Source organism: Erpetoichthys calabaricus, chromosome 2, assembly GCF_900747795.2.
Source record: "Erpetoichthys calabaricus chromosome 2, fErpCal1.3, whole genome shotgun sequence".
NCBI lineage: Eukaryota > Metazoa > Chordata > Cladistia > Polypteriformes > Polypteridae > Erpetoichthys > Erpetoichthys calabaricus.
In genome coordinates, this window is record NC_041395.2 from 277,666,405 (window position 1) to 277,738,493 (window position 72,089).

At 37.6% G+C, this 72,089-nt stretch overlaps 1 protein-coding gene across 1 annotated transcript; it reads left to right on the forward strand.

The window, feature by feature from the left end:
• The first annotated feature begins 8,932 nt into the window (after positions 1 to 8,932).
• erlin1 (ER lipid raft associated 1) lies at positions 8,933 to 59,385 on the forward strand. Its single transcript, XM_028795591.2, has 12 exons — positions 8,933 to 9,049; positions 17,693 to 17,818; positions 34,707 to 34,788; positions 36,135 to 36,181; positions 36,938 to 36,999; positions 37,598 to 37,723; positions 39,342 to 39,415; positions 41,616 to 41,674; positions 41,825 to 41,916; positions 44,956 to 45,045; positions 46,728 to 46,807; positions 48,367 to 59,385. The coding sequence occupies exons 2-12, from the start codon at positions 17,712 to 17,714 to the stop codon at positions 48,589 to 48,591; spliced, it is 1,044 nt and encodes a 347-aa protein (XP_028651424.1). The 5' UTR covers positions 8,933 to 9,049; positions 17,693 to 17,711; the 3' UTR covers positions 48,592 to 59,385.
• Positions 59,386 to 72,089: the final 12,704 nt, after the last annotated feature.

Consider the following 72,089-nt stretch of genomic DNA (forward strand, 5'->3'; position numbering starts at 1 on the left):
CATTATCCATTTCATGCCCTCTAGTCAACAATTGCCATTCACACTCACCAGCTTCTCTGCCTTCTATCTGATTTCTTTGTCCTAAATCAAATTTCAGTGCAGCACTGGTTACCTTTCTTAACAGTGGTGAAATAACTATCGGTGTAGCATGTTCTTTAAACACTGGACAGACCTCAGAATCACCTGGAGATTGTGGTGCAATGGAAAATAATAATGGAAGAAAACATCCTTTCTGTTTTCCCTTCCTTTCATCTCTCTCCTTTTCCTCACACTCACATTCCCATTCTTTTTCTGAGCACTGATCTATCTCATGTAAGTCACCCACCCATGTTTTAGGGTTCCAGTAAGATCCCATTACTATTGCCCTAACTTTCACCATGGGTGGTTTTCTCTCCTTGTTCCTCCTGCTTTCTGTGCTTTCCACTTCAGCATTGGGTGTTCTACATGCTAGCACTTCACAATTATCACACCAACTGTTACATCTTTCAAACCTCTCACACAACATTCCACAACTTTCACTTTCATTCACTTTGCTATTTTCTTCCTCACACTGATCTTTGTTATTACCAATAATACAAGATAGTAAAACTCTTAAAACAGCAGCTGTCTTCTTTATACCTGATTTCTGTTTTCCTGCTTTTAATCCTTCCAGCCCCCTTCCATTTTGTGGCATGCTCAGCTCAGCTTCTGCTTTCTCTACCTGCACTACAGGTTTGCATTTCTTAGCTTTAGCCTGGTTGCTTCTGCCACTCCACTGGAAGATGGCTGACTTTAATATAAATTAAGGCATTTCTGAGTCTACAATTATAATCTAATACAATTTGCCACCTTCGTTATGGGTTGGCCTACTTTTGCCCCTGTAAGCAAACATACACATACATACACAAAGATCCTAAACAAATAAGTGCCGTATGAATGATGCATGCATGTCCCATCATTCCCTAGCACTTTAACCACTTAAATGCCGTATGAATGACGCACGCGTGTCCTCTCACTCCCTAGCACTTTAACCACTTAAATGCCGTATGAATGATGCATGCATGTCCCATCACTCCCTGGCACTTTAACCACTTAAATGCCGTATGAATGACGCACGCATGTCCCCTCACTCCCTAGCACTTTAACCACTTAAATGCCGTATGAATGATGCATGCATGTCCCATCACTCCCTGGCACTTTAACCACTTAAATGCCGTATGAATGACGCACGCATGTCCTCTCACTCCCTAGCACTTTAACCACTTAAATGCCATATGAATGACGCATGGATGTCCCATCACTCCCTAGCACTTTAACCACTTAAATGCCGTATGAATGACGCATTCATGTCCTCTCACTCCCTAGCACTTTAACCACTTAAATGCCGTATGAATGATGCATGCATGTCCCATTACTCCCTAGCACTTTAACCACTTAAATGCTGTATGAATGACGCATGCAATGTTCCACCACTCTCTAGCACTTTAATTGGGGACTCACTACCACCAGCACTAACAAACATGCGGGTGTCCTTGTGACACACATGAAGTCTCTACACTTTGTTGGTTATATTCCATTCAGCAACCAAACAATGTTTTACTTCCACCGCATTTGTACACTGGATGCCCTAAAATTCACATACGTAAACAAACACATATACATCAACAGTATTTGCAAACAGGGTGCAAAACATGGTTACCCCAAAATCCTGCCGGACTATGCCAAATGTTTTGTCTGACAAGGTGCAAAACAATTGTTACCATAAAATCCTGCCGACTACGCCAATTGTTTTGTCTTGGTAGAGTAATATATATTGCTCTACTTTCCCCTATTGTATTATTAATATGTAGCCTTAGAATGCCTAATCTCACAGACCTACCACTGTTTATAAGGTATTATTGTATATAACTTATCCCCACCTTCCCTTCTATATCTATAACCTTAGGCAATTAGATGTAGTAAAAGACAAGCAGAAGTTAAGTTACAGTTTAAACAATGTATTAGTATTATTGATAATATTCATAAATAATAACAAAATGCAAAGTACATTTGAATATTGGCAACCATACAACCTGATTAAATGATGATATGTAGTTCAGGTGGCACACAGTCTTCTGGTTACTTAAATGTCTCTAGTTAAGGCATCATTGATGCTCAGCTTTCAGCCACATGTCTGTTCAAAATGGCTGCTGAGCTGTGCTGTTCATTGTGTTCTCTTCAGGTTAGCAAGAGAGATGCTTCTTCATCATATGTTAGTTGGTAAGAGAGAGATACTGAGATTAAACACATACATTTATAAATGTTCTGTCCAACCCCGAGAGCCAATAGCACATCATGGTACTTAAAGGCTTCTGAACCAAGCCAATTCCAAACAGCCATACTTCAGACCAATGGGGGAAATAGAACATCTTAACACCTGCCCCTAAACCATATGTTAAAGTACACCTTAGCCCTTTAGCAAGGAAACACTTGCCAAACTGGTTTAAAACACACATCCCCCAAATCCTGTCATAAAATTCAAACAGACCCATTCCTAAGGGGGGGTTGGTAAACACTAAATTACATTGCTTTGTCTAAATTACAAATAAAGATATACAGTACAAAATATTCATCAAGTTATATGTAAAATCTCACATCACAACAGATGTGATAGTTCTTTCAACTTAAAAAAGTGTTCAAGGAGTTCTTGAAACTTAAAAAGCGATCAAGGCTGGCCAGTTTTGTATCATTTCCATCTCACATTCATCCTCGCTCTGGATCTTCACCCTTGCCATCCTCAGATGAATGATTCCTTGTGCAAGATGGCTCCTTTGGCAGTAGTGATCATAGTATTACCAGTTGAATACAGGAATATTTCATATATTCCTAATTTACGTTCCTCAGTCTCCTATATTCACAGATGTCATGGACATAAGGCAGCCTTCAGATCATCAGTGCTCACCATGTAACATCGTTCAAGTTCACAGCTTGTCAGAAAGGCAATTAAGATGACCTGTAGCTCAGGTCAGTGATGACAGCACACACTCATTTTAAGAATCAGTTTAAAAAAATTATAGTAACATATGGCAACAAGCCAGATGCCAGATTTTAACATTAAGAATTATTATTTACTATTATAAATTATAATTATATTTATAATTATTTATTATTATATTTATTATTATATTATTGTTTATTTATAATTATTATATTTAGAATAATGATAATTATTATTATTATTTATTCAAGTAAAAAAAGAAAAAAGAAAAGAAAGCTTCTGTAAAAAGGCTGCAATGTGGTATGACATGGCACCAGGAAGTGATAGACTGCTAGTCTTATTGGTCTCAATCCTAATAACCAAACAGAGCTCATATTTTTCTTTTAAAAACATTGTATTCATGTCTGATTAAACAGGCCTATAATCCTGATCACCCAAATGAGGTAGTAGTTGTTTCTTGGACAGTAGACTGTTTTGAATGCCTGTACTGCTGGTGAAAACTTGGAGTTTTCCTATTATTAGCCTCTTTTTCTTGCCAAGAGGCTGTTTTTCACAAAAAAGGTTGTGAGAATCATAACCAGACTATTTAGTCAAGTAGTTGAAGTGAGAACATTGACAAAATTATGGGGACGGAAGTATGAAAACAACTTAACTATTAGCCAAGCAAACCACCCTAATAGGCTGAGCAGTTTCTCATTTTTAAATTCTCTTATGCTTTTATGTGTTTGATTTTTCTTGCTACAAATGAATGGAAAACAGATAAGGCCAAAACTGTGGCTGAACTTGCCATACCTAAAAAACCTTTGTTCAGCTGCCAGTGTGGTCAGGCAGCATATAAATCAGAAGTTTAAATGCAGTGAACTTGTCATACTCTTGCAACTGGAAATGGTGCGAGTCATGTAATCTGTCATCTCCAATTTTTCCTAGACTTGCAATCTAACATCCTCTGGGTTTTTTTTAAATTAGTAACTTTTAAGATGTGGTTTTAAAAAGTCACAGTCTGGTTTAATTTAAATGTATGTACAAACTTATCAGAGAATGTGGAAGAAAAATTAGATTAAGGGGTCACATAGTCATTCAGGGGTAATGCAGATATTGCATATAAAGTGTTTTGGTATGCTTTTTATGTTTAAAATATAACGTCTATTTTAGAAGTAATATAAAGGGTTAATAAACATAGTCAAAACTTGTTAAGCATATCAGGAACCCAGAAAAAGGAAACAAGTGAAAACCGAACAAGAATGTTCTAGGTGATGCTTTAAAGAAGTGGCTGACTGTCATGTACCCAGTAAGACTTGGCAGTTGTCACATACACAGAAACTCCATAAAAAAAAGAGTGGAACTTAAGAAGTATTGGAAAGCATTGTAATGGGAAAGATTGTAGTGAAATTAGACTTTTATTTTGGGTATGTGTTTGGGTTGTAAGCTAATGAACCAATCAGAGTAAACGTCAGATGTTCTGTAAGCATTAATTCAGCTCGGCTATGCAAACCCAGTTATTGTCTAGAAGTATAACTGTCTCTTGTCTTTTCTCTGTGACCATTCTGAGGTACCCTCTGATCAGAGCCCATCCCTCAGGAGACTGCTGTGATGGGGTGCTACCTCTTCATGACACATAAACAAGCTTCATTCTGCCTAATTCTTTGGGTTGATTTTTTTATATTCAAAGAATATCTAGTTGAGGACAAAAATTTAATTATTTAATATATTGACAATTTATTTCTTTCCACAAGAAATAGAGACAATTAGACAAAGGTATGTTCCACCATTTAGGTCCTTGACATCTGGAGACGGGGATAACTGCTAGCCCTGAGACTGTAGACGTGCAACAAAAATGTGGAGTACCTCCTCTGTTAGTGCAATATTTCAAAATAAGGTCTGGTCATGTCAGATCACGTCATGCCCTTTCTCAGCTACCATAATGTCTTGCTCATTTTGAATCCTGAATTTCCTGATGTGGGAAGTGGGTGGGTGGATGGGAGAGTCTATTGTCACAGTTACATTGCTGCAATGTGTTCTCAGAAATAAAAATATTTCCAATCCTGTGTATTTTTCTTATTGGGGAATAATCATCATTATAAATATCCATCCATCCATCTATTTTCAATACACATCCTACATATATGGAGTTGTGAGGAAGGAGTGCTAACTACTGCACTAAATCTAGCACCAAGAATGCCTTCTGCTTCTGCCGTGGATTGCAAATCTACCTAACTCTTACAAAGAATCATCCAGAAATGTCACTTCTTTTATATAATTCCCCTGTTCAGTTTTCTGTGACTTCATAATGGAGATCACAGGTTAGAAAAGGGATGAATGGATGTCCTTATAGTATGCTGAGACTCTTATACTCTGTCATTACATCCCATTTGTATTTAATGTCTGCATAAAAATCATAGCTTCACAAGACGATTAGATCGTTTTTTTGTTTTTCTGGAGAATAATCTGCAGCCAGCAATCAAACCAGGAGGCCAAAGACCTTCATGCAGCTTTTGAGGGATACCACATAATAGAATTAGTTTCATGGGTCATATCAGACATTTTGGAAAGTCTGCCATTTCTTATGCCACCAGCAGTGTCAACCACGGGCTGGCTTTTGAATGTTTAAAACCACCAGAGACTGTTTGCTTATATGCAACCCCCCACATCATTTCCAAAGAACTGTTTGTCCTGAAGGCCTTTGACTTTACCACTGGGTAGCTTCCAATGTTGGTGTGAAAAACTCCAGCTTTGCAGTTGAAGGGTTAGAATTGACTTTGAAGAACACCAGCTTTGCAGCCAAAGGGGTGAAGGGTAAATTCTTTCAGGCTCTGAATGCCGAATGCTGAAAAACAAACAGCCTGTATTTCAAAAGGAAAGTTCACAGAACTTTCAGCTTCACAGATCCACAGCTTTTGAATATTTAGAAATGACTCTTCTGAATGGGCACTCTGAGGGACAGCACATGAAGCCTCCCTAATTCAACTAGATGATTATACAGTCTATATATCTGAAGCTGGTGGATAGGGGAATACAAATATTAAATATACTGTGAAATGAAGATGTTAGTAACTCAGTTGGACTTGTTTTATGAATGTAAAAGTAAAACTGTAAAGGAATATCATCAGCCTCTCTCATTTTATACATTATACCACCTTTCACTGTGAATGTCATTACAAACTACATTATAAAGAAACCAACAATGACAATACATCAATCTATTCATTCGCTAACTCTGCTTAATCCAAGTATGGAGCCATCAAGGTAGAACAACGTAACCTAGCAGCATCAGGTGCAAAGCTGGAACTAATCCTGGATGGGTGTCATGCAGAGTATATAAAATTGACATAGAAAGAAAAAAAAAGTAATGCCCAGAGTATACAAGGAAATATTTAACTGTTAGTCAGGCAAAGCTTACATAAACAAGTTATATATTCATAAATAAATATTCATCTCCCCTGCCACAAGGCCCATATGGGATAAGCAGGGGAGTTGCCAGTTAAAAGGGAGAAGGGACCGGCTTTTTTTTTTTTTTTTAAAGGACAACTTTCTGCCATGGTTTTAACCTTGTTGTAAAGGATTTGTTTTTGGATTTTAACCACCATTTTTCACCTGCTTTTATGGATTATTTTGTATGACTTTTGGAACACTGCACTATTTGGACACATTTTTAATAAATGCACTGAACACTTTTATACCATTACCTCGCTCCAAGTGTGACTTGTCCTATTCTGCCAGCTCATTTGGTTACATTATCGACGGTAACGGGTTCAAGAGGCTCACAAAACTGGAAGAGGGAGCAGGAGCTCCACTATCACAGTCAGTAACAGGAAGGGACTGGTTGCTTAACCACCCTAAAAATCTGCAGAAGTAACAAGCAGCAGAAGGGCTTGATTAACCATTAAGTAACATAAGTATTTGCTTAGGGCATCAAGGGAAACTTGGGGGGATTTTCCAATGCCAGATTTACCAAGGACCATTTGTTGCAAAACTGCAAATGGTACAACTGAACCAAAAAGGGGCTCCCGCATTAAATGAAAAAATTACATACATATACTTTGTCAAATAGACACACTCGACTTATCAAGAAAAACACTTTTTCTTTACTCTTTTCTTAATACTGGTATTATTGTACATTCAAGTAATGCAAAGAACCACTACAAAAAGCAATATTCAAATTAAATCTCCCCCCTTTAGTCCAGGTAGTGGGACGCATACGCCGGGCAGTATTGGTTAGTGGTGCTAAGTAAACCCCCCCCCCCCCCCTTTAATTTCAATAAAACACTCCCATTGCCAAAGTAAGGAGACTGTGGAAGATTGTGGGTTCGCTTCCCGGTTCCTCCCTGTGTGGATAGCGCTTTGAGTACTGAGAAAAGCTCTATATAAATGTAATGAATTATTATTTATTATAAAAGCTACAAGCCAAAATTAAACACAACTGTTTGAAACCCAACATGAGAGAAATCAAATCTAACAGTCTAATTTTTGGTGCAGCACCACAAAGCCTCCTGGGATGTCAGTGCTATCCGTCGGTACAATATATACAATAATAAAAATAATAATAAATGAGTAATAATATAGGTTAATGATATATATTAATCTTGGGAATACAACAAAATTAGAATATGGGAACAGCCACACAGTCCACCGAGGCTCATGTGATCATTCTTGTCTTGGTCATGTCGGCTGTCCCATTCAGTCGTCCACTGATAGTGAATGCAGCTCGTATATATATGGGGGCAGCAAAATCTTTTAAGTGCTTAGGACATCTAAAGGTCTTAATCCAGCCCTAAGTCCTTATATTAACATTAAATGCATTTGCTTGCAAGGTAATCACTTTAAGGTACTATATAGATTGCATGTTAATGGACTCAGTGCAAGATATTTTGGTAATTAAGAGTGAATATAACTGATATCCATCAGTCAACTTCATTGAAGTGAACACGCAGACTCCATTCATACAAACATGAGCCCCTGGCATTGTGAAGCAGGAATGCTAGTTCTGTGCTGCCATTCTTCCCAATTAAAACCATAACCTTAACCTGATTTAGACTGAAAGTGAAACGTATAAGGCCAGCTTGACTTGTTTCACTTGGCAGCACACTATGCTGGTCCTAAATCTCTCCCTCTCTTACTCTCACTGTCAATAGAAGAGAAAAGTACCTGCATATCCAATATGGCGGGCAGCAAATTGGCAGTATCTTTGCGAAATAACCTACTTTTGCAATATAATGCAATCATAATTGAAAAAAAAGGAATTACATTTTTGAGCAGCTGGAATCATCTCCCATAATTTTATAATTAGTATGTCGTCTGTGTAATAGGAGGTGTTGTTCACCAGAGATGCTGAAAACTTCTTTCCATTGGGGTGACAATGAGAAGTCAAGCAAAATGACATCTTTTATTGGCTAAATAAAAAGATTATAATATGCAAGCTTTTGAGGCAGCTCAGGACCCTTCTTCAGGCAGGTTATAATACAGAAACTGGAATTCCCTGTGTTTATAGAGACACTAGGGCAGATATAACATTGGAAAACCTTTAAGTAGGTCCTCTTAAATGTAAAAAAATGAATAGACATCTCCAGGCTAAAATTCATTTCGCAGGATAGGAGAACAATGAATGGTCAAGATCTTTTGATGACTGTCCAACACAGTCTTTTGAATTTTGAGTTTTTATTTTTTCCATACAATGTGGATCTATAGTCAGGTTGTCTGGGCCAGTCAGAGAGATGTAAATAACCCTCATATCTGGTCATACAACTCTCGTCTCTATTTAAACCATGCTGTAATGCGTTAAATATTAGCAACAGTTCAACTTCCCATTTCTTTCTGTCTTGCTTGTTTTGAAGTTGCCCGTACGCACCGTGACTTTAAGGTCCTTCTCACAGTGTCCATGGCTGCTGAAGTAAGCTCCTACAGGAACATCCCTATTACAACCAAAGAGTTAAATCTAAAAGCCACGCCCCTTTGGGGGTGTTGCACGTTTCACCCGGAAGAGAAGCCGCAGACTGACTAGCCGTGTAACACGAGAAGGCGGCTGTGGTCGAGTGGCATGGATGAGAGGGTTTTCATGTGTCTTGTTAGAGGAATCAGAAAGTACAGCATTTACATTTGGTAAGATTTACTTAGTTAGCTACTAGGAAAAGTGCTGATTGTATTAAGAGACTCGAGTATGAAAAGCTTAGATTTGCTGCACACCTGCATATTCAAACAATCGCTTTTAGCTGCAAGCCAGCTGACCTTTGTATCGATGGGTAGATGAGAAAAAATGTTCAGGAGCATGCGGGACATTTCGTGGAACAAATGCGGCGCTTCACTTGTGGAGGTTGCATTTTTTCCGCCGACCATTTCGTCGGTTTGTGATAAGGAAACTTTGCACGTCCCCAGTGAATTCTAGCGCTGTAGCTTCTCTCAGCACAAAAGAGGACAGAGTCCCGTAAAAAATGCGGAAAGGAAATGCTTTTCCTAATGATTTCAGTTTCATTGTTCTTCATTTCAAAAGCTAAGACAAAGATTCAGTTCACAAAATATACTAGGTGGTTTTAAAACTTGAACTCTGTTGAATTGGTATCGCGCAGTTCGAGCGTTTAGTTTATGGCAGTTGTGACCCGAGGCTCTCTGAGCTCTCTCGACTGTCTCACTCGCTCTTTGTCGTTGTTTATTATTCAACTTTTCTATTTAACACCACTGCACTATTGGAGCTTATGTATAACTGAGCAGAACTTTCGTAATGCGTAGATTGGTAGATTGTTTATTTTCTATGTAGTCCGTGTTATTTTTGTTTTATAAATGTTTTGCTGTACTTTTGGGTTTTGGCTCTTTTAGTATATATCAATATAGCGCCAAGAACTTCATAAGGTAAAGTAGCACTGCTTTATTGCCTGTAATTCTTAGTATACAGATTGAATCAAATTATGACACATCTTTGGTCTCCTTTAGATTACCAGGCTATTATTATAATTAATAGCAATCCTTATCAATTACAGAATTACATATTTAAATATTTGTTTCATGATTATATGCTAGGGCATCTTTTGACTCTTGTTTTACTGACCTTTCTTTTGCTTTCAGATGGTCTTGTACTGGCTTTTAGTCTATATTCTCTATAAAACCTCTTGTTCTAACATCTATAGCACGTGCACTTCAGAACTTGTAATTCACCTGAAGCTAAGGATGTTCTGGCCCAGTCAGTACTTGGATGGGGGAAATGCCTGGGTCATTGCCGGAAGAGGTGTCAGAGAGGCCTGTAGGGGGAACATATCCTGTGTGGATCTGAGGATCTCTGGGCATCCTTCATAGAGAATGAGGTGTATCCCGATATCCAGACAAAACTGCCTGCAACAGCCTAGTCATTCTGGCCCCCTAATCATACTATGTACACTTTTGGCTGTTATTCCTACTTTAATGGGAACATGATGGAATACATGTGTGTGAATGAGAGTAAGGTCAGTGGAATGGTGAGGATGCAGAAAGTAGACTTGGTGAAGGTGGATGAGTTTAAATACTTGGGATCAACTGTACAGAGTAACGGGGATTGTGGAAGAGAGGTGAAAAAGATAGTGAATGGGTGGAGAAGAGTGTCAGGAGTAATTTGTGACAGATGGGTATCGGCAAAAGTGAAAGGGAAGGTCTACAGGATCGTAGTGAAACTAGCTTTTTTATATGGGTTGGAGACGGTGGCACTGACCAGAAACCAGGTGGCAGAGTTAATGATGCTAAAATTTGCATTGGGTGTGACGAGGATGGACAGGAATAGAAATGAGTACATTAGAAGGTCAACTCGGGTTGATTAGTTGGGAGACAAAATCAGAGAGGTGAGATTGCGTTGGTTTGGACATGTGCAGAGGAGAGATGCTGGGTATATTGGGAGAAGGATGTCAAAGATAGAGCTGCCAGGCAAGAGGAAGGCCCAAGAGAAGGTTTATGGATGTGGTGAGAGAGGACATGCAGGTGGTGGGTGTAACAGAACAAGATGCAGAGGACAGGAAGATATGGAAACAAATGATCCACTGTGGCAACCCCAAACAGGAGCAGCCGAAAGAAGAAGGAAAAGATCACATTACATAAAATAAACAGTTCCCATTTTATTCATAATCTTTTTGCAAATGTTTAAGTATTTTAACATTAATTACAAATAAGCACAATTCAGATTTTGTCCAAATGTATGATAAATACGTGCATTTTTTTTTCTGGAATATATCCATTCATTTTTAGTGGTTATGTAAAAGAAAAGAATACAGCTGGAAACGTCTAGTATTTTTGATGGTATTTTTGTATAATGTCTTGGAATGTGCTATAGCAAGATTAATCAGGGAAGTTGTTTCTCCTGAGGTCTAACACTTTGTTTCCTGTTGAGATATTGCACTGTGGCAACTGAGAGGATTGACGTAAAAATTCTTGGTTAATTACTGACCTTTTTGACGTGGCAGCACATTATAAGTTTTAGAAATAGGGAGCATGCACTGGTACAGTGTGTTGCCTTTATAAATGTACTGATGAAAAAAGAAACACAACACTTGTTGGTCTGTTCAATATTCATTGATGAAATAACTGCGGATATATTAGAATAGCAGGAACAGCTACAGGAAAACAGTATTCACAGCAGTCATTTTGAAGTTGTTGAATATTTTGTGTCACTCCTTTCAACAACTACTGCTTGACCCTTCCGTGTATACATTCAATGAATCTCTGAATCTACAGTTATAAGAGATTTTTCTGTTACTGCAAAAGGGCCTGACAAAGTTGCTTGCTGTTAGCAGTTCGAGTGTCATATCTCTGATGTTGTGGTTTAGGATATCCCAAGGGTGGACTATGTGGTTAAGGTCAGGAGAGAAGGCAGGCAGCATTCATTAGGACAACTGTGTGTGACTTGGCAATGTCCTGCTTTAGTGTAAGATTTGTGTAGGAGGTGTGAGCAGAGGGCTTCCCAATAGGTCTCTGGGCATATGTATTATATGTACAATCTGGGAGATTGTATTATCTGATTTAGTGCAGCAAGCATGTGTGTAGGGTTATCTGTTGAAAAATAGTCTTATCACCATGTCAAAGCACAGTGAAAGTTATTTAATGTAAACTACATTATTGCAATTTAATTAGATGATTTACTGAATGAACTTCATTCATAAATTATGCAGATCTCTTTTCATATTTCTAGGGTCTCATTTAGCCATTTGGAAGAAAAAAAATATACAAGCTGAGACACAAAAATAACCGGACTGGGCTTGGGGCTTTCCTGGAAAACCGTCTGTAGGTCACCCGAACAAGAATCATAGAACTATATCCCCTCCTACATGCCCTCTCAAACCGCCGACCAGCTAGGTATATCCTATGAATAGTCCAGTCAGTATTTGCACAACAATTGCTACATGAGTTGTGACAATGTCAGATAAATAAATCGAACAGCGAATCAACATCAAATTTCTCATAAAATTGAACAAAACGGCCACAGAAACTTATGAAATGATAAAAACAGTGTATGGTGATAACAGTTTGTCTCGCACACAAGTTTTTGAGCGTCACAAACGTTTTTGGGAAGGACAAGAAAATGTGGAAGATGTTTAATGCCCTTAGGTCGAAATGGGGTGGGGCGGGGTGGGGGGGGTTGAGTATGCTTGAATAGGTCTTACTCTAAGGCCAGCAACATGGAGTCTGTCCCGCAGTGATGTGAGAATTGTGCCTGACATCTGTTTCGGTTGCAACATTGCTGTAAAGCCTAAACTGTCTCTCAAATGGAACTGTGCAATGTGTTGGTTGGTCCTTCCTTGTTTTGACATATCAGGGTGATTAGATCTTGTATGGTCTGCTAAAACCTTGCTTTTGGACATGACAAAGTGGAGCAGAATAATGCATAGTGTCTGGCAATGCTGGCACATGACATGCCTACCTGCAGCACACTGGTGGTCTTCTCTCTTGCTTCTGGTGATATCTGAGTCATTACGGAATGCAGAGAAAGCTGCCATATTTTTGACTTAGTATTACTCTAACCAAAGCTTTAAATTAAGGCCTTTTGAAAGATGACATGGTCAGGCATTGTTCCAATTGAATCTTACTAGGTAAAAATTCACCTGATGTAATTTGTGGACCCAATTGTAATGCCACACTAATAGGATATATATCATGATGTGGGAAGTACAAGATGATGTAAGTTAGACCTAAACTTTATAATGCACTAGTGAGACCTTGTCAAGAACACTGTGTACAGATTTGGTGCTTATATTACAAAAGAGATGTAACAGTGAGAATGTCTAGAGAAGTTGAAAGTGGAGATTGAAGGAGTTGCTTTTAGTTTATACAAACAGAAATTAAGAGAGTACATGATTGAAGCTTTTAAAATTATGAAAGGAATTTGGACATTGGCAATCAGCTGTTACTTTAACATAAATTCTTCAACAAGAGCAATGGGACATGAGTAGAAACTTGTTAAGGGCAGATTTCACACAAACGTTAGAAAGTTTTTTTTGTCCTGCAAGGAACCATAAACACATGGATTACAATGTGAATGAGTGATTGTAACACCAAGTCTGTCTGAGAAGTATGTTGTCCAAAATTATGTTAATTTAGTGCATTCTCAGAACATATGGCTTAGTGATGCTGGAGCTATATGACACCGCTTGCTTGTTGGGTCTTGCCTTGGGTACATTTTAGATAATTTTAAGCAAAATAAATGTGATCGATGAGAAAGACTTTTAGTTGTGTTATGGAATGCTGGGTGCATATAGAACTAGTGTATTTTATGGATGGCTTGGTTCCACTCCTTTTTTGAGATGCCAATGGGTTGTATTAAGTTACTGTAAATGTGTATTGCATCACAATTTGTGTTTAGCGGGCATTTTACTAGGGAACATCGAAGATGTACATCACTCAGTTAGATGCAGAAAGTTTGATGCGGTATTGCAAGTAAAGTCTAATCACAGACAAGAATGACAAAAATAAAATTTACCGTTCTCTTTTTGGAATCACTAGTTGTAGGGCATTGATTCCTACTCTTTTGCCGAATATATCTTTTGACTGTACTAAGTATTGCTGTTTGTGAATCATCAGCATAGCCTAGTTTTAAGTTATGAACCTAGTCAGGGTTGACTTCATCTTGCTGCTCCTGTCAAAAAGATGCTTTGCTGAGTTACAAGAGAATTTGCTGATTTGGAATTGAAAGCAAATACTTCGTATTTAATTAAAAGAAACCCTTTCGATAATACAAATAATCTTTTCAAAATGGATTTACTTAAAGATAAAAACTCACTATGGAGTACAAGCTGTTTTTAACATTTCATCATTAATTATGTCTAAAAACTCATTATGGAGTACAGGATGTTTTTAACATTTCATCATTACTTTTGTCACTTTTACAGTATATCCCTATTTTGGAAGGCACTAGTATGTACGTATGTATGTGTTATAACTGTAGACCATATAGCAGCTTCTGATGCTTTCAGTAATCACCATCGCATTTTTTACTTAGCATAGCATTCCCGAAAGATAAACTGCAGTTTGAAATATATTTACTGCGTTTATAAAAGTAAATTTGTGTGGATCTAACCCACCTGTAGGGAAATGCTCGGAACACATAATGTGCCACTTCCTGACAGTATGGTCGTTCAAGTTTTTCCGATTGATGGCTTTTAGCCAAGCTTTCCGTTTGTTCTTCGGTTTCTTTTCCTTGATTTTTGCTTAATCATGCTAAATGCAGCCATTAACATTATTTTTCCCATTTATGCTTTTAGCTGTTTTCGAGATTGAAGATAGCTACTTATGACAGCTATAACAATTAATTTAGTTGACTGCTTATTAGAAAGTACTTATTTGTCCCATACTAAAAGTTGCACCATAACAATTAAGTGTTTTTTTTTCAAATTGTAATTATTTAATCAATGTTTTTATTCACAGCAAATTACAGAAATTCTGTAAAAATTATTTTAATGAGTGATTATCAGGAACCTATTCTTCACAGTTCTGGCATGAAACATCAGTAATTCTGGGATCCTTTGGTTTAAGTATTAATCAGAATGAGATCATAAGCAGAATAATACTTTCAGAGTGCTGGAGTTAGTACAGTTGTAGATCAAGAAGCACTGCAAAGAGAAAATTAAATTGGTCCAAAAATGCATTGTGAAGGTTGTGTTTAAGAAACAGACGCTGTCTGTTTTACTAATGATATTGCAAACCAACAATTAGTACAAATAAACATACTGAGCAAGTGATGTGCAAAAAAGATCTGTAAAATATTGCATAGTATGTTTGGAGTAAGAAGATGCCAAAATTATTGTGAGGGAAAGCAAGAAGTCATGCATTCAAATTTGCATATCAGTTTTTACCTTCAAATTAGACTTTTAAAAATACATTCAAATTATATTATAATACTTATATCCAATCTAACAACCCTAATTGAAAGAGTGCCAAAAAAATTGTTTTTCATATGACAGTGTCCACAAATTTTATGATGCATGCTCATTATTTTCATAGTGTGCAAATCAGAGAGAACCTATATGCTTAATTTAAATGATGAATTAGCTTAAATGTTGAATATTTTCAGTCGTTATGACATATGTAGTTTGTCGTTTGTGAGAATGTAACAACAAATTTTGTTGTACAAGTACCAACTGTAAAATGCATTGTTTTTTGCATTCTTATAGATCCCACTGAAAAAAGACAGATAAAACCCCCTAGCCTCTCCTCTATGTATTTATGATATATCCCAACAAAAATATTGCCTTACTCTACTGTTAATTTTTTATTCCACATATCTAGTTTACCTATTGTAAGCTTGATTCCTTTATTCCTAATATTGCAGTGCTTAAGTAATTACCTTACAAGGTACATTTTTTCTGCTCTGTATTTGAAACCCATGGAATCAGTGGTAATGCTGTGGTTTCTGATGCATATAACAAGTCAAAGCTCCTAGGTGTTACTGCTCTGCTGTCCATTTTTAAACACATGCTTAAAATGTTTGGGTTATTTTGACTTGTATAAAGCTGTCTTAATTTGCAAAATGGAGCAATGTGTTCATTGAAACTGTATTTAATTATTTGGAAAACTCATCTGTCAAACTAAAGCATATAAGAAAGTTTGTTGTAACTAATTTGCAAGTAAGGCTTTTTTACTATTCTAGGTTGCAATTGAAAAATGTTTGAGAGTATCAGCTTAGTTCAATTTTCTTAATTCAACTTTTTCAAATAAGTATCACTCTCCCCGCATGTGCTAAAATTAGGGAAAAATTCTTAAACTTGCTTATTTAAATTTATGGTAGCGGGGGTCAAAGCCTACCCAGCAAGCACCGGCCACAGGGCAGGAGCCAGACTACGATGTGTCAGTTCATCAAAGATGGTTTCCAATTCATTTTCTTAATGCAAATGCTCTTCAGGTAGCTTAAAAAAGCTTTCCAGTTGTGCTTCAATGTGAAGCAGTTTTGCACCACCATGAGTTTCTGTTCACAAAATCTTAGAACTGAGTATTCATATTTTAAATTCTTCTTTGTGTAGATATTATATATGCTATTTTAAATACAATAGGCTGCCAAAGTGGATCTCTGGTCTTCTGTCCTTGGACCCCCTAGAATTTTATTTTCTTCAGCATCCTCGTCAGCTGGAGTTTTTGTTTTCTCTCTCTACATTCTGATTGTAGCGTACAGTGCCTACAAAAAGTATTACTTTTTTGGAAGTTTTCACATTTTATTGTAATACAACATTGAATAACTGATTTTGATTTGGCTTTTTTGACACTTCTCAACAGAAAAACACTCAGATCTATAGAGAAGCAGAAAATTTAAGTGTATGGAGTACAGTGAAATTGGTACTTTCAATTTCCAACCTACCTGCAATATAATGTTCCAATAATAGTGTTTTATTTTAGGGTGTACTCACACTGGCAGTTTGTTCTGTGCCTGAGCATGTTTGTCTGCATGTAACCCCGCAAAGTCTACTTCATTTGACTAGTGTGATTGCTCTGTGTCAGGCCAACCGTATCGTTCCCTGGCCCGTTTGGAAGAGGTGGGCCAGAGCATGGTTCAGTAGCATTTTAGAACAGTGTGATCTCTAAATGAGCCCGAGCACAAAAAAACTGGCAAGACATGACTTCAATGATGCGTCAAGTCAGGTATTACAATTCTCATTTCATTCAATACCATTTGAGTAAAAAATAAGGTTTTATTCTCACTGTACACATGCATGTGAATTGTAGTTGGCAAGAAGAGCTGCAAATTCCTCCCTTAACATCATTTGTCTCCGTAAAAATCTTGTACGTGTAGCACAATTAACAGCAAAATGCTGCGCTGCCAAAACGATAAATCTGTAAGAGTGTAGAGCATTATCCTGCCCTACATGACCCCCCAAAAAAACAAAAATAAGTAAAATCATTTTGACATGCATGCTGTCACTCTGTGTTTGGATTTTGTTTTGGTTTTACACAAACTCTGATGGTTATGACGAAAGCATACCTGGGCCCAGAACTTAAAAGCATGGTGTGAGTGCAGGCCACCGGGGGGTAGGGAAGGGGGGGCAATTGCACTTGGGGACAGCATGGAACAAGGCACATAGTGTGAGTGCACCCTTTGGGTACTACAAGAAGAAAAACTAAGTAATGTATTTAACAGTGGTCACAAAAAATCAACCTCTTCTTAGTCTCTCTTTATGTTTACAGTAATTACATCATTGTTTACGATAGTTTTATAACAAAGCATTTTTCTTTTTTGTTACAGTATTTTATTTCTTATACAAATTAAATGCTTATTTGATGTGCAGTTGATGCCATTTATTTCCTTAACAGATAGAAGACAAGGCTGAAAATGGCCCATGTGGGAGCAGTAGTGGCTGCGGTAACTGGAGTAATGGCCATTCTCCTTCACTCTTCTATTCACAAGATTGAAGAAGGACATTTAGCAGTTTACTATAGGTAAATGTATATATATTTACAGGATTTCCAGTTTTAAACACAGATAGTAAAGGTGAAAATTGACATTACTACACATTGTGAACTGTTTGCTTTAGAATGAAATGCCAATTAAATATTATGCTGTAGGTTCCATACTTGGCTGGAACACCCATATAATGGAACGATGTGAATAGACAGGCATCCTAGTTGGTTTGGTTTGTGATACTTTTCCTGGTCAGCAAGTTGTCATAGTGAAAGGACAGAGGGAGACTACCTCCCAGGGCCATATGTTCATTCAGTGCTCTAGTAGGGTTCCCATTTGGACATGCACAATGCTGCGTGAGAGTTATAGTTCAGCCCTGTTTGGTTCCACCAGTGCCACTAGAGAGAACTGCTGGAAACAGGCTCCCCTGTCAGGGAGGTGTTCCACCTCACTCGGAAGTGTTGTTCCAAACCATATCAATGGAACTGGTTACAGATGTATTTCAAAACTTCTGAATACTCCAGTAAGCAATATTGAGGCCATTAATGTTGTGATGTTTCTTGAGTTAATGCCAATGTCTGGTGAGAATTTCATGTAAATAACCTCATTGAAAATATATTTACTGACAAACACTATTAATTTAGCTCCCCATCAACACAATTTTCCACTATTTCCAACTTAGAAACTTTGCTAAACGAAATTTGCCCAGTTTTCCTCACCTCCTAACTATTTTTGTTCCAGAAGAAAAATTGATCAGTCTTGAACACTCACAGCATTTCCATAAGATGTCAAAACATTTTAAAGTCCCTTCCTTTCAAAGATCCCTGAATACAGTACAGCATTTCAGAAAAGGAGCAGAAGGAAGCCATGCACAGAATTCAGTTTAGCCCCATGTGTGCAGAGCATACAATTTATTCAGCTTAAAATCTTTATCGAGCACATCTATCTTGTTTAAAATTGTCCAAAATGTTTCCAGGGCAAGATCCAACTTGTGAATGTTGCAATTGAGCTCCAGCCTCACTGGGCCACATGTTTTGGGCGTGCACCAAATTAACATCATTGTGGACCAAAATCTTTAAATGCCTATCAGAGACGGCCTTGGTGTCACATTCACTCCTAATCCATTTACAGCTGTGTTTGGTGTACTCCCATATTGGCTTTAAGTGGAGAAGGGCAAACTAACTGTAATTGCCTTTACTTCACTGCTAGCATGTAGACTTGCTCAGCTGGAAGAATCCCACCCAGCCACTTTTTTTTTAAAAAAAATCTAATTTTTGAGAGGATCTATTCAAAGCTTTTTTAAGACCTGGCAGGATATAATCAACAAAATTTTAGAATAAGCATTTATATTGGGGAAAATGATTCTCTTTCCTCTTTTCTAACTTAGTCTTACTCTGACTTTCTCTGTAAAAAAGGAAATATGTACTGAGAAAATGTTGACACATTCAATACTTATTTCCTCCACTGTACAACATGTGAATAATACAAGCCTATTGCTGTTTGTCTGGCAGTTGCACACCGTTGGGCGTATGTGGTGTATTTATTTCATTTGATTCCTTTATTTAAACATTCTGGTGATCTGCCTTCATTAATGTAGAAAAATGAGAGCAGTAAATAAATTCCTTCATTAATAATTATTTGTGACAAAACTATAGTTTCTTTAAGCAGTAAGAACAAGTGCATCCCTTGCACTAAACATTTTTGGTAACCATTTCTTGTACCTATTAGTTATTTATTTGTCTTTAAGCCTGAGTGTTGTGAATTTGCTGTAGTATCTTTAGTCATTTGTGTACATGCAATATCCCCTTTCATTTTATTTTTTAATATGGAAAAGGAAGATATTTATATGTTGGACCTGTAATAAGTTTTTTAATGTGAACGTCAGAAGATCTGTGTTTATCTTAGATAATATCAGGAAGAGATTAAAAACTATGCTTTCCTTTATACATGCATCTACTGAACCTTTTTTTTTTCCTGTACACACCTCACTTCTACTTTCGCAGGAACAAAAATGCTTTATGTATAAGTATGTGAAGTGCCTTGTGATAGTATACTTCCTCTAGGGTGCTATGCAAACATGCAGTTGCTTAATGTTTAAATGTATAACTTGTAGTATTGTACATATATAAATTTACTTTTTAAATTCTGCAGTCAAAAGGATTAACAACATTAATTGGTCTTCAATGAGCTTTTGTGTGAGTGTGACCTATAATGGGCTAGCATTTTTTCTTTGTCAGGTTCCTGTCTTGAACTCATGAGCTTAGGTTTAAATTTAGAATGTTCCACGCTTTTGAGCGTAGACTGAAATCAGAACTTTGGGAAAGGTAGAAGTGATGTTTGCATAATTTATCAGTCAGAAATGCTAAAACTCATCTTATACATTGACAAAGCATAATATGAGTAGTGACATCCTTTACATATTCTACAACTGTGTGATGATCAGTTTTCTACACTGGTGTGTGCTGGGCCCGGCTCAGTTATTAGATGGAGTCACAATCTGCTGGAGGTAGCAGCAAAGGGGAGAGTGAAAACAAAATTGTGTGCCATTATGAACAATGCTGTGCATCTCGTCTTCAACACACTAGCATTGAGTAGTTTTGCTATGAATTATTCTTACGAACAAGAAATGCTACTGTGGCTCCTTTATACTAAGGGCAAATTGCAAAATAATGAAGAGAAATTACTTTAATATCAGTTGTGTCTCAGGTAAGTAACTCAATACAGGGTAGCACTCATAACAGAAATTAATGAGAGTCTGGATACAAATCCAGTTGACAGCTACTTTATTTCAAACATGAGCCTTAGTATAAAAGAGTCTGATGCAATCAAAGTAACATTGGATACAAGTATTACCTTATATGGATATACTCCATACCAAGGTGTGATGTACAAGGCTAAGGACAAGCTTGGATCTAAATGAACCAGTAATGTTTCCAAAAAAAGACTACACCCATTTTTGTCCCTTCAGCAGTAACTCATAAGTACAGAAAGGTTGGGAATACATTTTCTCTATACCAAGGCATGGTATACAACTCTTTGTCAACATTAAAGTCATTTTTAAAAAACAGAGAAAGCCACCAAGAAGTCCTATCCTACAGTCTAACCCCAAACAAAATTATACTTTTAAAATCAGCTTCTCAGGAGGCTTTCTAATCTGTTGTGGATGAGCCCCGAGACTCTCTTCAGAAACTTTTCTAATCTGTTTTGGAAGAGCCCCGAGACTCTCTTCAGAAACTTCTGCCGGAGGTGCGAGATTTTGCCCTGGATTAATGTCATTTCCCTCATTTGTATCCGACTCAGCCCAGTAGGTTCTGTCTCTGGAACATTGGCAATAATGTGTATGGATGTTTCCCATTCCACTGCACCAGTTTCCACTTTGCCGTCCAGATGAAATTCCAGCCGTGCCGTTTCATCATCTTGCCTTTTACCTGTACGAGATATAAGAAACTTGCTCAATTTTTTTATAATTTTACCTGGCCCCCATCTTGAGCTTTCTCCACCCCTGTACATTCTAACTAACACACTCTGCTGACATATAAATTCTCTAGCTCCTCCATATTTTTATACTCTAGTTCCTCTCTCATAATTTTGTACAGCAGTTGCTTCATTACTGACCTCTGGGTCTGTACCTGTGTATTCAGAAACACCTGCACAGGTACCTGTTGTGGAGTGAGGTGTGGTTTGATAAGCAAACAAGAAATTAGCGATATTGTGATATAATGATCTCTGGCACCTTGTTTGTATTTTCCAGCTCTAATTTGAAGCCCCATTGCTTTTCGAACAATAGGGTTCTAGAGTCTTGTGTCTTACTACATTTAGTCTAAAGAACTCGACAAATTCAGCAGACTTTAATTGTGGACCATTGTCTGATACCGTCTCTTCTGGTTGATCATAGGCAGTGCATAGTTTTCTCAAAACCTCAACCAACCTAATGGTAGTGGTGGCATTCATCTTTTTAATCTCAACCCACCTAAAATAAGCATCCACTAAGACTAAAAAGATATTTTCATTTTTTCTTTTCCACAAAAATCCAAGTGAAGCCTCTGCTAGGGTCTTTCATTCCAGCTCTAAGCACGTACAGGTGCTTTTCTCTATTGTCAGTTCTGTTAGCCTCTGAAAATAAAGCTTCAATCCATCCTCACTTAGATACTGTGGCCACCCATGCAATGTATAGAATTTAACCTTATTCAACACTGAGTCTCTAGCTGTCACTTGAGCAATATCTGCTGCTGAAGCTGGAAGAACATCTAAGAAAGACACTTTGTATTCTAAGTTTGATTTTGGACCAGTCTCTTTTAACGGCAATCGTGATAATTCATCAACATTCCAATACTCGGCAGATTTTTTTAAATCGAATCTCATATTGATAAGATGCTAAGATTAATGCCCATCTAATGTAGTCTTGCATGAGCTAAAGTGGGAGTTACTTTTTTGGACCTAAAATTTTGACTAGAGGCTTGTGATCAGTGACTAACTCAAATTTTCTGAAATATAGATATTCATGAAGTTTTAACAGCCCGAAAACAATAGCAAGTGCCTCCTTTTCAGTCTGCAGATAGTTTTACTCTGCCTTACTGACTGTCCAAGAAGCATGTGCAATAGGCCTCTATTTGCCATCTATGTATGCATTTGTGTGCAACAACAGCTCCCACACCATAGGCTGAAGCATCGCAGGCTAAGGAAACGGGCAAGCTCAGATCAAAATGAACCAGTAATGTTTCCAAACAAAGTTGCTGTTTGGTTTTTACAAAAGTTGAAGGCACCTGCTCAGACCACACCCATTTTTATCCCTTCTGCAGTAACTCTGTCATAGGTTTAATAGATCTAGAAAGGTTGAGAATAAAATTTCTCTATATTAAGGCATGGTAAACAACCCTTTAATTGCCAAAATAAAAGTACATTTTAAAAACGGACAAAACAACCAAGAAGTCCTATCATAGAATACCAACAAAAGAATACAACTTAACAAAGAAGACGTAGAATAAGGTTTTGAACCTCGGACAGGCAGAAATCCTGGCTGAAAACAACGATACCGAACCAGCTGTTTAGTGCTTTCTATATTGTAAGGCTTGTATTGATAACCTCTGCTGAGGCAATATTCAGTCAGTGGAGATGCACATTATCTTTGACTTGTCTGTATATAATTTTTCTTCATGTTCTCACTGATGTTTTGGAAGGCAATTTTAAAGTCTGTTTAGGCTTGCTTGTTTTGTTCACTGAGAAACCAGAAAAATCGGGAAGTACTGTATATCTCTTTGTATATGTACGGTCTGTCACATTTATTTTTTTTCTGTTCGGTTTATTCAGTCATGTATGATATATATTTGTTTAAATTTGTTTGGTGCTCCCTGTTTTATTATTTTCCACAATACAGATATTTTTTGAATGACTTCAGTTGATTAAAGTGGTCCTAATGTGATGATACATCACAGTAGAACTACCCATTGTTAATGTAGGAAATTAGGTCAGTAGAAGCACCTAAACTGGATTCAATCTGAAAAGTATATCTGCATAGATTATACTGTGATTTATAGTAACTATGGTAATTTTTAATTATATTGTGATATACATTTTTGGCCATACCACCCACCCCTGGCCAAGACAAACCTTGTTTTGTGGTCTCTGAACCATCTTTGTTTTGATTTCAAGGTCTTAATTTAGGGTTTAAGTGATAGTCAACTTTAGATTTAATTTCTGCTGATAGTTTTTGGATTCCATGATACCATGTATCCTAACAAACAGTTCACAGTTCACGACATCTGGCAGAAAGCTAGTCCCATATGATGAAGTATTTGTTGTATGATTGTAGTTTTACAGATTTTCTGACTCCAAGACCTAGCTAATGTCCTTGGGAGATTCTTTGGCCACTCAAACCATCCTCCTCATTGTGCATAAAAGCACATCCTCTTCCAGGTGAATAACATTTCCAGTTGCTTTAAACTTTTTATTTCTTTGATAGTGGGGAAAGTGAATTTTCAGTTGTTTTGCTATTTTGTTATAGCTACTGTATTTCCAAATTTGTGCAGTTTAACATCATTTTGTTGTTGTTGGCTTGTGTTTCATGTCATATGTATACTCCAGTGAAACAGGCAGCCATGGTTGACTGTTCAAGTGTTTTACTTACTCATTTGAACTTAAAAAAGATAATGCTGTACATGAACGAGAATATACTTCAGTTAGATTTTACTCCTATGACTTTCTAAAGGTTGCCAATAATTGTGGCACACATGTATTTGAGAAAATACTTGTTTTATGATGAGACTTTTTTTGTTTTCAATTATTTTGCTTCAGTTAAAGTTTGCAGTTGTTAATATTTTGAATGAAAGATCAAGACAGTAAACAATAAAGTCTTTTTTCATAGCCCGTTTTGCTTTACAGTATTTACAAAGGGTGCTAATATGAATGGAGAAAAAATACAAGCTTACATTCATTTTCAGTGATGCCCTGACATGGAAAGGCATCTCACAAGTAGCAGTGGTTTATTTCTACTCAAGCAGAGAGGAAAAAAAAAATCTTAGATTCTGATTTTGATTTGAATGATACAGAGACAGTAATTTGTGTTAATGATGGTGATGCATATACTTACTGTATATGTATAAGAATAGAATTGAATAACCCATTGTTCAGTTCTGACTTGAAAGCCCAATTTAGTGCGTCATGTAGAGAGTCTTTGTATTCTCAGTGTTAATGTAAAAACATTGGTGAATTGGCAGATGGTAGAAACAAACTGTTGTCCCTAGATTTCATTTACTGCCATTCTTGGAATGGAATAATCTGTGTGGCATACTGCAGATGCAAACACATTCATGACATTTGTGGCTTTATAAAGTCAGTTTCATATTGTAACAGATGCTAACCATTTGCAGAACAATTTATATTTCATTTACTTTTCACATCAGTCTATATATTTTTGCTGAATATTAGGAATAGGATGTATTTTGTGTGATTGTAATATACATTTTTATTTTAACTTATTTTTATAGTGATCGCAATCTCAGAACACACTCTCATCACAGTAAATTACATTAGATCCATTTACATTTATTTGCTTGGCAGATGCTTTTATCCAAAGCGACTTACAACAGAGGTAAACAATCAAGTGACATTAGGCTAGTCTGTTCAGCAAGTTCTATAGTACAGTAATCCCTCCTCCATCGCGGGGGTTGCGTTCCAGAGCCATCCGCGAAGTAGAAACCATATGTTTATATGGTTATTTTTATATTGTCATGCTTGGGTCACAGATTTGCGCAGAAACACAGGAGGTTGTAGAGAGACAGGAACGTTATTCAAACACTGCAAACAAACATTTGTCTCTTTTTCAAAAGTTTAAACTGTGCTCCATGACAAGACAGAGATGACAGTTCTGTCTCACAATTAAAAGAATGCAAACATATCTTCCTCTTCAAAGGAGTGCGTGTCAGGAGCAGAGACTGTCATAAAGACATAGAAAGCAAACAAATCAATAGGGCTGTTTGGCTTTTAAGTATGTGAAGCACCTCGGCACAAAGCTGTTGAAGGCGGCAGCTCACACCCCCTCCGTCAGGAGCAGGGAGAGAGAGAGAGAGAGAGATAGAGAGAGACAGAGAAAAACAAACATGCAAAAATCAATACGTGCCCTTCGAGCTTTTAAGTATGCGAAGCACCGTGCAGCATGTCGCTTCACTAAGCAGCTGCACAGAAGGTAGCAACGTGAAGATAATCTTTCAGCATTTTTAGACGAGCGTCCATATCGTCTAGGTGTGCAAACAGCCCCCCTGCTCACACCCCCTACGTCAGGATCAGAGAAAGCGCAAGAGAGAGAAAGAGAAAAGTAAGTTGGGTAGCTTCTCAGCCATCTGCCAATAGCGTCCCTTGTATGAAATCAACTGGGCAAACCAACTGAGGAAGCATGCACCAGAAATTAAAAGACCCATTGTCCTCAGAAATCTGCGAACCAGCAAAAAATCCGCGATATATATTTAAATATGCTTACATATAAAATCCGCGATAGAGTGAAGCCGCGAAAGGCGAAGCGCGATATAGCGAGGGATCACTGTATAGGTAGCAAAGTTAATGGCCAAAATTGAAAAGATGCAATAATTAATAATTTACAATCGTAGATTATAATCGATAAAGCAATTAAACTTAAAACAACAAATTAACCAACAATATAAAAGATTTTTTTTGTTTTGCTTTCAATCAATTAGATGAATGGAGGTGGATAGCCTGTTCCACCAATTAGGAACTACACAGGAAGAGAGTCTGGATTGAGACTTGATATCACGTGGAGGTGGCATCACCAGATGCTGCTTACTGGCAGACCTCAGTGGACTAGAAGGTGCATATCACCTCAGTAGTGTCTCCATATACACAGGTGCTGACCACTGACTATTCTGCAGGCAAACATCAGGGATTTGAACTTAATGCATGCTGCTTCATGGAGCCAGTGTAGCAACCTGAAGAGGAAGTGACATGTGCCCGTCTTGGCTGGTTAAATATAAGATGGGCCGCTGAATACTGGATCATCTGCAGCGGCTTGATAGAATATGCCAGGTACTCATGCCAGAACAAATTGCAGTAGTCCAGACTCGACAAAACCAGAACCTGGAACAGACATTGATCTGCATACTATGTCAGATAAGGTCTGATCTTGTGGATGTCGTACAGCATTAATCCGCATGAACAATGTAACTAAGTAAACTTTTTTTTTTGAAGTACGGATACGTCTTTTACAATATTCTGTCTTTAGTTGTCAATCCTCCCTATTAGGCCACGCAAATACCACCAGTACCCATCAGTCTGTTTTGCTGTGTCTTTGATTTGTGTAAAGCATGTTGTCAGTACAGTGAAGAGCATGTAAGGTAGCATGCTATTAATAAATATTGACAAATAAACAAAGTGTTATCTAATTTTCTCTTTTTATAACATCGCCAAATTTCAATCAAATTTGTCAAAGGATTTTTGAGATTTGTAGAGTATTTAGTTGTCCTTTGTTAATGACCCCTACTGGTACAGATACACCATCCTGTCAAATTTCAGCTTTTTAACTAAATGGTAAATAGTGTTTTTGTTGATGAGTGAATGAGTCATTCATCCTTGCATTATATACACATATAGAAAATATATTTGTATTTTTTTTTGTTTTGAAAGATAACATATAAGATAGGAGTGCTAGTCTGTCTCTCAAGCATGCTTGCATTACACTGATTTGTATTTCATGCTACTCGATCCTTAATATACTGAGTAACAGCAAGGAAACTGATGATATCTGTCAGTTGCAAGACAAGGATTAAAACAAAAGAGAGCCCTGTGTTGTTGCTATATGTATGTTTTTACAATACCAGTATATTGTAGTTACAGTGCATCCGGAAAGTATTCACAGTGCATCACTTTTTCCACATTTTGTTATGTTACAGCCTTATTCCAAAATGGATTAAATTCATTTTTTTCCTCAGAATTCTACACACAACACCCCATAATGACAACGTGAAAAATGTTTACTTGAGGTTTTTGCAAATTTATTAAAAATAAATAAACTGAGAAAGCACATGTACATAAGTATTCACAGCCTTTGCCATGAAGCTCAAAATTGAGCTCAGGTGCATCCTGTTTCCCCTGATCATCCTTGAGATGTTTCTGCAGCTTAATTGGAGTCCACCTGTGGTAAATTCAGTTGATTGGACATGATTTGGAAAGGCACACATCTGTCTATATAAAGTCCCATAGTTGACAGTTCATGTCAGCGCACAAACCAAGCATGAAGTCAAAGGAATTGTCTGTAGACCTCCGAGACAGGATTGTCTCGAGGCACAAATCTGGGGAAGGTTACAGAAACATTTCTGCTGCTTTGAAGGTCCCAATGAGCACAGTGGCCTCCATCATCCGTAAGTGGAAGAAGTTCGAAACCACCAGGACTTTTCCTAGAGCTGGCCAGCCATCTAAACTGAGCGATCGGGGGAGAAGGGCCTTAGTCAGGGAGGTGACCAAGAACCCGATGGTCACTCTGTCAGAGCTCCAGAGGTCCTCTGTGGAGAGAGGAGAACCTTCCAGAAGGACAACCATCTCTGCAGCAATCCACCAATCAGGCCTGTATGGTAGAGTGGCCAGACGGAAGCCACTCCTTAGTAAAAGGCACATGGCAGCCCGCCTGGAGTTTGCCAAAAGGCACCTGAAGGACTCTCAGACCATGACAAACAAAATTCTCTGGCCTGATGAGACAAAGATTGAACTCTTTGGTGTGAATGCCAGGCGTCACATTTGGGGAAAACCTGGCACCATCCCTACAGTGAAGCATGGTGGTGGCAGCATCATGCTGTGGGGATGTTTTTCAGCGGCAGGGACTGGGAGACTAGTCAGGATAAAGGGAAAGATGACTGCAGCAATGTACAGAGACATCCTGGATGAAAACCTGCTCCAGAGCGCTCTTGACCTTAGACTGGGGTGACAGTTCATCTTTCAGCAGGACAACAACCATAAGCACACAGCCAAGATATCAAAGGAGTGGCTTAAGGACAACTCTGTGAATGTCCTTGAGTGGCCCAGCCAGAGCCCAGACTTGAATCCAATTGAACATCTCTGGAGTGATCTTAAAATGGCTGTGCACCGACGCTTCCCATCCAACCTGATGGAGCTTGAGAAGTACTGCAAAGAGGAATGGGCGAAACTGGCCAAGGATAGGTGTGCCAAGCTTGTTGCATCATATTCAACAAGACTTGAGGCTGTAATTGCTGCCAAAGGTGCATCGACAAAGTATTGAGCAAGGCTGTGAATACTTATGTACATGGGATTTCTCAGTTTTTTTATTTTTAATAAATTTGCAAAAACCTCAAGTAAACTTTTTTCATGTTGTCATTATGGGGTGTTGTGTGCAGAATTCTGAGGAAAAAAATGAATTTAATCCATTTTGGAATAAGGCTGTAACATAACAAAATGTGGAAAAAGTGTTGCGCTGTGAATACTTTCCGGATGCACTGTAATGGTGTATTACTGCAGTATGGTGTTTTGTGTCAACATCGTGAGTATTTTATTGTCATTTTAGTTAACTCTGTTGTATTTGTAATTAGTGCTTTGGGCTGGTAAGTACACATGCAATTAATAAGGATGCTTTAAAATTAATTTTGAACTGCTTTCAGTGCACAACCAGTTAGTAGTTCTAATATCTCTTCAAAACCATATTAAAATAGAAAAATAAATCTGTTAAACATATAATTTGACAATTTAATAACTAGGTGTTTCAACTGTGCATTAAATGTTTATACATCTGCTGCTCAGTAAAATAAATCAAGGAATGTAACTTTGAAATATGTATGGTCAAAATATTCCAAGAGTACAGTGGCAGTTACTGGCAGGAGCATTAAATAAGTAAACACAGAAGAATGGTGCTTTCATATCTGAAACGATGAACGCCTACTTGTACTATGTTTTGTCTAGATTTCTGCAGGTGTGGAAACAACACTCCTCCCCTGTATTAGTAGCAGTGAAATGTGTAAGTTAAGTCACTCTGAAACGTCTGTCACAAGGAGATGAAGTTGAGTAGCAGGAATGGCGCAACTTAGTCAGCCTTTGAAAGATCTTTAATTACGAAATACAATATAGATATAAATATGCTGCCTTTCAATCATATTGGTTTCTTGGCCAATTTTCCAAGTTTGTTAAGTAAATTCTACACCAAAATGATGTTCTTACGTGACATTTGTATTTTAAAACACTAAAACAATAGATTTTTAATGTGTTTTATGTTAGGAAAAAGGAAATGATAGTTTTAATTTTATCATATTTTTATTTTTAGATTTTTTTATTTTTCAGTTTTACCTTGATGCATAGTCCCTGGCCTGCTGATAAAAATCAGCTCCACAGCAAAATGCTATTGCCACCATACTTTGTGGTTGCTATGCTTTTTAGTGGTTTAGAAAGTGTTACATTTGTGCCACACATCTCTTTGAACGTTAGCCAGGAAGCCCTATCTCGATCTCATCTGACCACAAAACCTCTTTTTTTTTTTTTTTTTTTTTTTTTTTTAAAAACATACCTGGGTTGTTATTCAGATGTACTTTCACTTTTTTTTTTGCAACAAAACTAGTGTTACACCGAACTCTTCATATGGTTGATTGATGTACTTTTACTCCAGTCTCATCTAATGAACTCTGTAGCTCTTTGAAAGTGATTGTCAGTCTGTATAATGTAGCATACTGATAATTTGAGCGACTTTTGAAGAGTAACTTTTCCTAAGCAGCATTTAGGTGGTAACAACATCTGCTTCCTGATAGTTCAACCAACAATGTCTGCTAAATGTTTTGTGCCTTTTTCCTTATTTGTGCATTGTTATTATTTTTATCTAACTTCATTGGAATGTGATTTATTATGGAGATTTTATCCAAGCTATATGGAAGTTATTTAATGATTCACTAGTGGAGACTGGTTTTCTCCATAGTCAATTGTTTTTTTACTGTTCTACTCTTAGAGCTTTCATAATATAAGAATGAAATACTTTCATAAATAGCAAATGTCTGAAGTTTTTTTTATATATTATTTCATAATATAAACTAGTGTTATGGTAAAAAGTAATTGAGTTTCTTTGCTTTCAAATAAAAATATCACAGTGTAGGCATTTGTTGCAGTAAAAATAAAGAATTGGTTAAAGAACTGAGTACTTTTTGAAGACAATGTATAATAAAAAAAAAGGAATGACTGTTTCTTCTAAGTTAACTACAATTCTTTTTGAGATTTTTTTTTTGCTTTAGAATAAATACGGTTTCTGTATGAAATATTGTTTATATGTGAAGAGGAGGCAGATGATCTGCTGTTTTCATATCAACAGATTAAAACATTTCAGTATAATACAGGAAAAAAGAAACTTGTTTGAAGTAATTTTGGTCAGACCATTCAGGAAGGAGTTGTTGTTGTTCTACTTACTTTTTACTGCCGTTTCAAAATTGGGCTTTTGCACCTAAACAGAACAGACACGAACAGTAGCTAAAATACTAGTGAGTCAATCTCTCTCTGTGAATGTCACTAAAACATAGGAAGTGATTTTTAAATTCAGGAGACCACATGCTAAATGTGCTTTTATGCACATTGGGTGGGGCTTCAACTGTGATGGTTGACCACTTTAAGTTTCAGGGTGTTCATATTTCTGAGGACCTCACCTGACCTCAACATTATAGCCTCAGTCAAGTAGACAAAGCAGCACCTTCATTTCTTAAGGAATACAAAACTGAAAATTCTTAACAGTTTCTGTAACTATACAATAGAGAGCATCCTGACCAGCTGTAATGCGGAAATTGCATTCATCAGACAGGAAGACTCTGCATTGGGTAGTTAATACAGCACTGACTCGGCACTTCTTCCCATTCAGGACATCTGCTGGACGAGGTACAAAAGCAGGGCCCAGAGCATTGTTAAAGACCCTTCCAGAGACTGTTAGGTCCCCTTTTATCCATCGGATGGTTCTGCAGTATTCAGAACAACACAGCTTATGTCTGTCCGCTTTTCACGAGAGAACTACTCAATGGATATAGATCAGTTTTTTTCTATGATTTACTTGAACATTCCAGTTGATTTTACGACTTCTGTCATCCAGCTAAGTATCGTACGTCGCTTGTGGCAGTGATTTATTCATGCAAATCCGAGAGAGAGGCTGCAGGCCGAGCAGAGGGGGAAACGGGACCTCAGGAGTGGGGAGCAGGACTGGGCCCTCCTCGCTCGCATGCGGATTGTTAAAGAGTAACGTTTGACATTTTTAAGAGAGAGATCACAGCTACATGTGTTTTAGAGAGTAGCTGCTGATTGGCACAGATATCACGGCCACAGGCTTTGCTCCCCACACGGGGGACACTCTCCCGTCAGAGCTGAACATGATCAGATACATTGATTTTTAAGTTTGTCCTGTTTCACTACTATGTGGGGAGAGCCGCGAGAGACAGATAGTTTTTACTATAACATGGCTGCTTGTGCTGATTGACACATTTGCAAAACAAAGACGCTGATGAGGAGGTGCCAAGGAATTTAAGGTGGCCTGGCCTTGCCTTATGACTTTTTTCATAGTCTTCAGGTATTCTAGTGTTAAAATGTGAATAGTTAAGTGAGCAGAAGATGAAATGATCACCAAAAGGCATAAAGTTAAAGATCACGCATTCTTTTCAGTATTTTATGTAAGATTAGTGTATTGATTTTGATTTGTACAATTGAATAGTGAAAAAAGGAAGAGAGCACCAAGCAAAAGTTTGGACACCCCAAGATATGTGAGGTTTCAGATAACTACGGGTCTCAGACCTTAATTACCTTGTTAGGGCTATGGCTTGTTCAGTCAGTCATCGTTAGGAAACTCCAGGTGATGCAAATTACAAAGCTGTATAAAATTCTGACTCCTCAAACCTTTTCTCGACAATCAGCAGCCATGCTGAAAAATAAAAACTGCTCACAAAGCAGGAAATGGCTACAAGAAGATAGTAGTGTTTTCAGGTGGCTGTTTCCTCAGTTTGTAATATTATTAAGAAATGGCAGTTAACAGGAACGGTTGAGGTCAAATTGAGGTCTGGAAGACCACGAAAAGAACTTTTATGAAAAAACTGCTCATTGGATTAGCAGGAAGGCAAATAAGAACTCATGGCTGACTGCAAAAAAACTCTACAAAAAACCTTTAAGAAGATTTAGAAGATTCTGGAGTAATGGCGCACTGTACTACTGTGTAGTGACACCTGAATAAATATGACCTTCATGGTAGTGTCCGCAAATGAAAAACTTTTCTACCACAAAATTTAGTGTCTGAAGTTTGCAAATGAACATCTAAATAAGCCTGACGCATTTTGGAAACAAGTTCAAAATAGAACGTTTTGGCCACTTTGTGCAAAGGTATGTTTTGGGGGGGGAAAGAGTTCAATTCTAGGAAAAGAACACCTCTTCAGCTATTAAACATTAGGGTTGATCAGTCCGTCCTTTGAGCTTGTGTTGCAGCTAGTGGTACAGGGAACATGTCATTGGTAGAAGGAAGAATTGATTAAAATAAATACCAGCAAATTCTGGAAGTAAACCAAAAGAGATGGGTCCTACAACAAGATAAAGATCTGAAACACACCTCAAAATCTACAATGGAATACCTGAAGAGACACAAAGTGACAGTGTTGCCATGGCCCTTACAGTCCCCCAACCTAAACATCATTGAAAATCAAAAGAGCAGTGCATGCAAGATGAACCAAGAATCTTGCAGAACAAGGGGGCTCCACCCCCGGCGTTTTGAACCCGTGCCCGCTGGGCAGCTACGTGTGAGGATGACGCACGTTTATTACGGAGCGTTCGCCCGTGTCACTCTGGGGCCTCCCACTGTTAATACGGAGCTCCGTCCGTACTATTATGCGGTGCATTGTGGACTCCGTAGTGTTTCCCGTTTCAGTTTGTATCTCGGTCAGTCGAGCTTTTGTTTTTGAAGCTTTTGAATTCCGGTCTTCATTATCTGTAACCTGCTGTCCATGTGTTTGGCCCCCCTCGTTTAACCTGTTTATGACGTTTTACTTTGCTTTCTACTCTGTCTTTCATTTGTGATCTCGCTTTATTCTGCTTTTGTTTCAATGACACCTGGTCCGTGGTGAATCTATTTTCGCTTTTTCAAGTAATAATTTTCATTTGTTTGCGATACTGTGATGTTTATCGTAACCATTATGCGGTGCATTGTGGAGCAGTGCGGACTCTGTAGTGTTTCCCGTTTCAGTTCGTATCTCGTTTAGTTGAGCTCTTTCTTTTTGGAGCAGTGCCTTCCTGGTCTGCGGCATTTCAGACGCATGTTGTAGGCGCCTGCATTCATTAATTATATCCAGGCAGGCGCGTGTTTGTATCTCGGTCACTCGAGCTGTGTCGTGTTGAATCCGTGCCTGCTTTGCCTACACAGTTTGAGACGCGCGTTGTAGTCGTTGTTTCTGCCTTTATATTCTGTATCTCGGTGTGCATGTGTTTCGTGCCTAGGTTTTTTTGAAGCTGTTGCATTCCAGTTTTCATCATCTGTAACCCGCTCTCCATGTGTTCGTCCCCATTCTTTAATCCCTTTATAAAGTTTTACTTTGTTTCCTACTTTGTGTTTTATTTCTGACCTCGCTTTATCCTGCTTGCGGCATGTCAGACGGTTCGTAGTTTTTCTCGTTTTACTCTGGGGAGGGGGGCTTTGTTCTGTAACCTGCTCTCCATGTGTTTGTCCCTGTTGTTTAACCTCTTTATGATGTTTTACTTAGTTTCCTACTCTGACGGTTTGTAGTCTCTCCCGTTTTGCTCTGGTGGGGGGGGGGGGGTTTGTGTGGCGCCTGCAGTCTCTCCCGTTTCACTCGGGGGGGGGGGGGGGGGGGGGGGCTTTGTTTGGCACTTGCGCACTATGTCTTTTGCGTCCACGGGCAGGTCCGTGCGTCCTCATTAAAATAAATACCAGCAAATTCTGGAAGTAAACCAAAAGAGATGGGTCCTACAACAAGATAAAGATCTGAAACACACCTCAAAATCTACAATGGAATACCTGAAGAGACACAAAGTGACAGTGTTGCCATGGCCCTTACAGTCCCCCAACCTAAACATCATTGAAAATCAAAAGAGCAGTGCATGCAAGATGAACCAAGAATCTTGCAGAATTAGAAGCCTTTTGCAAGGACGAATGGGCGAAAATATGATGGAAATAAAAATGTAATCATGCTTAAAATATTTAAGACATGTGTAACAGACATTTTAAGCAAGGGTGCCCAAAATTTTGCATGCCACTGTAACAGTCATTATCACCCAAGAGTTCTAGTTGTAAATATTTAGGATTTTTATGTGTCTGTTTATACTTTAGTATGTTTTTTGTAACTGTTTATTGTCTTGGTTGCAGTTTATTATTTTGCTCTTGAATCAACAAAAAGGTTTTGTTTCTAATGTACTATTTTGTATTGAAACAAGACAATAAACCTGACTTTTTATTATTATTATTGATTTCAGAGGCGGTGCTTTGCTGACTACTCCAAATGGTCCTGGATTTCACATAATGTTACCATTTATTACTACATACAGATCAGTGCAGGTAATATAATTTTGGCTCTTTATTTCCTTAAAGTATAGTGAGGGAAATATGTTTTTATCTAAAAATATTAAGCTACTAGAATGATACTTAGTTTTGTTACAGAAATCTAACTGGTCATTTTCCAGCTTGATATTTCTGAACAATTATGTAAAGAAATTGTAAACAACAAATGTCTACCGTATATACTTGCATTTAAGTTCTCCCGCAGATAAGTCGGGGCTTGATTTTACCGTATAATTTCCGGTATTTTATAATGTCGGTTGTATAAGTCGAATGTGGAAAACTCATGCTATTGGTCCAAGAGACAATGATATGCTAACACCCACCTGAGAGAGTAACCACGGATCACACTCTTCCCCCCCCCCCTATGTATTGTGCCTATGTGATCACACGCTAATACCCAAACTATTTCGAAGTGGTGTTTGCACGGTTTTGTGTTTTTTGCATTAAAAGTTTTAAATTAAAAGTCGTTGAAGTGGCAAAAGAAATTCTATGTGTCTGAGAAACTGGTCCAAGATTGGAGGAGGCAAGACGATGTTAAAAAAAAATAGTGTTGCATTTTTGAATGGGCATATAAGTCTGGGTCTGATTTTATGATTGATTTTTTCGGGTTTCAAGACCTGACTTATATGCGAGTATATACGGTATCTAATTCTATTAATTAAAAAATTTTCAAAATGATTAAGTGTCATCATTGGCTGTTGGTGTAATATGTTAATTCCCTGGTAGAATCTCAATGTATGAAGTTTATTTTCTTTCCCTGATTTGTTCTTGTAAAATGTTTAAATACCTGTTCTTTTTTCTGTTTTTTTCCTCCTTTTTTTGTAACTACCTCAACTCATAGTATTTGACAGCAGAATTAATGTAGAGCATCTTAAGTACATTTAACTAGTATAATTAAAAAAAACCCTTGCAGTTATTTTCTTCCTTAACTACATGCTTCAGTTCTTCGATTAGTGCTGGTTATATATTGTTGTTGATTTTCTTATGTTTCAGACTTGTAACGTAAATTGTTTTGCTATTTTGTGCTACCATCTTTATGTCAGCATTTGTTAAATGTTTAGTTTTTTTCTTTTTCTCTCTACCTCTTTCTTTTTTATAAACTTGAAATATTGATTTGACGAAATACTAGACTGTGATATTTTATCATTGATATCATTCTTTCTATATAAATGTTTACTTTCTTAATTTAGCAGTTCTCAGATGTATAGTTGTATAGCCCTAGTGCACTGTCAATGTTTTAGGTAGAATTATAAAGGTAAAGATTGTTTTAAAAATAACTTGTATACAGTATTAAACATTTTAGCAGGACAAAACTATTTATTTATTTATTTTATTTTATTTAGACAACACTGCAAACAGATGAAATAAAAAACGTGCCTTGTGGAACAAGGTAAGTGTTTAGGTATAATTGGGAAGTGAGCTATGTAGTGTAAATTTCTTTGTATCCATGTGTGACCGGTGGCAGAATGTGAAAGAGAACATAATTAGGTGTATGGTGGACAGACTGCGAGAGAAAACTAGAAGGAATATTTGAAGCATTAGCTGGTCTACCCTGTTTATTTTTGCTGGCAGAAACAAACAAAAAAAAAGTGTTCCAGCACTTCTGCACTCACAGGCATTCAAAGTAATGGCCCCAAATTGGCCGAGTTAAACAAAAATGCACTTCCAGAATGAGGGGCTGGGCAACCCATTTTTATTGTGCCTTGACTGGAAGGGGAGGGGCCATCTTGGAGTGGAAGGTGAACGCTAAATGTCTGGGGCGCCCCTTGCTTACCTTGCCAGAGCAGGAAGAACGCACATGCACAACACACGCACATGCGTGACACCTGGGATATGTGTATGCTTTTTGTTACTGTATATATTTTTGATCATTTCTAACAGACAGAAGGCAAAATATATTTCAATCCAAATTATGCAGTGTGACTAAAACATATTAATTTATCTTTCACACGTCCAAGCAGATATGTGAATTTGTTAAAACATTTTTTTCAGTTTTGCTTCTGCAAGATTTTGCTTATCATTTAATGACAACTATTTCAAAAGGATATGGAAGTCAGTAACATTTGATGGATAAAATACTTAATTACATTTTTTAATTTCATGCTAGTAAGTACTTGTTTATTTCTTATTTTTCCCTTTCTAACAGTGGTGGTGTAATGATCTACTTTGATAGAATAGAGGTGGTCAATATTTTAGCTCCAAGTGCAGGTAAGTCTCTTATTTGTAAACCTTTTTCTGTGGTTACTTTGACAGTATCAATTTAGTGGAAATTAGCAAAGAACATTCTCACAAAGTAATAAACCCTTGATGCACCCCCTCCAAAGTTATAATGTAAGACACCTTTCACTCAGTCTGGTGACTTAATGTTTTGCCCTGTGCAGTTTTACAAAACAAATATTGAGAAGTAACACACATCTTCTATCTTAACCCAATTGATTTTCAGCTTTCAGGAGTCATCATCCAAAGATTACATAACATCATAGATTTATTATTACCTTTACTAATAGTTATGTTCAAGTAATTATTTTTTTTAATTTTGAAAATATCATTTCACATATTTTATTTAAGACTTGTGCCTGTTTTATTTAGATATTAAATTACCTTTTAAAAAACAAATATAAACTGTTACATTTCTGCCATCTGTTGCAATATATCTTCTTTTGGACAATTACAGAAAGATCATATTGTCATTATTTATTAATATTTATACCATAAATATGCAATTTTTCATTTTGATGTACCCTAATTTGTTATATTCAAATGTTTATAATTTTAAACATTTATTTTTCTTTTGTCTTAATTCTAGTGGTGGACATTGTAAGGAATTATACTGCTGATTATGATAAAACCTTAATCTTTAACAAAATACATCATGAGCTGAACCAGTTCTGCAGTATCCATACACTTCAAGAAGTCTACATTGAATTATTTGGTAAGCATGTTTAAATAAAGGATGTAGGTAGTTTTCATTTAGGCATTTAACCAAACACCTTTTTGTGGGGTGTTACAATGGTTAGTGCTGCTGCCTCAAAGATCTAACATCCTGGGTTCCATTCCAGTGCCTTGTTGTTCATTGCCTTTATGGATTTTGCATGTTCTCCCTTTGTCTGCATCTGTCACAGTAATTCAGTTTTTCTTCCACATACTGTACCAAACATGAATTTTTTTGTTAGGTTGATTTTCAGTTTTAAATTGGCACTATATGGTTATGTGCATGAGTATGATGAACTGATACGGCCTATGATGAACTGGTTCCCTGTTATGATTAGCTTTTGCCATATGTCTAATGGTCCCAGCATTAACCCCTGTGTCTCTGATTTGGATGGAGTCTGTTTTAAAATGTCATTACTTTTTATTAATCTACAATACTATTTTCATTTAATTTTATATTTAGGTATTGCTAAAAACATAGCCCATCCATCCATTTTCCAACCCGCTGAATCCGAACACAGGGTCACGGGGGTCTGCTGGAGCCAATCCCAGCCAACACAGGGCACAAGGCAGGAACCAATCCTGGGGTGACCCTGTGTTCGGATTCAGCGGGTTGGAAAATGGATGGATAAAAACGTAGCAGATAAAAATGCATGTACAGGCTGTACTGGAAAGTCGGTACCCAATCGGTAAATGTGACATGGGCAGCAATTTTCATTTGTTTACATTGACTTGTGTCTGGTGACGAGATCATCAACTGCAGTTGGAAAATCTGACATACCCCATAACTAGAAGTTGCATAATGTGAGTGCTTTAGGAGCAGTGCAGTGCTTTTTATGTGGTAATACGGTTATCTTCATTTTACTAAGTTAAATATCAAATTTTAATTGTAACTTAAAAAACAAAATCTAAACTGTGAAGAGATGGGAAAAAATATCTAGATTTGAACCCATTACCATATGAATATAAAACAAAGCTTTTATCCACTGTGTCAACAGCAACTCAATTGAAATGATTTGTTAGGCTACTTTACAAAATGTAATTATTTAAATTTCCTGTCTGTAGTTGAAATGCAGAAGTACTTGACCAGTACAATTAAATATAAAAATATCAAATACATTTGTTGCACAAAAATACCTTTTAAAACTGAGATTGGTGCCAAGTGATGCTAAATACAGAGTGTTTTTCATTAGACTTCAGATGAAGAAAGAAAATAATTAAGAGTAATAGTAACAGCTTTCAAAGTGATTCATCACTTAAATGTATAAAATATACATATGTAATTTCATGTTCTTTAGCTACATTTGTTTTTTTTATTAAGATTTATGAAATTGTTTTTTTATTTATTATTACAGATTCATTACTGTGTGAGTGTATTACACTTAGCTGAATCGTTTGCCGTTAATGAATTCAATTGAAGAATAGATCACAGTTAATTTTGTCCTGTTCATCTTCTTACCAATTTTATACATATCTTTTAGACTTGTTCACAAATTAGTGATTCTATTCTAATAAAGATGTTTAGAGTATAGTAGATAGAATATATAGTAGATCTATTTTGCATACTGGTAGTTCTTACATACTAAATTTGCCTACTGTATTTTTACTTTTTATTATAGATATAATTGATGAAAATTTAAAACTCGCTTTACAGAAAGATTTGAATGTCATGGCTCCTGGTCTCACAGTTCAGGTAATGTTCTAAGAGAAAAGGCTGCCTATTAAAGGACATGACAGTCTTCAGTCTACTTTGAGATTTTGATATACCTCTTATTTTATAATATAACTACTGTACATATCTACAATTTTATAATGTCATTCTACCTAAATAAGGCATTACAGATTCTTAAAAGCAAACAGAATTTTTTCTGTGGTAATTAAGCTTTACTGTTTTCTTCTATAATAAAATTGTAGTTAGTACCAGTCCTCTTATAAAATTTTACTGAATTTGAATGTACTGTAGCTATAATTAAAAATACAGCAGAATACTGATTATCCAAGATAATATGAATCCACGCTACATCAGACTGCTGAAAACTCGCATAAAACGAGCTGCTAAAGTGATGACGGTGTGCAGAACTGGTGGGTGTTGACACAGAGAAATCAGCCGATTTCATAAGGGAAACGCACTGTTCACAGTAGTCGGAGATGGGCTCTGCACGGTGGTTGGATGGAGGGCCCTATTTAGTTCATACAGTAGAACTCATCTCTGAACCAGAGAAATACAGGTTTTTGGTTCAGCACTGGCAGTTACCTACAGTGCAAATCCTCACACTGAGATGCCTCATGGTGTGAGTTCACAGCAGTTCAATTGACAGTAAGGCTGAGATTTGCACTGTGAAAATGTGGTGTGTACTGGCAACACTGTGCAGAGAAGGTGGGAGCTGACACACCAGGGTAGCACACCACTCGAAGTGGTCAGAGACGGACTCTGCACTGCTGACAGATGGAGCTCTCTGTTTATATCGCATTGCAAAGCATTCGACAGAGAAAGCAGATTTGCAGTTCCCACTGGCAATTCACCATAGCTGTTTGAAACGTATAGACACAAAAATCTTAAGTGAATGAAACATTAGAGATTGTGTACATGCCCACTGCTGGCAACACACTGCGATAGCTGAGGGGTGCAGTTGGGAAGGAGTGAGTGAGTCACCAGCACCTCAACCGCTCACTTGGTACAATCACGGTTAAAAGTTTTGTATTTCACACACTCTGAATGAACAGTATTCATGTGAAAGCTTTTATGAATTTGAAGAAAAATAGAGTACAGTAATCCCTCCTCCATCGCGGGGGTTGCGTTCCAGAGCCACCCGCGAAATAAGAAAATCCGCGAAGTAGAAACCATATGTTTATATGGTTATTTTTATATTGTCATGCTTGGGTCACAGATTTGCGCAGAAACACAGGAGGTTGTAGAGAGACAGGAACGTTATTCAAACACTGCAAACAAACATTTGTCTCTTTTTCAAAAGTTTAAACTGTGCTCCATGACAAGACAGAGATGACAGTTCTGTCTCACAATTAAAAGAATGCAAACATATCTTCCTCTTCAAAGGAGCAAACAAATCAATAGGGCTGTTTGGCTTTTTAAGTATGCGAAGCACCGCGGCACAAAGCTGTTGAAGGTGGCAGCTCACACCCCCTCCGTCAGGAGCAGACAGAGAGAGAGACAGATAAAAAAAATCAATACGTGCCCTTTGTGCTTTTAAGTATGCGAAGCACCGGGCAGCATGTCGCTTCACGAAGCAGCTGCACAGAAGGTAGCCAACGTGAAGATAATCTTTCAGCATTTTTAGACGAGCGTCCGTATCGTCTAGGTGTGCGAACAGCCCCCCTGCTCAATCCCCCTACGTCAGGATCAGAAAAAGTCAGCGCAAGAGAGAGAGAGAAAAGTAAGCTGGGTAGCTTCTCAGCCATCTGCCAATAGCGTCCCTTGTATGAAATCAACTGGGCAAACCAACTGAGGAAGCATGTACCAGAAATTAAAAGACCCATTGTCCGCAGAAACCCGCGAAGCAGCGAAAAATCCACGATATATATTTAAATATGCTTACATATAAAATCCGCGATGGAGTGAAGCTGCGAAAGGCAAAGCGCGATATAGCGAGGGATCACTGTATTGCACTTATAGGTGTGCCTCGGTTAATGCAGAACCTTGGTAAATGGTGACACGGATAATCGATGTTCTACTGTATACAGAGTTTAATACAGTATTTTAAACAGATTGTATTGCTGTAAAGCAGAAGGTTATTTCCTGATATATTCTGTCCTAGCAAAAATAACAGGTTTTGTACGACCCCTATAAAAAGTTTTAAAAAAATTACTGCACCTTTCCCGAAATGAAAAGTAAAACATATTCTAGATTTAATTATTTTTGGTGTGTTTGATTTAAGGCTGTACGTGTGACAAAGCCAAAAATACCTGAGGCTATTAGAAGAAACTTCGAACTAATGTAAGTATGTTATAACCAACACGAAATACTTAGAAACATTTCAACTGTTGATGTAATATGAAAAAATTACTTGATTGCAGTTTTAGATACCTTAACTTTTGAAATACTGCAGCTATAAAACATGCACTATATCATTTTATGTTTGTTTAGGGAAGCTGAAAAGACAAGGTTACTGATCACTGCTCAGACACAAAAAGTTGTAGAAAAGGAAGCTGAAACTGAAAGGAAGAAAGCAATTATAGGTAAGAAATGTACATGTTATCAATGGTCAGGTTTCATGGTAAGTATGTCTTTACATCTTATTATCAAGTACCCTGGGGATGTAGTCTAATGTATGTGCACAATTTGTAATCAGTATGTTTACATAGTCCACAACACTTAATCAGATTAATTGTATCATTTATCATTAAATACACAGGTAAAGTAAATCCCGGTGTGTTGACTTTCAGTATCAGCAAAGGAGAAAATTACATTAGGACTGGTTGATTTTACACAAGGAAAGTTCTAGAATTGATTACAGTCATGGATTAATTTGTAGGTGACCAAGAGGTTTCTGACCATAGGAAAACAATAGGGTAATATTATGTTCTAGAAATTGCCAAAGCCAGTTGCAGTTATAAATATCTTGTTGTTATTATTTATCATGGACATGTTTTATTACTCATGGAGAGCTCTTAAAACTTTGTTTGTATTGGTGCTGCTACATGTGGCCTAATTCTTATGCATTTTACTGTACTTGTAGAAGAATTATGTTCCTTAAAATATATTATCTTCTGTGGTTCTGTTGATGCTGTGCTATTTTACAAATTAAATTATAAAAGTGGCATTTCGGTTACTTTCGTAATATTGATTTTGATCAGGCTGGTTTGTTATGTTATAACCTTACTATACAAATGATTTACAGCAATAAGGTTTACAGGTCTTGATTTTTTTTTACTATGTGTTATGTTAAGAGTTACATTTACATTTATTCATTTAGCTTGCAATTTATCCAAAGCAACTTACAAATGAGGTCAACATATCTGAGTAAGCAGGTAGTTAGGGGTCTGTCCTCACAGGTGGCGCAGTGGTAGTGCTGCTGCTTTGCAGTAAGGAGACTGTGGAAGATTGTGGGTTCGCTTCCCGGTTCCTCCCTGTGTGGATAGCGCTTTGAGTACTGAGAAAAGCGCTATATAAATGTAGTGAATTATTATTATTATTAAGATAGGTTACAAGACTGGGTTACAGAAATTGGGGGGAAAAAAAAGTGAAAAGGCTCTTTACAGTAAATAAAGCACAAGGCCAATTAACTTTACTTACACCACAAAAAGAACATAACTTTAAAACTATTAGCAATTAGGAAGATTTTCACAGAAAAACCACATCTTGAAAGCGGCAGACCCTGTAAGTCCTGTAAGCTGTGAGGTTGGGCCTCCATGGATTACACTTGTTTTTCCAGAACACCCCAAAGATGCTCGATCGGATTGAGATCTGGGGAATTTGGAGACCAAGTTAAAACCTTGAGTTCTTTGTCATATTCCTCAAACCATTCCTGAGCAATTGTTGCATTGTGGCAGGGAACATTATCTTGTTGAAAGAGGCCACAGCCATCAGGTAATCCTGTTGCAATGAAGGGGTGTACATAGTCTGAAGCAATCATTAGGTAGGTGATACGTGTCAAAGAAACATCCACATGAATGCCAGGATCCATGGTTTCCCGTCAGAACATTGCCCAGAGCATCACACTGCCTCTGCCAGCTTGCCTTCTTTCCATTGTTTATCGTACTGCCATCTCTTCCCAAGGTAAGTGACACATAAGCCCATGGCTACCCACATGATTGAAAAGAAAATGTGATCCATCAGAAGAAGCCACCTTTTTCCATTGCTTCATGGTACAGTTCTGACACTCAAATGCTGATTATAGATGCTTTTAGTGGTGGAAAGGTGTCACCATAGGCACTCTGACTTGTCTGCGGCAGTGCAGCAACTGCGGTGCTCTGTGTGTTCAGACACCTTTCTCTCATAGTCAGCATTACGTTTTTCAGCAGTATGTGCTAAAGTATCTCTTCTGAGAGATCGGACCAGATGAGCTAGCAATTACTCCCTACGCATATAAGTGAGTCTTGAGCACCATTACCCTGTTATCTTTTCACTAGTTGTCCTTCCTTGAGCCACTTTTGGCAGGTACTAACCAGTGCATACTGGAAAACCCCACAAGACCTGACATTTTGGGATTCTCTGACCCAGTCGTCTAGTCATCATAATTTTGCCCTTGTCAAAATTGCTCAGATCCTTCTGGCTTCTAATACATTGACTTCAAGAACTGACTGTTCACTTGTTGCCTAATATATTCTACCCCTTGACAGGTGCCATTGTGACAAGATAATCCGTGTTACTCACTTCATCTGCCAGTGGTTTCAGTGTTGTGGCTAATTGGTTTATCTTGCAGCAATGCAGTAAATTGGTGCTTTGTTCCTCCAGTGATGCTAAAATATGACCTAGCCTAGTGATCTGGAACTGAATGCATGGGTACAGAAAATAGATGAATAAATTATTCAGTATTCACATACAGTCTGTCAGGATGCCACATTAACCTAAAAAGATCTATTTGTTGTTTGATTTTTCTCTTTATTTCCTGGCATATGCCAGCCTGGCATGTATTGGATTATAGATCAAGATTCCTGATAATGACTTCATTTGTTAGCACACACACAAATTTGACGTTCTTATTCTCATCTCTTCTTCCACCCAGATATCTGTTTTTAAAGCACATAACAAGTTTATGACCACTTAGGCCAAATTGTAAATTAATGATGGACATTGCTGAACTGCTACATTAGTGTTTATGTGAGTTCATAGGACTGCCCAGTTTTTATTTACATTTGATAATTGAATATTTGGAAAGTGCTAGTTTTAACTGAAATAATTTGTGAACTGTTATACTATATGGTATTCATTTGTGTATCTTTAAATTTATTAGAAAAAGTATATGCTGGGTATGTCTTTTTAGGCTGCAGTGAAACATGGCAAAACCTTATTATTTGGATTCTAGAACTTTGTCTTTAGGTAATGTCAAGGCGGTTTCATTACATTGTATATACAAGTACTGTACTTAATTAGTTGTATAATCTGTGTTTTATGTTTGACAATGTGTGATATTTGTTTTGCTTCATGGTACAGTAAAGTGAATAATCATTTGATTTAAATATTTTGTCCAAAAATCTCATATTTAAATAATTTTGAACATTTTTAATATTTTAAATTTTGTGATATTCACACTTGGTATTTATTTTCTAATGCAGAAGCACAAAAGGTTGCTCAGGTTGCCGAGATTCAATTCAAGCAGAAGGTTATGGAAAAAGAGACTGAAAAGAAGATTTCTGAAATAGAAGGTTGTTATTCTAAACTACCCAGTCTGATTACTTTTAACAGTAATTAAACATCAGAAAAGAATTTATGGTTCATATTTTTTAAGAAGTGCTTTATTTGTAATTAGTAATATTAAACTCTCTATCGAATTGATCATAATGTAATTTAAGCTAATCGCTTTATTCATCTATGAAATACAAAATACTGTTGCCTGAAGTAAATACAAAAAAAGCATAATTTGTGAATATACTTGTAGGATGGATAAAGCAACACATTATTTAGAAAGAAATTATATTAGAATATGTTGCCCATTAAACCTGTAGTTAACATTAGCTGAGGACTGTTAAACTGCTTAGACCGTGTAATTTGCTTAGCTTAATATAATCAAATAAAGAATGGTTTTAAGAGCAATTGATCTGCACTATGGAATTCCCCAGAGTTTATCCACAAAAGAAACAGAAATAAAACCTTGAACAGAAATTTGCTTTTGTTTTATGAAATATTGACACTTATTAGTATTAGTAGCCATATTATTAACAACTAGACATTAAGCCCGTTACAATAACGGGTGCTAGAACAGTAGTGCATTCTCTTTGATAATTTTTTTTACGCTCATTTTCCTGTTCCTCTATAGATCTATTTGCTCTTTTGGATGGCATGTTGTTAGTAGATAGTCACAGTAATAAAGGCTTGTACGTCCGTAATATTTTCTGTTACAGTAATACTGGCTCGTATGTGGCTGTAATATGCGTCACTATATTGTGTGCCTTTAATTTTCTCTCGCAGTAATACTGGTTTGTATTTCTGTAAAATGTCTGTAATTTTCTGACAGTAATACTGGCTTTGATGTCCGTAATATGCGTTTAATAAGCAAACTGACCAAAATGATGGGTAACAATTTAATAGCCTTCCATTGGCTTTGTTTAATTTGTGAATTTGGGTGGATACTTCAAATATGCTTTGTTGAGGTTACTTTTAAAAAAGGTATTGATAGCTGTTCATAGATGACTTAGCACTACCAGAGTGCTTTTATAACTGCAACTGTTAACATTCAATAAGGTGGTAATTTTGCATGTTTTAAGAAGAGCTGCACATGTAACTGACTGTGGAAACTAGCATTTTGTTAATGATGCTATCGCTCAAAGTAAGAAATTTCAGTTTGTTTTATTATGGCAAGGGCACTGTAGAGTAAGTAGGTAAATTCAGTAAAAATAAAAAACTAGGCACAGGTCTTTATCCTTTTTGCCGGGAAAAATTAAAGTCATGAGTGTACTGTATTAAGTGCAACTTATTATTAAATAATTCTTTTTAAAATTGTAGGAGAAATTATCTAATAAATGTGCACCAGGCCATAGTAAATCGGTATAATTAAAAGTTTTTTTTTTTTTTAAAAAAATTTTTTGTTATGAAGTCTTTAAAGATGCACCATTTAAATGCATCTAAGAGTGTGAACATCTTTAGCAACACCTTGTGTAATCACTAGGGACCATTATGTATTACAAAATGTTGAGCATTGTTAACTAGTAAGACTTTACATGATATAATATTTAGGAATTCTCTTAAGTGATGCTTTAGGATTACAGCTGAAAGTCAATGAGCATCATGAAGCATTTAGATTGAATTCTTAACTCTTAACCTTTTGATTATTAATAGTAACTTTATTTGAAATTGTTTGTTTACAATTTCCCTTTTTTTCTTTGTATAGATGCAGCATTTTTAGCAAGACAAAAAGCAAGAGCAGATGCAGAATATTACACTGCAGAAAAGATGGCAGAAGCAAATAGGGTAAAATATGATTAAGAAAATATATTTTGTTTAACAGGTGTTATGTGCTTTGAATGACTCTTGCATTTCCTGTGTCACACATTCAGGGTTAAGATCAGCTATTTCCCTGGTGCTGACCTACTGTGATCAGCACTGTTTATCACTAGTGTAAATTGTTATCAAGAATAATTGAAGCCACCTTTTGTCCTACCCCTGAAGTGCAGAAGCAAGTTTCTTGACTACTCACAGTCTGCACCCCCAGTCTTTTAGTCAGGTGGAGCAGAAAGCGTCTGTAGCCTTGTCTTGACATAATCTTGAATAGTTTACACAAATAAGAGGCATAATATACAATTTTAACCTGATGTGATGTGTTACATTATGCAAATCTGTCTTACTGAAATTTTGTTATTGCTAGCCTGAAATTGTGGTTGCAGTGCAGCCTTTTTCTTTTTGAGTAATTAAATTTACAAGCCAAGTTAATTCTATTTTTCAGGAGAATTTTTTTTTTGCTTTCATAAAATGGAAGTTGATTAATTAAAAGAAGTAGTCATGGGATGTGCACAGACAGATTTGGAAATGTTTTTTTATTATGAAGTGATATTTTACTTTATGGCAGTATGCTGTGATATGTTAGCAGTGATTGAAAGTTTTGTCTATTTCATTGTCCATGGTAGAAAGTGAGTAGGTAATTCATTTCTAATGCACTTCTTATTCTGAAATGGAACAGCACTAAACCAATTAAAGAGGTGGTCTAAACTTTTTCTGTTTAGAAAATGCAATGTTTTGCTCATAGGGTCATTTTGTTTAGTGTAAGTTTCTGAAGTGTACCTTATTCTGGAATTCCTGCAGGTGTACATAGATTTTTTTTAATGATTGTAACTAATCAGCAGCCAAGACTGAGTCAATCACTCTGTGCTATAATGGACCATAAGTTGATAGAAAATAATATTACAGTGTTCAGAATTGCATTTTATAGCATCCAGAATGTTTTATTTTGGGTTCATATATTTTTATTTCGGAACATTATTTGCTAATGGAGCTGTGGGTGGATGGCTTTCTTTTCATGACTTGTTACTGTCTTTGATAACTGTCATTATCAGAAAGCAGCAATTGTTAACTAAATTACTTAAATTACCCATAATTAGATTTTTTTATTTTAGCTATTGTGATATTTTGGTACAGTGGTTGCCAGTGCTGACTCATGGCTCCAATATTGGATGCTGCCTTGTGTTTGATGCTGTTGCAGTAGGCTCTGATACCAATGTTTCTTAATTAGGTTAAGCCAGTTTGATTAATTAAAAAAAAATAAAACTTGTCATCCTTAATAAGGTAAAGTTCAGAGTTTACAAAATTACAGTCTAAAGCATTACTGCTAGTAATTTCATAGAAATAATTTGGTGTCTAATATGAATGTCTAATTAGATACTTGAACTCCTTAATTCCCAAACATTTTCAATATGATTAACAAAAAATAAGTTTCAGTAATCAATTAAAGTTTTTAATCCATTAATAAACATATAGCAATATTGTTGACCATCTTAAAATATACAGGTTGTAAAGTATCATAATTTTTTTTCCAGATGAAATTAACCCCTGAATACCTAGAACTGATTAAATTTCAATCAATTGCTGCTAATAGTAAAATCTATTTTGGAAACAACATCCCGGACATGTTTGTGGACAGTGGTGCATTTCAAGTGAAGAAAACACCAAAACAGGAGGACTCTACATTTACAGATGTCCAGGAATCTCTCAGAAAAACAAAGAAAAAGGAAGTAATGGATGCAACAGCAGATGCTTTTTGATTATACTAACTCTCTGACTGAGAAATGGTGCATAATATATTTTCTGGCATGCTATTTTTTTTTATTAAAGGTGGGTGATTGTCCTTTTTGATTTTAAAAAAGCTGAATGTTTACAGTGGATTTTGAGTTATATTGTACGAATGGTGCCCTGTGAGTAGGTGTTTGTGAATCTTTAATTATGTTGGCATTTAACCCATTTTTAGATCTTGCCTCTATGACTGCCAACATGAGGTCTAAAGAATAAAAAAATTGTTGCCTTGTAAATAAATTATTAAAAGGATAACTTTTTTACATTATTAAGTTAAAAATGTTTAAATAATGTAAAATTAGAAATAACAAATAAATATTCACTAATACAGGATTAACCATTGCTGCAATTTTTTAATTTATTGAATTTTGTTCAAATAATTAAATTTTGCAGTGACATCTCATTTTAAAGAATGATATATATATAATACATATATACAGTGGTGCCTTGGTTTGCGAGCATAATTTGTTCCGGAAACGTGCTTGTAATCCAAAGCACTCGTATATCAAAGCAAATTTCCCCATAAGAAATAATGGAAACTCAAATGATCTGTTCCACAACCCAAAAATATTCATATAAAAATGATTAATACAAAATATTAAGTAAAAATATATAAAACAAATTAATGGGCACTTTACCTTTGAAAAGAATTGTGGTTAGTGTGAGGGAGACAAGAGAGATGAGAGAGAGAGAAGAGGAGGAGGAGGAGGGTTATTGTGTAGGACAACTTTCACTATAACAGAATCACTGCTGTCTGTTGGCTCACTGGAATCTTTTTCTTTTTTGGCGACTTTTAACAAAGAACCTATCCAATGACAGTTGCTTTTGTCTCCTTTTGAGGATTTTTGCGGAAATGTGACATTGCATTGTCATTAAACAGATTCATCACTTGCACACAAAATAAAAAAAATGCTTTACGCACACACACGTGGTCACAATGCTATAGTAAACAATATCCGCTTGTACGGATGTTGACTATGAGTAAGGCACGCGACTGAGACCGAGTATGGGAGACGATTACCCACAATCCCATGGAGAGAGAACAGCCATCGGCTCAGCTGTGATCGCATGATGCTCGGCAGGCAAAGCGTATACATACTAGTAGTATTGCAAGACCTCCCTCATTTATCAAGTTAAAATTTATTAAAAAATTTTGCTCGTCTTGCAAAACACTCGCAGACCAAGTTACTCGCAATCCAAGGTTTTACTGTATATATTTTGGTTGATCTGGTATACTAAATTCTTCTTCTGGTATAAATTTCATAACAGTTTTTACCAGTATGCTAAAAATAACTGAAAAACCTTTAAACACATTTAAGCAGGAACAGGGAAATACGATTTTCTGTTGGTGTATAAATGTCATAAAGATAAATTACTTTTATGTGAACTATGTGCCAGCCCCTTAAAGAATAGTACCCTGAGTTCTGTGCAGCTAAACTTGATTGGTAAGTCGATGCAAACAGGCAGGAAGAAGCCTTTTCTTTCTTGTACTATATTTGGCAGAGAGAGGGGAGTCAGTACTGTTCTTTGAGTTTGAGTAGCAGAGTGGTAATAAAAGTTTCGATTGGTAAGAGTTGTCATGCAAACATGCATAGTTACAATAATTTGTTAAAAATACCTTTTGGTGTGTACAAATACATTATACCTGATTAGTCTGCACAATTACTGTAGTACACTAATTGTTCAAAGTATATGTTTCAATCTAAAAGTATAAACAAATACATTACACTGGTATCTACTGAAACGGTCAGTTTTTAATTGTACTGTGATTCAGGTTTTTGGCCACATCGCTCAGTCCATTTATTAAATATCTGTTCAAGAAAATACATTTTAACTATACTTGGATGTTTTTTTATGTCTTCCTAAGGTAACATATATTAATTTAAGTTTGAAAATGTAAAAACCAGCTAAATGTTAATTTTAATGTGTTAACAATTAACCACTATGTTTTCTCTGATTTTTCTATTTGAGGACAGTAGAAAATGTCTTCTCTTTTCAAGAAAATTAGCACACATAAATTAGTATTAGTATTTTCCATAGTAAGGAATTGGATCATCTTTTTGACATTTATTTAATGAAAGCAATAAATTGTAGTATAGTGATAAATGATGATTTGCATTCAAACTGTGAAAAAAAAATTACATATACTAAATATGAACTGTATTATGCTTATAAAGTTCAAAAACAATGGTGCATCACAAGAATTAAATGCATTTTTAATTTAATATTTTTCTTGTAACTGGAAATCAAATGTACTTTGTTAGATATTCATAAGAAGGGTATTTTTCTTTGAAGGAATATTGACCATTTATTTTAGATATAAAATATTTTGCACATACTCTTGGTATAGCATATAAGGAGTGTGAAATAATTGCATAAAACTGATCAGGCTTAGTAAGTTTTTAACATGACTAATACATAATAAGATGATGAATCCATTGGGTTCAGACTCTGCATCTGTCATAACTGAATTTCTTTTCATAAATGCTCACTAGGGAGAAAACAATATGAAAAAATCAGTAAGTGATTACTAAATACTAAAGCAAAAACGAGTCATGAAAATGCCAACAAAAGCTTCAGACAATACAGACTGTGCTGCATATAGGCAGCTATAACTGTGTTCGCAAAGTTATTTTAAAATAATTTCTTCTACAGTATTTTCTGTAACTTACTTTTCCTCTCCTGAAAAAGTGGGTTAAAATGATTTATTTTTTAGAACCATAAACCCTTTTAATTAACAGGCTTTGTCTTAAGGCCCATGTCACATTAGGTGAATTTTCTTGTGATTTTATTTTAGCTTTAGCCTTGTTTTATATAATGTTAGTGAGTCTGAGGCAATAAGTGGCACACTCCCGTGTCATATAGTTTGACATAATGCCCATGACTTGCCTCGACATAATCAAACAGGTTTGATTTTGTGTTTAGTCATAGTAATCGTAAGGTCAGAATCTGTGTGCATGTGAGCTGACAACCAGTGAAGTACCATGCATATAATACAGCAACGGGGAATAAGGAACACTGGTATTTTCAACCTCAGAAACAAAAGAGTAGCAAGCTAGTCTGTTTTATGTCTCATGTTTTACATACCACAACCAAATAGGAAAAAATGAAAAATATTCGTACAGCACCGGCTCCATCAGCTAGCATGATATTGGTTATCAGTAAAAGGCATGAGCACGACTTTGCTTGCAAGTTTAGTCTGACTAACCCACCAACTAGAAGTCGTGTATGTTACATTGGTTTTAGATGTGGCTATCTTTATTTGCACTTTGGATGTAATTACTGTAGTGCTTTAGATTATAAGTCCTAACATTTTCCTTGCTTTGACCAAATTATAAATTGTAATGCAATTGTGCTAAAACTGAGTTTCCTCCATGTGTGTAATTAGGGAAATTTCCAGTTTAACCATCTAAAGGAACTGACGGTCCTTCACACTTACCAGGATATTCACACATGACACTCCTGTGCAAGTAGAAAAGAATCCTGAAAACTGGACAGAAGCTTCCATTAAACCAACATTGGTTTATTTAGGCAAAATTTAGCAATGAGCACCATTGGTCAAGAGCTAAATATGCTTTCTATACAGATAACATTTTAGTACAAGGTACGTTAATCACAAAAACACAATTTAAACATAAGAAAAATACAATGCTAAGCTAATGATTTATACTTGGCTATCTGTTTACTCACAAATAATACAGATCATATCCTGTTAAAGCGAATTCCGAAGTAACAATATTTTCAGAATAACAAATACTTTTTGTTTGCCCGGACAAACATTCATACAACCTCATGTTTAACGGATTTCGTTTTAGGGAAATGTAAATTTCAGTATAACAGGTGTTTTTTTTTCTTTCTAAAAATGGCCACAGAAGGTAATAATGCAGTGCAAAAAATGCTTAATGTTGTGTCTATACTTTCGCCAAATCTTGGGAAACCCTGCAACAGGCTTGTCTCTTTCTTGTTAGACCAAAAGAAAGTGACAATTTGTTGCGAAATTTCCGGTCACAGCAATATCAGCAAGACGTAACATCATACAGGTATAGTTGAATTCTAAGTCAGTGCTCCACTGAGCGTCTGCATGATAGTTGTGTCATGTGTGGATACTGTACTGTTCAAGCTTCATAGCGTTTTCTTTGCGATGAACAAAAAAGCGAGAAACTGTCGGTTTACACTGGGGAAAAAAAATCTCATTTTCGTTCTGTATTCATACCTGTATTTCTGTATGAAAAAAAGTTACATCTAACGTCTAATTTTTCAAATAAAATTTTTTTCGCTGTTTAAGAATCACTTTTTTTATATATAGATATTGTCAATTTTTGGACACTGGGTTGCACAAGAGAGAGGAAGGGGAGTCTAGGTTTCCAAGGAATATAGAGAAGGCAGGTACAGTCTCAAGACTTCATTCAAAATAGGAGGTGGTACTTCAGTAGTCAAGTTCATAATAGCTGTGATACATGGGATATTGTCCTGTTTTAGCACCCATCTTCAGAAGAACCATCGGCAACTTGGAATCTCTGCTGTGGCAGACCAGGAGAGTTTGAGGAAGAGCAGGTCAAAGCCTGGTGTTAAATGTTCTAAATATGTTGCGACTAGCGCCTTAGGCAGTAAGCCTGATTCTGCAGAGAACAACCAATTGCTTTGCCCTTAGTTTACTGTTTACCAGATGCAGCTGAGCAGCTATGGAGCTGTTCTTGTGCTGCCTTGGCATATGACAGAGAACAGAGCCAGATATTTAGCAATGCTTTTTAAAGGGTGAAATCCTCTTTAAAGCATTTCACATGTTTTCAGCACAACTTTTAGTCATAATTTTGCTTTAGTGAATTCTGGCCTTTTTTGAAATTAATGCAATTCTTAATTTTTCTCAAGGTGGCATGAAGAAATGCTGGAGTCCACCTGCCATTGATTTCACAAATGTTTCACTGCCACTTAACTGCCACATCCCAGTTCGTCATAGGAAGTTATTTCATTTAATTACCTGGAAGGGAATGTAAGATGGAACCATATTCTCCATGTGGACAGAGAGTAGCCTGATTTAACAACTTTTTTTTTTCTTTATTGAAAATACTACCAAAGCAAACAAATTAATTACTTAAGATTTGGTCATTGGTATCCTTAAGTGTATTACTTGTCTCAACATCAGAGTGTCATATGTAAGGCTATTGTGACATTTTCAGTGCTTTGCCCAGCAATTTTTAATATTTCGTTCACATATAAGTATAGCTGGTAAGTTTCTGATAATTATTCCAAATGTCTGCATGGGAAGTTGAGCTATGTTCTTAGAACCTTTCCGAAGTGTCTGAATGAAATATTAGGACAGCTTAGCTATTAGCTGAACAAAGAAACCTAGTGGGCTGAATCGTCTCCTCTATTTTGTCAAATTTCTTATGTTCTTATGTTATCATATGCCCTTTAACTAGCAGTAAATTCCTGAAATGTCCCACATTGACCTAGTAGATTACAGATACTACCCTGGAGAAGGAAAGGGGATTTACTTCTGTAGGGCCATTGCTGTTATAAGAGTTTTTCTCATTATGTAGTTTTGTAAAATCACATAATCATCAGAAAGATTCCTGAGATTTCAAAATTTCATTTTACAAACAAGGAACAAAATGATTCTCTTTTCTATGACATGTGTTAAATTTAATACCTTAAAGGGATACTGTACTCGTTTTAAATCCAGTTCTTTAAAGAGTTTGGAGCTAATGGACAGTCTTGCATTGTCAGTGCTCAGCGAGTCAGTTTAGAATTTTCTTTTTACCTTTCATCCTTTAATTTTAGTGTTTAAACACTTCCTCCAGTTTAAAAAGTTACAATTTTGCTGCTTTTTACTCTTAAAAGCTCTGATAAATTATTTACTGCCTGATTACTTGTTTTAATTCATAAGATATTGGATTACAAGTAAGATAAGCAAAAGTTTGATCCAAAGTAGCAGTGTTGCCATTTCTGAAGCAATCCTCTGCCAGTAAACAGGCACTTGATTGGCATGTCTAACATATGGATTGGGCCAATGAGGTTGTGGTTTAGGTATGATAAATACAATGTAGTACTGGCTCTGTTCATATCATGTTTTCTACATATATGCACATTTTTGATTTTTATATTGCTTATTTTGAGTTTTTATGATGCAGATTGAGCATGGGAAAGGTGCTATGTAAATAAAATGTTTAGTTATTATTATTTGAATTAGGAAAACAAATGTGTAGAGTGATAAAGGATGCTTAGTTTTATGTAAATAGCACCTCCACATGTGAACATTTTTAGATCACTTTGATATGTCATATCTTGGGAAGTTGTTATTCAATATCCCAAGGTAAACAAATGTGTATCCTGTCAATAAGACGCCATGGGCAATGTATCCTTCTTAAGAACCTGGCATTGTGCATCACTGAAGAAATACAAGGAAATTCTCTGAAGAGTTCTTCTTAGCACAGATGAAGAATATGATTATTACTGACTCGCAGTTGATTTTAAGGAATTAATCTATGCAGTTACTAAGTTAAAGGTTGTATGGAATAGTGTTTTCAGCATTTGATCTCTTCTGTCGGCCATATGCTACAAAACTAGTTGTCAATTTATAAGAGGTGAAGATTAGTATACTGTATTCCAGAGCTAGGGATTTAAGTTTTCTTCTTACTTAGTACTTATTAATCAGTTTTTCCAATTACTGTATCACTTAATGAAGAAGCCCTTAACTTCAAGTTGGAACAAAAGTGCAAGTGTGATTTGTAAAGCTCCTATCTTGTGTATGTATGTTGAAATGTAAACCATATTTGTATAATTAATATTTGATGACATAATAAAATTTAATTTCTTTAGTTTATAGTGGGATGACATTTTTGAGCACAAGCCATTTTGTCATTTATAGCTTATGTTAACAAGTTTTATTTCATTCTTGATTATCTCTTTCATTATCTTTATTTACAATTTTAATTCTATGAGTACAGTGATCGCCTGCTATGTCGTGGTTCAGCTATCGTGCCCCCGCTATATCGCGGAAAAATTCAGTAAGTACATCCTACCTGTAGTGTACTTTGCAGCCAGTTCATAATAAAGCATACGGTTTTCAGCAGTCACTACGTGTGCTAGACAAAAGTTCGTTAGAACAATATTATAATTTATAATAACTAACGTATACGTAACATTTAAGCAGTGCACTAGTAAATCATAAAACATACTGCTATGTACAGGAATACATAGACAGTTGCAATTCATAACGAAATGTACATACGCTTTTCATTTGTCACTACGCGTGCTAGACAGTAAATCATTAAATATACATATATTGTACACAACGGTAGACGTCCCAGTACCCAGATGATTTCTTACAAGGCCCGTTATTGGCTGAAAGAGGAGATTCAACCAATCAGAGTGGGATTTTCATTCTCTTGGGCTCTGATTGGCTCCTGCTAACGTGGTGTAATCTCGCAAGAACAGCAAGCGTGGGTCCCTGACGCATCTCAGTTCTCTGCGTACCTTGCTTGTGGTCCGATTGTTGTGAGCAAACTTTTTGTGAACTTTTCATTTTGTTTTAAGCCCTACGATGGCTTCCAAACGTCCTTCATCTTCTAAGCCTTCTTGTAGTAGTGAGCCTAAGTGCCAGAGGAAGACCTTGACCATTCAGGAGAAGGTAAAACTCCTGGATATGCTTCGGGAAGGAAAGCATTACGCAGACGTCGCTCAACATTACATGTGTTTAAAGCGTGTGGTGGGGTGTTTTAAGGCTTAAACTATATTTAAAAAAAATGCTTATTTGTATGGCCTTTCTATATCGCAAATTTTCAGCTATCGCTGAAGGGTCTGGAACATAACTTCCGTGATAGGCAGGGGATCACTGTAATCACATTTGTTTCCTCAAAAGTCATCAAAGTTCAGGGACATATGAAGAACCTTAGCTGCAAGGGGCTTGTAGTCATGATGAAAATGTACTTTATCACATACCATACGTATACATGTCAACAGTTTATCATTGTACATTGACAGGAAACTGCTGCAGTCTCAACAAGAACTTGAATTTCAATTAATAATGATTTTATATTGTGCTTTTTTAAATCTGTGTGATACTGGTAAGATTAAATGTATTTTTATGGCACCTTTAATAATAATCATTATTTCAGTTTGCATCACAAAACATTAACTCTTCTAGGTAAGGTATAAACATCTAGAACAGTGGTGTCGATTGCATGGCCTGTCCAGTATACAATGTCAAGATGAAAGCTGTGTGTGTGCAGCTTGAAAGATGAGATGATAATGTGAAGGTTTTCTTTTATGCGTCAGGTAAGCACCCCACAGCCAAACAGGCCAACACATATTTTCTAAATTTCTGTCATGGCTAATAATTACACGAAGTGTGATTCTTCAGTTGTTTAGTTTCTTAAACTTTGCCAAAAATGAAAGCACACCATAAACTTAAAAATTAATACCTTTAGTTTATAAGCTAAGAAATCTTTACAACAAGTGTTTTGAAGTCTAATGTAGTATTCTAAAAGTTACTTGGAAATCAATGGCAGTGAATAAAACTAAAAAAAGTTAAAAGAATTTCTTGGAGAGATGCACATGGGTGGGACAATGCAGCAGGAGACGGTCTTGTCACTTGTATTTGAGATGTGTCCCTTTAGAAGCTTTCAACATGAGCACCATTTGTTGTTCCGTAAGAAACCGTTGTAACACTACGTAGATTGAACTACAGGGCCAGTGCTTGAGCGGACTTGATTAGCACACCAACTCTTTAGATATCAGTGAGGAAAATGTCTTACTTTGTAGCCGTTTGACATGGGGTTTGGGCTGGCATGCTCATGATCTGTGTCACTGACAGGGGTGTGTATATTTAGATGGCTACACAGTTAGTAAAGCTCATTGACTATGATATCTTGCTCAGAAGGGGTAAGGAGAAAAGGGCTAAAAGTCTGTATAAATTATAGTGTAAAAATAATTATTACATGTCTGGTGAAGTTTACATGTATATTTAGGAATAAAATCCATGCCGTATTTTATAAAAGTACAGGATTAGTGTATTAATTCTGTGCATTGAAAACAGTAAGTACTCCTCTCTACTGTATAATTATAGAAAAGAAAAATGTGGTAATGAAACTGTCAAACTGAATTTCAATCTAATATGCATTGCACATAATCTAAGCAACACACAGTTAGGTACTTGAAAACACTTTCCTCTTGATTTTTCTCACTGATACTGAATAAGTAGGTCAGAATTAGAAGCACACGTTTGCATGTTATATATTGCACAGAAAGGAATAGAAGATAATGTCAGCAAGTATGCAATTAAGTTTGGCTTAACTTAGGACAATAAGAGGAAGAGTTAGAGAAATACTACTTTTTCAGGTAATATCAAGAAACACTTTTATGAGTGTTCAAGAAAAGCATGCTTAAATAAAATTGTAGTTGGGCTGGTGTGAGTGGTTGGCTAATGCATGAAACTGAATGTGGGTTTCAATTAAATTTTTTTTAGCTACACAATTGTTAATAAATTTTGAAAAGTATTGGAAGGCACAGTGGATTGCCCTGCTGCCTCAAGGTTCGGTGTCGTGGGTTTAGATCCCATACCTGGGTGGAGTTTGCATGTTCTCACCACGTGTATGTAGCTGTATGTGGGCTTTGGAAAGTCATTCAGGTAAAGCTAGATTAGCTGGTGTTTGTGTTGACGTGAGTGGGTCAAGTGATAGCTGTTTCCAAAGTCTGCCTGGATTGCTACAACCCGCACACACACATTCCCCCCAATTCAAAAAACATGACCCTGATTTAGATTTAAATTCAAAACATACACTGAGCATGGTACTTATTTAATTTATTTTCTAATTTGAAAATCCCAACTTTTATTTCTATTACCTCAGTACCTACACAAATTAGCAGAACGTGCACTTCCCTTCTAATAGATCATCAAAGTAGTCAATTATACAATACAGCGTTTCCACAAGCTGTAAGATTAAGCTATTTTTCCACAGTTTCACAAACCATCTTTGATTTCGTAGTGACAATCTCTGATAACAGAAAGGTAAGCACTTACCAAAGGATTAGTCTCTTTTTATAATCTCAAGTGAGCATAGAGCATTAACACATTCTGTTCCAAAATGAAAACTTACTAGGACCTTGTAAATAGAGGATCATTTCAGCCACTGATCTGTAAGTGTTCTTTGTAAAGTTCATTTTCTGTAGATGTACCCAATTGATAACTAAAGCTACACTGTTGCAGACTCTAAACGTATTTTTAAAATCACCATTTTTTGTTTACTACTTTGTTTTTTCTATTCTTCTAAAGTTATTGCTCTGGTAAAATCACTTAGCCTTTACTGATGTTTTGTAATCGAGGGAACAAATGTGCATTGTGAGGAGTGAAATACCTTACACATAGCCATTAATTTATTTGAATACTGCTCTACCTTTTGGCGGTGTTCTTCTAAATTCTCATCACTATAAGTTTTAACTCCTCTCTAATATTGGTAAGATGTAGAAATGAATGCATAAACCTCACTCCCCAGCTGTGTCCCCATTGTACAATGTAATGGCATGTGTCAAGATGCAGGACAAGTTGAAGGGCTGTTTGGTTTTGTTGTGTAGCTTAAAATGTGATTGGTTTTTTGAAGGAATGATGCAAGTACTGCATATGTCATGTTGATTATGGGGTGAGGATTTGAACAAACAATATTTTTTTTTTTTCCTATAATACAGTCCGTTACAATGTTTGTATTCTGAATTTTTACAGACTGTGTTCTTTTTCACAATTGTCATAACAAATAAATATTTTGATACCATTGTGGCTTAGGAGTATTCTTTTTCCTTTATACATCAATAAGGATTTGTTGCATTACCCTTGGCAGCCTGCTTGCTGTGTCTTTTGTGTGCACAGTTATTGTGTGTGAATGTACACCTGGCCTTAACTGGTGCTTTCAGAGGTCTTATCGTGGTCGGATAGCACTTGACCTCATTCAGAACTAGGTGTACAAATGTTCTTATGATTGAAGCACTTGGGCCAAAGTCCATGATGGTCAAAAACACCTAGTGAACACATTGAATACAAGTGTAAAACACACAAGTGGGAATGGATTCAAATTTTGCATGAGGAAGGAGACATGCTGACAGTGGGGCTAGTTATAAATATAATCCCGCTGAATTAATACCTTGATAAAAGAATGCATGTTAAAGGATAAGTTCAGTATTTTTCAATTTGAAGTCATTTCTTCAGTCATGGTGTTGCGACATAAAATTGAGTAATAAAGTGAAGTATTTATTTTTTATAAATTCTAAAAATGCCTGGTCTAAGCTTGCAGCTTACAATAGAGCTCCAGGTAACCTGGGTTCAAACATAAAAAAAGCTTACACTTAACCAAATTCATCAATTTTTTTAGGCAAGAATGTTATCAGGTATAAATCCACATCTCAAGATTGTACAGATATTTTAAAATGATGTATCCACAATTACACTTTAGAAAGGAATTAAAAAAGTAAACTATTAGTGAGAATTGGTAATTTTAAAAGAAAACTGGCTTTGCACCTCATCTCGGTGAATTTGTCTCCCTGCGTCGTAACGTTTCACTGCCAAGGAGTGCGGTAGTCTCCTCTAACCTGTGTTGTGAGCGCCGCACACTCCCATTTTCATTTTGAGATTCTACTAGTTTTGTGTTTTCTTTCAGGATTTAGACAAATATCCAACTGTGAAGATGATACATTTAGCATTATCACCACACAGTAGTTGTATAAGCTAGAATATACTGAGCAGGAGATCCAACATATTGAAGAGGAAACAATGGAGCAGAGAGCAGAACTGGAGAGACAGCAAAATCTACAACAGGAAAGTGGCAATTGGTGGTGTACATGTGGAAAAAATGTGAAGTTATGGCAACTCGGGAAGAGGGGGATGTACTTCCATTGCTGTCAAACTGACGTGTCGGGGATGAGCCCACTTTGTTAAACAGTATGTACACTGTTTACACGTACAAGGCTGCAGTATGTGCATGAATAAGAACAAACTTTTCAGCTATCATTAATCATGGAGTTCTGGAGACATTTTTTCGCTTTCCACAGTTAAACTGGAAGAAACGATCAAAACCTGAAGGACCAAATGGGCAGCTTTCATGGCAGTAAATTTGTTTATTGATCTTATTTTTTTTGAAGTGAGGGATCTGAGTAACCGTATGGAGATTGTTTATTATTTGTACTGCTAAAGATCAGTCCGATGATTCAAACCAATGACGCTAGGTCTGTGAAGAAGCACCACTAGCGATTGTTCTGCCTTGACGCCCTACGTAGGAGCTGCTCATTAATCAATTGGCTAGTGAAAGACTTCCATTGTTAATATTTTATGGCTCTACATTTCAACCGTCTTCAGTTGTATCTGCATTGAAATGATTCACCTAAAATTTATTATTTTTGGAACTGAGGAAGGCTTCAGTTTTTTTTCTTTTCAAGTTCTCCTGTATGTAGTCATCAGTGGAAAAATGTAGTAGGTCTTCCATTTGAGAGCACCCATCCAACCTCAGTACAACAAGCCATAACTTTAAGGTTATAGTGGTGATTGCTATAAGAAAGTCAATGAATATTGCAAATCTTTGTTTTCTAAATTTGTTTACATGCTCAAAATGTACATTTTCTATCTTATTTTCTTGAAATACAAAATTACTCTAAGCAGCTTCAGACACGTGATGGTCAACATCCTTATGCAAGTCTAAACTGCACCCACACTGAGCTCATGAAGTGTATTCTTATCTCAGGGAACGTAGTTTCAAGAATCAGTGATAGAATAATTTGTTTCTTTTCATTATCACAAGGATGCTTCATAAACACAGATGACACACTTTCTTAAATCAAAATCTTTGCTTCTTCAAATTGGACGTTTTGGTAAAGTTAGGTCTTTTCATGTTTGGACCCAAGTTACCTTAAGTCCAATTGTAAGCTGCAAAAACTGACAACAACATTTATTTATATAGCACATTTTCATACAACAAGTAACTCAAAGTGCTTTACATAATGAAGAAAAGAAAAATAAAAGACAAAATAAGAAATTAAAATAAGAAAACGTTAGTTAATATAGAAAAAGAGTAAGGTCCAATGGCCAGGATGGACAGAAAAAACAAAAAAAAAAACTTGAGAAAGCTGGTGAAAAAAATCTGTAGGGGTTCCAGGCCACGAGACCGCCCAGTTCCCTCTGGGCATTCTACCTAACATAAATGAAATAGTCCTCTTTGTAGTTAGGGTTCTCACGGAGTCACTTGATGGTGATGGTCATACAGACTTTTGGCTTTTAATCCATCCATCATTGTTGGAACATCATGGTGCTTTGAGTAGATGGTGGTGGTGCAAGCCACCACCAAAAGGACACTGGAAAAGGAAACAGAAGAGAGAGAAGGGGTTAGTACAGATTTTAGCGCCACCATGAATAGTTACTTTAATGAATTGGATATACAGAGTATCAGGATTTAAATTACAGTGAAGTTATGAGAAGGCCATGTTAAAGTAATGTGTTTTCAGTAGTTTTTTAAACTGCTCCACTGTATTAGCCTGGCAAATTCCTACTGGCAGGCTATTCCAGATTTTAGGTGCATAACAGCAGAAGGCCGCCTCATCACTTATTTTAAGTTTTGCTCTTGGAATTCTAAGGAGACACTCAGTTGAGGATCTGAGGTTACGATTTGGAATATAAGACGTCAGACATTCCGATATATAAGATGGGGCGAGATTATTTAAGGCTTTATAAACCATAAGCAGTTTTAAAGTCAATCCTGAATGACACAGGTAACCAGTGTAGTGACATCAAAACTGGAGAGATGTGCTCGGATTTTCTTTTCCTGGTTAGGATTCTAGCAGCTGCATTCTGCACTCGTTGCAAACGATTTATGTTTTTTTTGGGTAGTCCTGAGAGGAGTGCGTTACAATAATCTAGTCGACTGAAAACAAACGCGTGAACTAATTTCTCAGCATCTTTCAATGATATAAGTGACAAGGTATTTTAAAAATAAAAAAAGCGGTTCACTGTAGAACTAAAGATATACCAAGATTGTGAAGAAAGTAAGTTTAACTTGAAAAGTACCAAAAGTATCCTTTAATACCGGTTGAAAACAGAACCAAAAGTATCATATTATATAATGTGATAGCACACTATTACTAAAAAAATCTTTTAGAAAGATTAATAGACTTCAGAAAGTTTTTAGGAAGGTTGATTAATGTGTGTTTATTAGTAATTCTATTAGTACTGTCTGTTAATTGGGTTAAACGAAATAAACAATGCAAGTGGGTTTTTATTTTCCAAATTGTTTTTCTTAGAAGCTTGAACAGGGCAAAGGGATTATGTAGAGGAAAGGCATCAAACTCAATTTTATTGATGGCCAAAAATTACACTGTGTACCCAGTGCAGGCTTTAATAGACCAAGAAACCACTACCACCTCTTGTACTTTCCGAAAAGACGCGCGGGTGTGAAATTTGGAACTCTGCCCCAAGCACTGGGGGCACAGGGTGAGTTGTTTGCCCCGGGTGGCACTTTTTAAATAAACTTTAGTACTAGACTTTTTAGACTTTTTTGACAATTTTGTTTGATAGGACATTGGCAAGCTAATGTGTGTTGTCTATCAAAATAACAGTTTTTAATGTTTAAAAACTGTGTCAAGTACGTATGTTTATACAAATGCCAGTCTTGACCAGCTCACAAATTTACTCCGACCGAAGACTCTCTTTCGACTTCTTTCCACTGCAACGGGCCTTTCAATCTCCTTATTACTATTTTACTATTCTCTCAATCTCAAGATGAAACAAACAGAAAAAAGAAAAAGGTGAAGGAAAAAGTGTTATAAAAGAATGAAGGGGTGTTATGTAAATACCTCAGTTGTAATTAATAATTAAAAATGTAGTTAAAATGAAAATGACAAAAAAATGTGTTTTTTTTTTTTAAATTTATTTTGTAAGGTGGGGGTCGCAAACACAAAGACCGCCCCGGGCGACACAATCTCAGTAGCTATGCTGCTGGCCTCAAGACTTACATTTGGACATCATGGAGCTTCAGAGATTTGTGTTGCTCCATGAAATGGGATGTGAAACTACCAGTCATATTTTCACATGTTAAAGTAATTAAATATGGAGTTCAGAAGTGTGGAACTTATTATCTGGCAATAAAGGAAATAAAAATGTGATGTTGTTATTCTGTACCAGAATCTATAATGTGTTGTTAACGCTCTTGTCTAGCCTACTTACTGTATGCACGTTCTCTAAACTCCCTAATCTCTACCCAGCTCCACAAGCAAATTCCCTAAATCACGCTATTATTTTCTGTACCCCTTAGCATAATTTTTCCCCAATCACCAATAGAAAAATAGTAATCTTTCACATTGTTTCACAGCAAAAAATCTACTCACATGAAAAAATTGTGACATAATTATGAATCACCCCTCCTTTAACCGCCACCTTATCGTGGTGGAGGGGTTTGCGTGTCCCAATGATCCTAGGAGCTCTGTTGTCCGAGGCTTTATGCCCCTGGTAGGGCCACCCAAGGCAAACTGGTCCTAGGTGAGGGATGAGACAAAGAGCGGTTAAACAAACCTCCTATGAAGAAAAACAATTTTGGACGGCGTTTTCCCTTGCCCGGACGCGGGTTACCGGGGCCCCACTCTGGAGCCAGGCCTGGAGGTGGGGCTCGATGGCGAGCGCCTGGTGGCCGGGCCTGCACCCATGGGGCTCGGCCGGGCACAGCCCGAAGAGGCAACGTGGGTCCCCCTTCCCATGGGCTCACCACCTATGGGAGGGGCCAAGGAGGTCGGGTGCAGTGTGAGTTGGGTGGTGGCCGAAGGCGGGGACCTTGGCGGTCAGATCCTCGGCTACAGAAGCTGGCTCTTGGGACGTGGAATGTCACCTCTCTGAAGGGGAAGGAGCCTGAGCTAGTGCGCGAAGTTGAGAGGTTTCGGCTAGATATAGTCGGACTCACCTCGACGCACAGCTTGGACTCTGGAACCAATCTCCTTGAGAGGGGCTGGACTCTGTACCACTCTGGAGTTGCCCCCGGTGAGAGGCGCCGAGCGGGTGTGGGTATACTTATTGCCCCCCGACTTGGAGCCTGTACATTGGGGTTTACCCCGGTGGACGAGAGGGTAGCCTCCCTTCGCCTTCGGGTGGGGGGACGGGTCCTAACTGTTGTTTGTGCGTATGCACCGAACAGCAGTTCGGAGTACCCACCCTTTTTGGAGTCCCTGGAGGGGGTGCTAGAGGACATACCTTCTGGGGACTCCCTCATTCTGCTGGGAGACTTCAATGCTCACGTGGGCAATGACAGTGAGACCTGGAAGGGCGTGATTGGGAGGAATGGCCCCCCCGATCTGAACCCGAGCGGTGTTTTGTTATTGGACTTCTGTGCTCGTCACGGATTGTCCATAACGAACACCATGTTCAAGCATAGGGGTGTTCATATGTGCACTTGGCACCAGGACACCCTAGGCCTGAGTTCGATGATCGATTTTGTGGTCGTGTCGTCTGACTTGCGGCCACATGTCTTGGACACTCGGGTGAAGAGAGGGGCGGAGCTGTCAACTGATCACCACCTGGTGGTGAGTTGGCTTCGATGGTGGGGGAGGATGCCGGTCAGGCATGGTAGGCCCAAACGTGTTGTGAGGGTCTGCTGGGAACGTCTGGCAGAGCCCCCTGTCAGAAGTAGCTTCAACTCCCACCTCCGGCAGAACTTCGACCATGTCCCGAGGGAGGTGGGGGACATCGAGTCCGAATGGGCCATGTTCCGTGCCTCTATTGTTGAGGCGGCTGACCGGAGCTGTGGCCGTAAGGTGGTCGGTGCCTGTCGTGGCGGCAATCCCCGAACCCGTTGGTGGACACCGGTGGTGAAGGATGCCGTCAAGCTGAAGAAGGAGTCCTACGGGACCCTTTTGTCCTGTAGGACCCTGGAGGCAGCTGATAGGTACCGGCAGGCCAAGCGGAATGCGGCTTTGGTGGTTGCTGAGGCAAAAACTCGGGCGTGGGAGGAGTTTGGGGAGGCCATGGAGAACGACTTTCGGACGGCTTCGAGGAGATTCTGGTCCACCATCCGGCGTCTCAGGAAAGGGAAGCAGTGCAGTGTCAACACTGTATATGGTGGGGATGGTGCGCTGCTGACCTCGACTCGGGACGTCGTGGGTCGGTGGGGGGGAGTACTTCGAAGACCTCCTCAATCCCATTAACATGCCTTCCAATGAGGAAGCAGAGCCTGGGGACTCAGAGGTGGGCTCCCCCATCTCTGGGACTGAGGTCACCGAGGTGGTCAAAAAACTCCTTGGTGGCAGGGCCCCGGGGGTGGATGAGATACGCCCGGAGTTCCTCAAGGCTCTGGATGTTGTAGGACTGTCTTGGTTGACACGCCTCTGCAACATCGCATGGACATCAGGGACAGTGCCTCTGGATTGGCAGACTGGGGTGGTGGTCCCCCTCTTTAAGAAGGGGGACCGGAGGGTGTGTTCCAACTACAGAGGGATCACACTCCTCAGCCTCCCTGGAAAAGTTTATTCAGGGGTCCTGGAGAGGAGGGTCCGTCGGATAGTCGAGCCTCGGATTCAGGAGGAACAGTGTGGTTTTCGTCCTGGTCGCGGAACAGTGGACCAGCTCTGTACCCTTAGCAGGGTCCTGGAGGGTGCATGGGAGTTTGCCCAACCAGTCTACATGTGTTTTGTGGACTTGGAAAATGCATTCGACCGTGTCCCTCGGGGAATCCTGTGGGGGGTACTCCGAGAGTATGGGGTACCGGCTCCCCTGATAAGGGCTGTTCGGTCCCTGTACGATCGGTGCCAGAGCTTGGTCCGCATTGCCGGCAGTAAGTCAAACCCGTTTCCAGTGAGAGTTGGACTCCGCCAGGGCTGCCCTTTGTCACCGATTCTGTTCATAACTTTTATGGACAGAATTTCTAGGCGCAGCCAGGGCGTTGAGGGGGTCCGGTTTGGTGGGCTCAGGATTGGGTCACTGCTTTTTGCAGATGATGTTGTCCTGTTTGCTTCATCAGGCCGTGATCTTCAGCTCTCTCTGGATCGGTTCGCAGCCGAGTGTGAAGCGGCTGGAATGAGAATCGGCACCTCCAAATCCGAGACTTTGGTCCTCAGCCGGAAAAGGGTGGAGTGCCCTCTCAGGGTTGGTAGCGAGATCCTGCTTCAAGTGGAGGAGTTCAAGTATCTCGGGATCTTGTTCACGAGTGAGGGAAGAATGGAGCGTGAGATCGACAGGCGGATCGGTGCGGCATCCGCAGTAATGCGGGCGCTGCATCGGTGTGTCGTGGTGAAAAAGGAGCTGAGCTGCAAGGCGAAGCTCTCAATTTACCAGTCGATCTATGTTCCTACCCTCACCTATGGTCATGAACTATGGGTAGTGACCGAAAGAACGAGATCGCGAATACAAGCGGCTGAAATGAGTTTCCTCCGCAGGGTGTCTGGGCTTTCCCTTAAAGATAGGGTGAGAAGCTCAGTCATCCGGGAGGGGCTCAGAGTAGAGCCACTGCTCCTCCGCATCGAGAGGAGTCAGATGAGGTGGCTCGGGCATCTGATCAGGATGCCTCCTGGACGCCTCCCTGGTGAGGTGTTCCGGGCACGTCCAACCGGGAGGAGGCCCCGGGGAAGACCCAGGACACGCTGGAGGGACTATGTCTCTCGACTGGCCTGGGAACGCCTTGGGATTCTCCCGGAAGAGCTAGAAGAAGTGGCCGGGGAGAGGGAAGTCTGGGCATCTCTGCTGAAGCTGCTGCCCCCGCAACCCGACCTCGGATAAGCGGGAGACAATGGATGGATGGATAATTATGAATCAATGGTGGTTTATAATGGATTGTACTGTCTCACCAGTTTTGAGTGCCAATTGCTCTCCTAATGGCACTGACAAAGTGCATCATCCTGGGCATCAATCGCTGTATAAATGGAAAGCCTGTCAAAGTTGCAAATGAATTCCACCTGGTGTGGCAACAGTGAGCCGTCCTTCTAAGAGTAGTGAGCTACCAAAAAGAGCGAAGAGGGAAGAGTCCATTAATACTTGGTGCAGGTGCTACAGTATTCATAATAGCAACAAATTACATCTTTAGGACAACACATTTAAACATTTTATTTTAGTAAATTTTTGTCAATACTAATGTACATGTGTTGCAGCATTTTAATAACAGCACAATTATCATAAGATCAAAATGATCTGCTTTTACTACACCTGTCCAATTGAAACTAGGCTATCAAGAAGGGCTCAAGTTCATGACTGCTATGATTTCTGTAATCCACCAGATGTCGCTATTCTTTGAAGTTTCAGATCTGTTTATGGCACATTCAGGAAGAAGCTCCATTGCTACAGAGAGTTCTTTGGACTTCATGGCTTGGTTTTGACCCCACTTGCAGTGAGAATTGCGGGACTTTACATACACAGGTGTGTGCCTTTCTCAACAATGTCCAATCGGTTGGATGCCAGTCAAGTTCTAGACACATCTTAAGGAAAATGTAAAGCAAACAGGATGCAACTTGACCACAATTTGGAGTGCAAATGGTCTGATTACTTCTATAAAGAATGTAATAAACTGCTGAAATCCAGGTGTGGAAAGCCTGAAGAGTCTTACCCAAGAGGACTTGAAGCTGCAGTTGCTGACCAAAGTGGATTTTACAAAGTAATGAATTAAGGCTCTGAATACTTCAATGATCGAGAGATCGCTAGCATTTCTGAAAAATTGTTTTGACTTTGTTATTATGTGTTATTGCATGTAGTTTGATGGGCACAGGTCACAAATGTATCCATTAAAATTAAGTCTACAACACAGTAAAGTGAAGGAGTCTGAATACTCTTGAGTCGCTGTATCAGATGTTCACAAACTTGTTGGTACACCTTCACGAAAAATAAGGAAAACCTAGAATTGTCTCTCAAATAACTTGGTACTGGCACCCTTCTTTGTTCCATATTTAACTCAGACCTCGCTTTAGAGTTTTGATTCAACAGAATATTTCACAGAATAACAACACAAATGAAAATGGCATTGGCAAAAATGATGGGACCCTTAACCTAATATTTTGTTGCACAATCTTTAGAGGCCATCACCACAAACAAAGCAATTCCTGGAGCTCTCAGTGAGACTTCTGCACCCGTCAACAGGTAGTTCAGCCCACGTCCCACTCCTCCTAAGCAAATTGCTCCAGCTGTGTCAGGTTTGAAGGGGGTCTTCCACCGACTGCAGGCTTCAGTTCTTTCCATAGGTGTTTGATAGGAATCAGATCTGGGCTCATAGTAGGCCACATCACAATAGTCCAATTTCTTGTTCTTGGCTGACGATTCTAACCTTTGCTTTCTCTGTTCCACATTAAATGTGGGACACATGATAATACCGAATAACAGATTGATTACTTTTCTCCATTTAAATAGGCTGATAGCACAACTGAGATAATGTGTGATGTGAATTAGATAGCAGCTAGTTTGTAAAATCACTCGAATCCAGTTGCTTATGATCTTTTTTAGGGGTACCAACAAATGTGTCCAGGCCATTTTAGAATATCTTAATAGAATAAACAATGATGTATCACCGTCACACTTGCTTTGCTTTACTCAATGATATGTCAAATGCATGTAGGTACACATGGGACAATTGCTGTTCATTTAATAACTTCAAGAGGCAGATAGCTTATTGAAAAAGTGCTGTAAGGGTACCAACAAATTTGTCTATAAGATTAATTATTGTCTAAAATTTTAGGATATTAAAATAAAGGATGTTCATTTTTAGAATATGCTTTTTTTCGTAGTAACTATATTACATGTATTGCTTTATACTTTTGATATCAAGCTTCTTTTTCTTTTTGGGACCAGTATGCAGCAGTCTGAGTTGCAGTTCTCACCTTGGCCACAAGAGTGTAACAAGTGAACACAGAATTTTCCGGTTTCTTCTTAATGTGAAGGGAAAAAACTCACCATAAGTGGTCATCATGTCACTGGTTTCCTGGTGTGCATTAGTCAGCCCACATTGTGCAGTGACTCCATTCCATCTGATTCATGATTTGAGTGAGCAACATTTTTCTTAAATTTAAGAATAAATTGTGATTTAGTTTTGCACTCACTTGCTTTCTTTTAAATGCTGCTATCTCAGATATAATGATTAATATTTTTATTCATAATACATAATACATAATGACTTAAAAAGAACTGAATACTTTTGAAAATTAATTTCTCAGTAACGCTCATATGAACATGTTGTACAATACAATACAATACAATTTATTTTTGTATAGCCCAAAATCACACAGGAAGTGCCGCAATGGGCTTTAACAGGCCCTGCCTCTTGACAGCCCCCCAGCCTTGACTCTCTAAGAAGACAGGGGAAAACTCCCAAAAAAAACTAGTAGGGAAAAATGGAAGAAACCTTGGAAAGGCAGTTCAAAGAGAGATCCATTTCCAGGTAGGTTGGGCGTGCAGTGGGTGTCAAAAGAAGGGGGTCAATACAATACAATACACAGAACAGAACAAATCCTCAATAAAAAATTAAAAAAAATTTTAGAAGTACAGAGCAGTAGATGATATCACATAATAAGATTTAGATAATTGTAGACTCCTGGAGACCTCATCCATCAAGCTGCCTCCCCTATTTGGCCATTCCACGGCTGAAACAGTGTTGGGCCAGCCAATCTGATGAAAGGACCCCTCTTTCCCACGATTCCTGCGATCCTCCATCAGGGATGACTTTACCTTAGGCAGGCAAAACAACTTGGCAGGTGGGCCGTGGCACCAAGTGCCACATTTGAGTACCGAGAAGATAAACAGAATAGGTGAGGGTTAGTAACAAATTATAATTATCATGTTACTTATGTTTTAGTGCTAATGACTAACACCAGAGATGCAGTCTGTACAGTTAATCAGCAGCTCTAGTCAGGGTGTGCTAAACTGAAGTAGTGAGTCTTCAGCCGGGATTTAAAAGCTGAGACCAAAGGGGCATCTCTTATAGTAGCAGGCAGACCATTCCACAGTTTAGGGGCCCTGTAACTAAAAGCTCGACCTCCCACTGTTATTTTATTAATCCTTGGAACCATAAGCAGACCAGAATCTTGAGATCTTAATGTGCGCTCTGGTTTGTAAGTCATGATAAGTTCAGACAAGTAAGCTGGACCAACAGTAGCTTGTAGTCAACAAACTTGTTTTTTTTCCCTGATTTTGCAATTTGAGAGTTGTACCCATTGCTGTGTCATGACAGATCTGACATGTGCCATACGTAACATGAGGGACACATCAGTGGCGAATCCAGAAATTGCAAAGTTGGCGGGTCCTGGAAATTAATAAATGGGCAAGCAATAAGCCGTTCACTGGTCATTCCTTTTGAAGTTTTCAGTCAATTGATTTCATGACCATCAAAGGTAAGGTCCCCTAGATCCCCCCTTAAGATTATGTTATGGACGGGTTTCCCTTCTAAATGAACCCTCAGGTCACCCATGGGACAAAAATAAAGCATTTGCAAGATTTAAAAAAAATGTGATGGCTCCTTTACAGCACCATGTTCATATGATACTTCATTAGTGAGTTGTACATTTTTGACTCTATATTTTACTGTATATGTGTTATTTCAGCTAACTGCTGTAGTATAAGATTTACATGGTGGTTAATTAGAAATTAGTGAAATTGTTTTTATGTTTTCAGCTTTGTTAAGACATTTGTGCAGCATTAAAGGTGTAAAAAGACACATGAATAAGGTAAACATGAATGAGAGTATCTATCTATCTATCTATCTATCTATCTATCTATCTATCTATCTATCTATCTATCTATCTATCTATCTATCTATCTATCTATCTATCTATCTATCTATCTAGTTTTATCTTTTATGTGTTCTGTTCCCCGAAGTTGAAGGAATTCAGCCGTGTATTTGTGTCCTAGTAACAGATAACACCATTGAGTGTGCTATGACTTTTACAAGTCTGTGTAGCATCCGAAAGGCTACAAAGATCACGTTTCCTCTTTTGTCCGAAACACAGATGACAGGAAAAGTTTTGGCCTTTGTAAAACTCCTTTGGGAAAATCTGCACTTTGTAGTCTTAAATGATGCCTCTTTTCATTTGGAGAAATTTCCTTTGTGTGTTTGCTGACCACATTCTGATATTAACAGTAGAAATTAAGTGAGTGACTGTGTAGGCCGAGTCATCGGCTATAAGTATTTTGTCAAACTGAAGCTAATCATTTAAACATCATAAACACTGGCTCACCTGAAGCTGAAATTCTGTTTGGCTGTAGCAAGCAGCAGTGAATGGAGAGAGCTTTTGGTAACACTTGTCTATTTATAGAGAGCCTCACCCCACGTGGTTTTGTATAACCAAGTCCTGTTTTACCATACAGTGTTGAGGTAGTTCACCCCTGCGCAGATGTCACAGTTTAGATCAGCTAGAAAGCATTAGGGATAGATGACTCGCTTTAGGATTGTGTTATTGACCTCACCCCCAAATGCAGATAATAATTTCAATGTGCATATTTTTAATAATATTAAAAGAGCAAGTTTACAGGTGGATATTATTGTCATGGGGG

What these genes read in the sequence shown, in the direction of transcription:
- erlin1 (XM_028795591.2), top strand. Translation starts at nt 17,712, where the DNA reads ATGGCCCATGTGGGAGCAGTAGTGGCTGCGGTAACTGGAGTAATGGCC. An exon ending in AACGTGCCTTGTGGAACAAG is followed by an intron (nt 36,182 to 36,937) that starts GTAAGTGTTTAG and finishes CCTTTCTAACAG; the next exon opens with TGGTGGTGTAATGATCTACT. An exon ending in AGAAGAAACTTCGAACTAAT is followed by an intron (nt 41,675 to 41,824) that starts GTAAGTATGTTA and finishes ATGTTTGTTTAG; the next exon opens with GGAAGCTGAAAAGACAAGGT.